The sequence below is a fragment of the Protobothrops mucrosquamatus genome, unplaced genomic scaffold, assembly GCF_001527695.2.
Source record: "Protobothrops mucrosquamatus isolate PMUCROS unplaced genomic scaffold, P.Mucros_1.0 scaffold2283, whole genome shotgun sequence".
In the NCBI taxonomy this organism is placed as follows: domain Eukaryota; kingdom Metazoa; phylum Chordata; class Lepidosauria; order Squamata; family Viperidae; genus Protobothrops; species Protobothrops mucrosquamatus.
In genome coordinates this window covers 69,042-139,332 of record NW_015388370.1, presented here as the reverse complement: position 1 = coordinate 139,332, position 70,291 = coordinate 69,042, and the positions used below count along the sequence as shown (strand labels likewise).

General features: G+C 43.7%; 4 protein-coding genes across 6 annotated transcripts in view; all 4 read right to left on the bottom strand.

The window, feature by feature from the left end:
- DMAC2 (distal membrane arm assembly complex 2) overlaps positions 1-4,700 on the bottom strand; it is a 7,507-nt gene extending 2,807 nt beyond the window's left edge. Inside the window, exons 1-4 of the mRNA XM_015824579.1 lie at positions 4,666-4,700; positions 1,953-2,143; positions 1,089-1,169; positions 744-883 (exon numbers count right to left, since the gene is read on the bottom strand). Of these exons, the coding sequence (XP_015680065.1) occupies positions 744-883; positions 1,089-1,169; positions 1,953-2,143; positions 4,666-4,683 (430 nt within the window). The 5' untranslated portion in view covers positions 4,684-4,700. The remainder of the gene's footprint in view (positions 1-743; positions 884-1,088; positions 1,170-1,952; positions 2,144-4,665) is intronic.
- A 7,873-nt stretch (positions 4,701-12,573) lies between these two features.
- On the bottom strand, positions 12,574-24,038 carry PRSS16 (serine protease 16). Its single transcript, XM_015824586.1, has 12 exons — positions 23,914-24,038; positions 20,453-20,643; positions 19,781-19,880; positions 19,121-19,250; positions 18,849-18,972; positions 18,303-18,380; positions 17,267-17,314; positions 16,306-16,578; positions 15,329-15,470; positions 14,316-14,495; positions 13,806-13,951; positions 12,574-12,940 (listed from the first exon to the last, which is right to left on the bottom strand). Exons 1-12 carry the CDS (start codon positions 23,978-23,980, stop codon positions 12,890-12,892), a joined length of 1,530 nt encoding a protein of 509 aa, XP_015680072.1. The 5' UTR covers positions 23,981-24,038; the 3' UTR covers positions 12,574-12,889.
- Positions 24,039-32,906: 8,868 nt separating this feature from the next.
- On the bottom strand, positions 32,907-38,347 carry LOC107295269 (homeobox protein otx5). Of its 2 annotated transcripts, none has more exons than XM_015824577.1 (3): positions 38,238-38,347; positions 35,220-35,382; positions 32,907-33,530 (listed from the first exon to the last, which is right to left on the bottom strand). In XM_015824577.1, exons 1-3 carry the CDS (start codon positions 38,345-38,347, stop codon positions 32,907-32,909), a joined length of 897 nt encoding a protein of 298 aa, XP_015680063.1. The 2 variants fall into 2 exon arrangements, with proteins under 2 accessions (XP_015680063.1, XP_015680064.1); XM_015824578.1 differs by having other exon boundaries at positions 35,220-35,371; positions 38,251-38,347.
- Positions 38,348-65,645: 27,298 nt separating this feature from the next.
- LOC107295276 (histone H3.3) overlaps positions 65,646-70,291 on the bottom strand; it is a 5,172-nt gene continuing 526 nt past the window's right edge. The window contains exons 2-4 of one of the 2 annotated variants that reach the window (XM_015824584.1): positions 68,193-68,351; positions 67,828-67,981; positions 65,646-66,452 (exon numbers count right to left, since the gene is read on the bottom strand). In XM_015824584.1, coding sequence (XP_015680070.1) covers positions 66,324-66,452; positions 67,828-67,981; positions 68,193-68,320 — 411 coding nt within the window. In that variant the 5' untranslated portion in view covers positions 68,321-68,351 and the 3' untranslated portion in view covers positions 65,646-66,323. The remainder of the gene's footprint in view (positions 66,453-67,827; positions 67,982-68,192; positions 68,352-70,291) is intronic. The other variant, XM_015824585.1, reaches the window with a different exon arrangement.

Below are 70,291 nucleotides of genomic sequence, written 5' to 3'. Positions count from 1 at the left end.
CTGTGGCTTTTTTGACTGTTCATCAATTCTGGCTGGTCCATCTACTGGCTAGTGCATAGAATCTTCTCCATATCCCTAAGACACCCCAAAGACACGGAAAACCTTGCACAACCGACACCTTCCGACCCCAAGAGTGCCTGACCGGTTGTCAGAATAGGCATTCTGACCCCAGCTAGGCCACCCCAAGCCTAACCTCCAAAACTGGTCTCCCGCCTTTGGTCCCAACCTTGGAACAAGCTCATTCCCACCCTAAGACCTTATCCGGGCGTCTCGTTTCAAAAGCCACCAGGCTGCCCTTCTTTACATCCATACACAACATTGTACGGAGAGTCCTTGGCTCACGGCCGCAATTGGGAGCAGAACCTCTGTGGCTAAGCCAAGGTGGCCCTCGAGCCACGCCCAACTGGACGGTCATTTCCGTCACGGCGGTGAAATGAATCATGGCAGTCGTTAAGCGAATCGGGCCGCCGTTGGGTAAACCTCGCTTCCCTCACTGACTCTGCTTGTCGGAAGGGTGATCACGGGAGACCGCAACTGTCGTAAACGAACGCTGGCGTCCCAAAGTGTCCGAAGTTTGATCACGTGACTGCAGGGAATGCTGCAAAATGGGGCCAGGACCTGCCTTGGCTGTTTCCGATGCTGTGGTAACTTTGCATGGTTGCTAAATCAACGGTTATAAGCTGAGGACCACCTATACTGCATTCCAAAGCTTCCTTGGCCCCAAACGGAGCCCGGTTCCTCACCAAAGTTTTTCAGGCCGATGTAATTGATGACGGAGCCGCTGAGGTCGATGGCTTCCAAGGACTTTCCAATATACTCTAGAAAATCTACGCTTCCTTCCTCTTTCAAGTCCTCGCGATACCAATCCATTTGGTCCTGGAAACTAAAGCAGAATAAATCTGTTTTTCATGGGGGGGAGGGAAATATTAAAATCTCCTGATCTCAATACAGGTAGCAGTTGAAGGAGTTCGCCACCTAATAGTGAGACCCCCAAATATTGTGGTCAGGTGTGAATCCAGGTGATTGGAAGGGGGGAAAAGATACAGCCCTCCCACCATGCGCTTGTGGATATAACAGGCACCGCATACCGAATGGCCCCTTGCAGCTTCAGGACAAAGATGGCAGCTGCGATATCACCGCCATAACGCTCGTGCAGGTCGACGTCATACCTATGGGTGGAAAAGGTAAAAAAAAACAACTCCTTGAGAAATTCTCTGGTTATGGAACACTTCCATGTCGTGTGTGGACTTCAGCTCACAGAGTTCCCCAGCCTGCATGTTTGAAGATTCCTGGACTACAATTCCCAGAATTCCCCAGCCAGCATGCTTGAAGATGCCTGGACTACAATTCCAAGAGTTCCCCAGTCAGCATGCTTTAAGATGCCTGGACTATAATTCTCAGAGTTCCCAGCCAGCATGCTTTAAAATGCCTGGACTATAATTCTCAGAGTTCCCCAGTCAGCATGCTTGAGGATTCCTGGACTACAATTCCCAGAATTCCCCAGCCTGCATGTTTGAAGATTCCTGGACTACAATTCCCAGAGTTCCATATCCAGCATGTTTGAAGATTCCTGGACTACAATTCCCAGTATTCCCCAGCCTGCATGTTTGAAGATTTCTGGACTACAATTCCCAGAATTCCCCAGCCTGCATGTTTGAAGATTCCTGGACTACAATTCCCAGAGTTCCATATCCAGCATGTTTGAAGATTCCTGGACTACAATTCCCAGTATTCCCCAGCCTGCATGTTTGAAGATTTCTGGACTATAATTCCCAGAATTCCCCAGCCAGCATGCTTGAAGATCCCTGGACTTCAGTTCCCAGAATTCCCCAGCCAGCATGCTTGAAGATGCCTGGACTACAATTCCCAGAGTTCTAATCCATCTCTGTCCAATCTATTCCTACAGCAAGAATTACAGGGAGCTTTTTAGAATCCCCCCCAGGCACACCTACTTGTTTCCTTTTTCCTTTTTCCATCTCTTTAACTTCTGGCCGATTTCCACAAAGCTTTCAATGTCGTAGAAGCGGCTGGTGAGAAAGTGGAATATCCCACCTTTCCGGGGACTGGAAGAAAGACACCCTGAAGTGCTGCTAAACCGAGAGCTGACGACGTACAACGAGGTCAAACGCTTGCTCTGACGGAGCTGCAGAGAGAACGAAGCAGAAGCAACGTTTTCAGCAAAGAAGGAAACTCCTGTTCCTTGAGATAAGCAACGGCGGGATTGCTAGCACGTTTTCTTAAGTCACACCTCCTGCAGATCACTAACCTCCTTACAGGTTGTCCTCGTCTTACGACCACGGTTGGGACCAGAATTTCTGTTGGTGGAAAGGATTGACTACCTGAATCCTACAACAGGGAGGTTTTGTGATTGTGTAACACACCTAAGAGGATAAAGGATACAGCCCTGGGATTCTGGCATGCTCTTCCGTCCAAATACAAAGGACCCATCCCTGCGTAGTTTCAGACACAGGCTGCCTTCTGCTGAGTGATTTTCCTCGATTTAATAGCACCACCAGCTGGTCAGCATTTTAGCTACACAGCAAATAAAATGTCTATAGGGCAGAGGTAGGCAACCTTGGCTCTTTTATGACTCGTAGACTTCAACTCCCAGAATTCCTGAGCCAGCCATGCTGAGGGGAAAGGGAGAGGTTTCCAAGCTGAGCCAGGTTGGCTCAGGAATTCTGGGAGTTGAAGTCCACGAGTCATAAAAGAGCCAAACCTCAGTGTGTCTCTTCCAAGTCCTGGCTGGATTTGGGGGTCCTTATTCACAGGGTGCCCCTAGTTCAGGGATAGACAACCTTGGCTCTTTTATGACTCGCAGACTTCAACTCCCAGAATTCCCGAGCCAGCCATGCTGAGGGGAAAGGGAGAGGTTTCCAAGCTGAGCCATGCTGGCTCAGGAATTCTGGGAGTTGAAGTCCACCAGTCATAAAAGAGCCAAGGTTGCCTAGCCCTGCGATTCTCAGTCATCCAGGTCCTGGCTGTCCCCAAACCCCAAAGGTGCTTTTTCAAGAGGCAACTGGATTTTCTTGTTTTTCTTTGAAGACGTTTCGCTTCTCATCCAAGAAGCTTCTTCAGCTCTGACTGGAGGGTGGGGAATGGAAGGATTGATACTCCTTGCAGAAAAACTGGTCCTTTGCCTTCTTTCAGAGAGTCGTTGGGAGGCACTTTTGTCTCAAAAGTTCTTTTTCAAAAAGCAACTGGATTTCCTTGTTTTTTCCTTGAAGAGGTTTCGCTTCTCATCCAAGAGCTGAAGAAGCTTCTTGGATGAGAAGCGAAACGTCTTCAAGGTAAAAAAAACAAAAACAAAGTCCAGTTGCCTTTTGAAAAAGCATTTTGGTACACGATGAAGCTTAGAATCTTCCAGGTGAAACACCCAGGAGCGCTCAAAGACTCACAATTCAGTCGTCATTGGTTTCATCCTGCTGAGAATTGAAGGCTCGCTGGGACCTTAACAGGGGTCTCCAGATGTGGGGGGGAGCCATTGTAGCGTCCACCACGTTAAGCGCCAGGATGTAAGGTTTTCCACTTAGCCTCACAATTGCNAAGATGTCTTCCACCTTTTATACCTTTCCAGAACAAAAAGATCAGGTCTTGGTACTAGGCATAAGATGGCACAAAAAAATAATTCCTAGATGATGACTCATACAGAGCAACCCAGGCTCCATCCGTAACTCCTTTTTCCCCTCCCCTTACTGTGCTCTTTTCATATAAGCAATCACCTATACCAGCGGTTCTCAACCTATGGGTCGTGACCCCATTTGGGGTCGATCGACCATTTCACGGGGGTCGCCAAGCAAGGCTGTCCGCCATTTTTCCCCCTTTTCCGGCGGGTGCCTTACCTCCCTTGGGCTGGGCCAGCTGGTGGTCGGCCTGCTCCGCCTCTGCTGCTTGCCAGCTATGCCTCGGCAGGCGCAGGGGGCATAACCACGCATGCGTGGCGCTCCCGGGCAGGGAAAGTCCTTGACTTACGACCGGTTGGGTAGTCCTCGACTTACGACCGGTTTAGTCCTCAACTTATGACCGGTTTAGTCCTCGACTTACGACCGGTTGGGGTCGCGGCATTAAAAAGGTTGAGAACCACTGACCTATACCTAAAGCATGAAGCCCTTACTTTTCCAATATAAATATATATATAAACCATCTGATCAAACAATTAACTACACAATAATGATTACAAAATAACAAAACAATGATTACATGATAACACTATAAGTATCAATATAAAATGGTTGCTATATATAAAATAAATGCTAATGTCAAACTTAAACGTACTAAAATCATAAGCACAATAAAATCCCTGCCTTAGACACAAAAAAAACAGCTGGGTGACTTTGGATTCCACAATTTCTCTCCAGTTCAAGAAATGGATGTTCAGCTCCTGGGGTGCCCGAGTTTCGAGGCAACACACAAACACACACACACACACACACACACAAAGACAGCTATTTAAATAAAAGGCGCGACAAAAACCTAATGCAAAATATCTGTGGACAAGGCGGCAGGAGAGCTAAAGGGAAAGCTGGCACCCCCGGGGTCACAAAACCTTCATTGCCCTTCGTGGGAAACCGAGGTACCGAGTTCAAATTCGGTGTCTTTGTCCTGAAATCGGTTTGCCACGAAAAGCAAAAAAATAAAAATAAAGCCCCGCTATAAAGGACTCACCAGCGCCGGCGCCGCCATCTTTAGCGTGTCACGTGACTCCCGCCGTCTCAAAGAGGGCCCAAGAGAGACCTTGCTATGGCCGGCTGGAGACTGCGCATGTGTCAGTTTTCGGGCATGCTCAATAGTGAGAAGTGACACTCCTCCCCGCCCTTTGCCTTGCCCTTCCTTGGCGTTAGCGCCCCTTGCGGTAGAATATGGGGATGTTTGCATTCAAACGGTAGTTACAAAGGAAAAGACGGTCCTTGATAACAGGAAAAAAGATACAATAATCAATTGCGTCGCCTTATCAGCCAAGAGCAACAATTAAAAGAAATGTACGGTTCCTAAAAAGGGTTTATCACCAAATCAGGGTAGACCTCTGAGAAAATTTTGCAGTAGTTCAAAGGTTGGTAAAGTTTTTTTTTCCATGGAAGAAAAACATTCTGCACATGGTCAGAGGCCCTGTTTTCTTTGGGGAATTGCCCGAGCTACTGACTCTCTCCAACCTCCTGGGAAAGTCGTAATCATGTGATCCGGGGACACAGCAACCATCTTAAATACATGCCGGTTGCCAAGCGCCGAAATCTTGATCATGTGACCATGGGGATGCTAGGACGGTCGTAAATGCGAGGACCAGTCGTAAGTCATTTTTTTTTCAGTGCTGTTGTAACTTCAAATGGTCACTAGAGGAATGGTTGCACGTTGAGGACTACCAACTCTGAGTGCAAAGTTTCTGTCGCTAAGTGAGACATTTGTTAAGTGAGTTTTGCCCCCTTTTACAACCTGTCCTGCCACAGTTGTTAAGTGAATCACTGCAGCTGTTAAATCAGTGACACGGTTGTTACGTGAATCTGGCTCCCCCATTGTCAAAAGATCACAAAAGTTGATCACATAACCTCGGGAGGCTGCAACCGTCGTAAATATGAACCCTGTTGCCAAGCTTCCGAATTTCGACCACGGGGATGGTGCAAAGGACGTAACGGTGAAAAGCGGTCACAAGTCACCTTTTTCAGTCCCATGGCAACTTTGAACGGTCACTAAATGAATGTTGTAATGTCGAGAACTGCCTGTTAAAAAAAAAATCATCAGGGTCCAGTCCAAGCTGGGAATAAACAAAATGGAGTCTGCTTTAGAAAGAAGGTTGCGGTTTATTGAAGAGCAGAGCTAGACAGAAAGATGGCTCTGGGAAAGCAGACCCCCTGTAGCTGGGAGTGGTGGGTTTTTATACCTTCTTGAGCTTTTGTTTGGAGTTCTTCCTGTTTGAGGCTTTGTATTTCCTGTGTCATGTACTTTGACTTGAGTCTGAGTGTGCCCTTAGGGTATTGGTGGGTTAATTCTATTATGTCTCTTGTCCTTAAAATTTGGGTGGGGTATGTAGATTTTAGGGGTCTTTGTTTTTCTAATTTCTTCAGTTTCTAGCTGGAAGGCTCAAACCTTCCTGAATGGATTATTGAATTTGCATTTCTAAAAGCTGGCCTCTGCTGAGTTCTCTGCTTGGGGGAGAGGGTCTGGGGCTGGTTTCTGTCTTTTTTTTAAAAAAGATCTTCTCCATTATTCCTTTTGGGAAATACATTCTGCCTTTTTAATATTCCCCCAAATATTTCTTTCTCTGGATTCTTCCCACATGCCTCTACATGCACAAAATAAATCAACAAATCTGTCATTACATCTTTCTAGCTCTGAACGGACTTGCCCTCCATGTAGATAAAATTATCCCTTCTTGAGCTGCTGGCACCTTGGCATTCGGTGGCCGCCTTGCATTCCTTCCAACCAGCCGTTCCTTTTGTGGTGTGATTCATAACTTCCTCCTTTTGCTTCTGAAATTTATCGCCTGTCGCACAGAATGTTCTTCTCCCCTCGTACAATACAACGGTTGTGGCACTTGGCACTGCCATCCTTCTGTCCTGCAACCTGGGGTGACTCTGCTCTCTCACCTGGGCACCTGTGAACTTTGAATTAACTGCCCTGCTGGCAGCCACCGAGTTAGGTGTGGATTTTTGAAGCACACAGAGACATTTTCGGGACAGGCCCAGCAGGTAAACAATCTCCAAGTTCACAGAAAGGTGAGTTAGGGAAGGTTGCCTGGTAAGTTACCTGCTCAGGTTATAATTCCTCATTTCTTCCCCTCCCAGTTCACTTTCAGACCTGGACACCTTTAAGCAGGCTGCCCTTTCTTCCGGAGCGAATTCAAGTCCAAACAGGACCCTGAATTCAGCTTCTAAAAAAAATTAAATTAAATTAAAAACGGTCTGCCAGTTTTGACCGCGTGGCTACTTTCTCGGAAAACGACTCCTGGTTTTTAGAAGGTGCAAATAGCTGGACGTCTCATCCTGAAGAACTTAACGGGGATGTTCTAAGGTGAGTTGAAAAAGCGAAGAATGGAATTGGGAAGGTAAGTTCTGATGGATCAATTCTGGGAAGCTTCAGGGAAGCCTGCTCCACACACTTTGCAGAACAGGAAATTAGTAATTTAATTATAATTAGGGATTATTTTAGGATCTCAGAGGTGGTTTTTTTCCCCCCCTCTTTCAAAAGGCAACTGGACTTGTTTTATTTGAGGGAGACATTTCACTTCTTATCCACTTCTTATGATTGGATATCATATCATATATGAGACAAAGTATGACCTGGGTTACTAAGAATCTCCATAGATTGTTTTAGGAATTGTCCCCTTAAAAAGAAACCTCAAAAATCAGGATCAAAGTGGCCAGAACAGTAAGATTGAAATTTACTGGGGGAAGTTCCCTTTAGAAAGGATGGGAAATTGCATTTTTCAAAATAAAGATTTACAGCGCTGTTTTTCCACAGCTATTTTTGTCTCTCTCTCTGGGTGGATTTGTTTGTTTTTTTGCAGTGGAATAAAAATCAACAGGGAAGGAAATCCAGTATAAAGTTATTTCAGGCTGTTTTCTCAACCTCCCTCTTCAGCGCTGGCATTTCCGGCTGGTTTTTAAGCCTGCTAAGTTTTGTTCCAGATCAACCAAATTTAGATGCTGCTGGCGTTCACGTAAAGTTTGATTTTTCCTCTAAAAAGCCTCTTCCATGCCGTATTCTGCTTAGGACATGGTATTTAAAATACCTGAATTACTAGCACCTGCCAATAAGTACAGGTAGTCCTCGTCTTACGACGAAGATGCAGCCTGGAGTTATGTCACTGTGCCTGAACTTATGAGCTGATTTGTGACAGCTGCTAAACTGGAACCTTTGGGGAGGGGAAGGGGCTGTCGTAACTTTGAAGATTCGCTAAGCAACCAGTTGTTAAGCGAGGACTACATGTAAAGGATGTATTTCATCAAGGAAGGGAGTCAACCAGGTAATTTTGAACTCTCACTACTTGTAACTTAACAACTGAATTCTCTTAAGATCTATGACACTTTATTTGCATTTAAGGGTGAAAACCTGTCAGAAGTCACTTCAGACGGTCACTAAATGAACCGTTGTAAATAGAGGACTACTGTGTTTGCATTTAAGTCACTGACTTTTGGGAGTCACTCGGCAAACAATGAACACTAAACAGCCCCCGTACATTTTTTCTGGCCTATATATCAAACTCTTTGTTATTCTATTCCATTCCATTCCATTCCATTCCACTCCATTCCATTCTATTCTATTCTATTCTATTCTATTCTATTCTGTATTTATTCTATTCTGTATCTATTCTATTCTGTATCTATTCTATTCTGTATTTATTCTGTTCTGTATCTATTCTATTCTATTTCTTTTCTATTCTATTCTGTATTTTTCTATTCTATTCTATTCTATTCTATTCTATTCTGTATCTATTCTATTCTGTATCTAATCTATTCTGTATTTATTCTATTCTGTATCTATTCTATTCTGTATCTATTCTATTCTGTATCTATTCTATTCTGTATTTATTCTATTCTGTATCTATTCTATTCTATTCTATTATCTATTCTATTCTATTCTGTATCTATTCTATTCTGTGTCTATTCTATTCTATTCTGTATCTATTCTATTCTATTATCTATTCTGTTCTATTATCTGTTCCGATCTGTTCTGTTCTGTATCTGTTCTGTTCTGTTCTGTTCTATTCTATTCTTATTCTATTCTATTCTATTGAAAAAATCCTGCCATCTTTTCTCAGGTTGCATTGAGCAAGGAACCCAACCCATCTCCATGGACACCTGGATCAGGGAAGAAGAGGCACCTCTCTTCAAAGGGCTGCCCCCCTTACCTAAAGTGTTTTGGGGGGCTCATCTGTCTCAAGAATCTCCACCTGAGATGGCAGAGCAGGAAGGGACCAAACCACTAGAGGGGGAGCACATCGGCCTCCATGGAAAAATATCCTGGCTGCAGAGAGAAATGGTGAGGGTCTCCACTTGCTATTTGGGGGGGGTGTAGGCCTGAGAAGGTATGCCCAGCGATGAAGCACCCACAACTTCTGGTTGCAAGCTGTTCCACTGGTTAACTATCCTCACTGTTAGGAACTTTCTCCTTAATTCCAGGTTGCTTCTGTCCTTGATTAGTTTCCATCCATTCTTTCTTGTCCTGCCTTGTGGTGCTTTGGAAATAAGTCGACTCCCCCTCTTCTTTGGGGCAGCCCCTCAAATATTGGAAAGCTGCTATCATGTCTCCCCTAGTCCTTCTTTTCTCTAGACTAGCCATACCCAATTCCTGCAACCGTTCTTCGTCTGTTTTTGTCTCCAGGCCTTTAATCGTCTTAATTGCTCTGCTCTGCAAAGTCTCAACATCTTTTTTGTAATGTGGGGACCGAAACTGGATGCCGTATTCCAGGCGTGGTCTTACTAGGGCTTTATAAAACGGTACTAATACATCACGTGATTTCGATCCTATGCCTGTTTATACAACCAAGGATTGTGTTAGCTTTTTTGGCTGCTGCCACACACGGCTGGCTCAGGTTTAAGTGATCGTCCACTAGGACGCCAAGGTCCCTTCTCCCAGTTCCTGTTTTTGAGCCAGGTTTTGCCTAGTCTGTACTTGTACCTTTGGTTTTTCCTGCCCAGGTGTAAAACCTTGCTTTTCTCCACATTAAATTTCATTTATTTATTTTTTTTTTGGGGGGGGAGGGAATAGGGCCCATTATTCAAGTCTGTTCATTAACTGAAACAAAGTGGAAGACGGTAAAGGGACTGTGCCAAATATCCCTGTTTTTATCTGGATATAGTCCTTATCCAGATTGACAGTTTCCTGCCCCATCCAGAGATGAACTCCCCAAAAACATCATGGTCCTTGGTAACAATAATAATCGTCATCATCATAAAGTTGGAAGGGACCTTGGAGGTCATCCAGTCCAACCCCCTGCTCAGGCAGGAAACCCTATCCCATTTCGGACAAATGGCTATCCAGTCTCTTCTTTAAAACTTCCAGTGTTGGAGCTTCTGGAGGCAGGTTGTTCTACTGGTTAATTGTTTTAATTATCAGGAAATTTCGCCTTAGTTCTGGGTTGCTTCTCTCCTTGATTAGTTTCCATCTTGTTGCTTCTTGTCCTGCCCTCAGGCGCTTTGGAGAATAGCTTGACTCCCTCTTCTTTGGGGCAGCCCCCCAAATACTGGAAGACTGCTATCATGTCCCCCCTCATCCTTCTCTTCATTAAACTAGACATACCCAATTCCTGCAACCATTCCTTATATGTTTTAGCCTCCAGTCCTCTAATAATCTTTGTTGCTCTTAATAATAATAATAATAATAATAATAATAATAATAATAATAATAATAAGTTGGAAGGGACCTTGGAGGTCATCTAGTCCAACCCCCTGCTCAGGCAGGAAACCCTACACCATTTCAGACAAAGGGCTGTCCAGTCTCTTCTTAAAAACTTCCAGTGTTGGAGCATTCACCGCTTCTGGAGGCAGGTTGTTCCACTGGTTAATTGTTCTAACTGTCAGGAAGTTTCTCCTTAGTTCTAGGTTGCTTCTCTCTTTGATTAGTTTCCATCCGTTGCTTCTCGTCCTGCCTTCAGGCGCTTTGGTGAATAGCTTGACTCCCTCTTCTTTGGGGTAGCCCCTGAGATATTGGAACACAGCTATCATGGTGAATAATAAAAGCTGTTCTGTTTGTTAACCCCCCCTTCCCCTCCAGCTGGGTCTACGAAGGAGTGACCTGGGCCTTTTTCGTCAGCTTTACTTCCTTGCCCTGGAAATCCAGGATCTCAGTGAGTTACATCAGGAGATGGTGACCTTCTCAAAGGAGCAGCTGGCAGGAGAAGAAGACCCCAACCACGCCGGAGACAGGAAAGCAACGGGGCAGAGCCAGCGTGAAGCTTTTGAACTAACCATCTGAAAATCTCCAAGGTGCTTTTTGAAGAGGCAACTGGACTTTTTTGTTTTCCTTCGAAGACGCTTCGCTTCTTATCCGCTGAAGAAGCTTCTGGGACCAGAAGCGAAACGCCTTTAAAGAAAAACAAGGAAGTAAGTCCAGTTGCCTCTTGAGAAAAAGCACCTTTGGGACAACCAGGACCTGGAGAATCTCCATTGACATTTAACCACCTGGAAAAGGCAGCTGCCTCTTTGAACTCGCTGGGCAAAAGGCGACTCCGAGCGATCTACAGGCAGTCCTGGACTTACAGCAGTACGTTTAGTGACCGTTCAAAGTTACAACGGCACTGAAAAAAGTGAACTTATGACAAGTAACCAGTTAACCAATTAACTTAGAACAATTAATCAGTGGAACAGCTTGCTTCCAGAAATCGTGGGCGCTCTATCACTGGAGGTTTTTAAGAAGAATTGGACAGTCACTAGTTTGAGATAGTATAGGTTCTCCCACCTGAGTGGAGGGTTGGACTAGAAGACCTCCAAGGTCCCTTCCAACTCTGCTATTCTAATTCTCTTCTCTTCTCTTCTATATTTATTCTATTCTAGTTCTATTCTATTCTACTCTATTCTGTATTTATTCTATTCTATTCTACTTTATTCTGTATTTATTCTATTCTACTCTATTCTGTATTTATTCTATTCTATTCTACTCTATTCTGTATTTATTCTATTCTACTGTTCTGTATTTATTCTATTCTACTCTATTCTTATACTATTCTATTCTTATTCTATTTATTCTATTCCAATTCTAATTCTATTCTAATTCTATTCTATTCATGACCGTTTTTCAGTTATCTTTGCAGCATCCCCACGATCATGTGATCAAAATCCAGATGCTTGGCCACTGGTTCATACTTACGACTGTTGCCATGTTTCTAGGTCATCTGATTCCCCTTTTGCAATCTTCTGACAAGCAAAGTCAACAGCGAAGCCCGATTTACTTAACAATTGGGTTACTCACTTATCCACTTCAGTGACTCACTTAATACCTGTAGCAAGAAAGGTCGTAAAATGGGGCAAAACTCACTTAACAGATGTCTCACGTAACAGAAGTGCCAGGCTCAGTTGTGGCCGTTGAGGACTACATGTGTTTATGTGTTTGTGTGTGAATTCTTCTTTACAGGCTAAATTTGGAAAACGAGCAAGTAAGGGATCCCCAAATTCTCCATTACTATAACTCTATATCATTATTTTGAGGCACTGCAACAGATCCTAGATCAGGGGTAGGCAACCTTGGCTCTTTTATGACTGGTGGACTTCAACTCCCAGAATTCCTGAGCCAGCCATGCTGAGGAGAAAGGGAGAGGTTTCCAAGCTCAGCCATGCTGGCTCAGGTATTCTGGGAGTTGAAGTCCACGAGTCATAAAAGAGCCAAGGTTGCCTACCCCTGTCCTAGATCCTTGCCGGTCTGTCTGACTGTCCGTTCCCACCGAAATTTCTAAATTTCTTTCTATCCCAAGCGCCACGAGGCCACTAATTTTTTTTTAAAAACAGCAGTTTCCTCTCTGGCCTCCTTTCCTAAGGACTTGTGACTTCACTGGCAAGTGACTTCACAACGATCAGGGTCACAGATTCATCCCCCCCCTCCTCCACCAGCTACGCTTAACTACGGTTTATCAAATTTATTTTTTTATTGTTATAAATGTAGGTTATGTCCCAAGAGGCCGGGTTCACATGATTCGAAGGAAGGCTTCGTGCCGCAGGCTGAGTCAGCCGAGATCAACGGGCCTCATCAAATCTTCATTTTAAAAAAATGTGCAATTGGGAAGCAGCGCGTTAAAAAAAACAATGTTAAAAAGCAAGCCACAGTGGCGAAAGAGGTAGCTTTGGTGTGTGGCGAAGGGATTTTGTAAAAGTCTGTACGTGAAGAAGAGTCCAAACAGCTTTGCTTCGTGTCTCTAGCTACACAAAACGCTCCCCAGCGTCTTTTTCTTTCTTTCTTGGGTGTTTCAGTGATTTTTTGCTAAATTCAGCCATTTGCCAACCCAGGAGGTAATTTGCTAAAGAAAGAAAGAGAAGAAAAAAAAGCAAATTTTATTAACTTCAAAGAAGCACTAGTGTGTCTTCTCAGCTGCTTCTTTGCCAGTCTTCTGTTCTTATTTGTTTTTTCTGTTATTCGCTTTGATCAGGCCTTTAGTCTTTTTGTAAATAACTCAAGGCTGTAAAATATATTGAATACTCCTTCTTCTTCCTCTTTTGCCCAAAACAACAACCCTGTGAGGTGGCTTGGGCTGAGAGAGAGTGATTGGCCCAAACTCACCTGGCTTTCATGCCTAAGGCGGGACTAGAACTCACCGTCTCCTGGTGATTGGCCCAAAGTCACCCAGCTGGTTTTCAGGCCTAAGGCAGAACTAGAACTCACCGTCTCCTGGTGATTGGCCCAAAGTCACCCAGCTGGTTTTCAGGCCTAAGGCAGAACTAGAACTCACCGTCTCCTGGTGATTGGCCCAAAGTCACCCAGCTGGTTTTCAGGCCTAAGGCAGAACTAGAACTCACCGTCTCCTGGTGATTGGCCCAAAGTCACCCAGCCGGCTTTTGTGCCTAAAGGCGGGACTACAACCAGGGTCTTCTTTTTATTGGACCAAAGCCATCCAGCTGGCTTTCATGCCTGATGTAGAACTAGAACTCTCAGCTTCCCAGTTTCTAGCCGGTGTGAACCATTTGAATCACTTCATTGTTACTTATTTTTATTTGGAAAAGGTTTACGTTGCCTCAAATTGATGGGTGCGCCTCACAAGGGCCTAGATTTCGGGCTGATTATTTATTTTGTTCATTTATGATGCCCCCCGCTGCATTTTCCACCCACCCACCCCCTGACCACCACCCCCTCCATCTGTTTGCTTCAGCCTCTTTCGCCAGTCTCACCTTTCTGGCCTGGATGAGGGGCCAAGGGTCGCTGGCTGAGGGTGAGCCCATGTTGGCACAGTGCGAAGTGCCATTGATTAAAATGGCCGGTTCTGAAGCGGACTCGTTCGTGAGGACGCTCAGCGCATGCCAAGGATCAATGTCGCCTACGAAAGATTGGGGGGAAAAAAGGGAAGAAATCTGACGATGCTACCTAGTTAGGGCAATGTAACGTCTGCAAGAAAACAAGCCAGCTTAGAGAGCACCAAGGACCCCTCGTGTCAACCCTGAACTACCAATATTCTCCTTTATTAGAGAGCCGGTGTGTTTTCCATTCTCGGCAAAATAAAATCCACTCTAGATCAAGTTTGGCCGCTGCTAACTTCACATCCATCTCGGTGTCCACGTCGCCATGACTTGTCAGAAGGGTTTTTCAACCTTCTTAGGATTTCCTAGTGGTCTCCTCTCCTAAGGTTCCACGGTTCCAAATCCCACCTAGCTTTTTAAAAGCAGAGGTCGTCATCCTCATACCGTTAACGAAAAGGACTTGGCTGGCTTTGGGATGGTCGGCCCCGTAATAGTCGTTGGTGAAAGACACGGCTTCGCTCACGTTGCGATAGGAGATGTTGAAGACTTGAGCGCAGATATCTAACTGGTAGGCCAAGTTCATTCGGGGAGAGAAGGGGCAGTGTGAGTCCTCGCAGGTCTGGTCTAAAATGGGAGGAAAAGCAGTTTTGAAATGAGATTTATCATGCAGATGCACTAACAGAGGGATAGAACAAGATCTGGCAAAGTGTTAATGCCACTTTACAAGGCCTTGGTAAAGCCACACTTGGAATATTGCCTCCAGTTTTGATCACCACAATATAAAAAAGATATTGAGACTCTAGAAAGAGTGCAGAGAAGAGCAACAAAGATGATTAGGGGACTGGAGGCTGAAACATATAAAGAACGGTTGCTGGAATTGGATATGTCTAGTTTAATGAAAAGAAGGACTAAGGGGTGACATGATAGTGTTCCAATATTTGGGGGGCTGCCACAAAGAAGAGGGGGTCCACCTATTCTCCAAAGCGCCTGAAGGCAGGACAAGAAGCAGCAGATGGAAACTAATCAAGGAGAGAAACAACCTAAAACTAAGGAGAAATTTCCTGACAGTGAGAACAATTAATTAATGGAACAGCTTCCCTCCAAAAGTTGTGGGAAGGTTTTAAAGAAGAGATTGGACAGCCATTTGTCTGAAACGGTATATAGGGTTTCCTGCTTGAGCTGTGGGTTGGACTAGAAGACCTCCAAGGTCCCTTCCAACTCTCTTGATATTCTGAACCTCATTTTCTGTCCTTGCAAAAAAGCAAGCAAAAAGCAAAATGTTGCTTCGTGGTTCAAGATCAACCTCCAGCTTTTTCAGGGGAGGGGAGAGAGGAGGGGGCAGCCACAAGCACATTGGAAACAGACTTTTCGGCTGAACTTTGAGGAGCTCAAATGGGATGGCGAAGGATAGCAAGTAAGGATGGGGAAAGGTCAGCGTTCTTTGAATGCTCACTTACAATAGCCAAATTCCGTGCAGGTCTGGAAGTACCACTGTCTTATACCTATACCCGACGTCCCAATGCTGGTATTGCGTAATTCCTCTAGAATTTCCTCGTGAGAGTTCTCCAAACACGGCATGCCGTTCTGGTCCAGAATTAGCTACCCCAAATAAGATAAGCAAAAGATCCTGCTTACTTAAGGCCTGTTGGAACTCTGCCTCTTCTGCCTATCCCATAGGAACCGGCGAATTCGGCACGCTCCGGGTTTATTTATTTATTTCATTGGCATCCCGCCTTGTTTATTTGGACAAATAACTGAAGGGGGAGAACGTAGCCCCACACACTTTTCTCTTCCTCTTTTCCACACAACCACAATCCTGTGAGCGGGAGTGGGCTGAGAGTGACTCGCCGAAAGTCACCCAGCTGGCTTTCATGGCTAAGGTGGGACTAGAACTCCCAGTCTCCTGGTGACTGGCCCAGGATCACCCAACTGGCTTTCGTGGCTAAGGCGGGACTAGAACTCCCAGTCTCCTGGTGACTGGGCCAGGATCACCCAACTGGCTTTCATGGCTAAGGTGGGACTAGAACTCCCAGTCTCCTGGTGACTGGCCCAGGATCACCCAGTTGGCTTTCATGGCTAAGGTGGGACTAGAACTTCCAGTCTCCTGGAGATGGGCCCAAAGTCACCCAGCTGGCTTTCATGGCTAAGGTGGGACTAGAACTCCCAGTCTCCTGGTGACTGGCCCAGGATCACCCAGCTGGCTTTAAGGTGGGACTAGAACTCCCAGTCTCCTGGTGACTGGCTCAGGATCACCCAGCTGGCTTTCATGGCTAAGGCGGGACTAGAACTCCCAGTCTCCTGGTTTCTAGCCTGGTGCCTAGAGCTAGCTGAGTCTCACCACCGGCACTCATCACTGGTTCCATTGGGATCACCAGTCAGGAACCTAGGCAGGGCCTTCTCTGTGGTGTCCCCGTCAGAAAAACAAATGCCTTACGAGATTGGTGACAATGAGTCTCCGATACGGGGAGCCGATGCTGCTGTTGGTCATGATGCTGCAGATGCTTCTCACGCTGCTCCATGGGATTATGGCATTGTTGTACTGCACGACTCCCATGAAGATGTCGGCCAGGTTGGTGACCAACGCTTGGCAGTCCCTGTCCCCTTGCAACGGGCTGCAGGAGTGAAAATCTATGCCGAGTTTTGCCAGCCACCCGGCACGCACCATGCTGTCCACGGAAGCGAAGGCCTCTCTCACTCTTTGCAGGCACTGGGGGAGAAAGTAGAGAAGCCCCACCCCCAACCAGAGTTAGGAGGGTCCTTGGAAGTAGGGGGACATTCAGAGTTAGGGAGCAGGAACTCCAGATTTGTAGCACAGTGGGGAAATGCACGTGGAGTTAAGAGGGGTAAAAAAAAAAAAATTGAGATCCACACACTGTCAAGTATGCATTGCTTAATGGTGAGTTTCTAGATATGTTTGGGTTCAGGAAGTCTGTGAAGCCATTGCGCTGAGCTACCAAACCAAGAGGTCTGGGTTCTGGGTTCAAATGCTCAGGGGGTTCTGTGGTTGGAGGACAAGGCTTCAACACCATATGCACCCTCTTGTTAATTTGGACACTCCTGCAAATACCCCCGTTGAAATTGCATGTGCGAATGCAATTAAAGAAGTCTGGTCTCGGTTTCCTTCCTTCCTTTCCTTCCTTCCATCCTCCCTGCCTCTATTCTTGTTTTCCCTCCTCCCTCCCTCCCTCCTTCCCTTTTCCTTCCTTCTTTTATATGCAGCCTATCTCCCCAATAGAACGATTCCTTCTTTTTCTTCCCTCTTCCCTTCCTTCCTTCCTTCCTTCCTTCCTATCGCTTGTACTTTATTTTCTTTTTCCTTATATTTGTATTGTTCTTACTTTACAACCCTTTTTAAAACGATTTTGTTTTAAAAATGTTCTTTTAAGGGAACTGACCTCTGTGGAACCTCCGACCACTGGATTTGAGAGACTCGCAGCGACAACCTAAAGAAATGGAAGCGAAAGGAAAAATGACATTGATGGGATCTCTCCAACGTGTGACCCAGCTTCTTTCTAAAATATTGCAGCTTCAATCTGGAGTGAAAGGTTTCACAACAGACTTTCCCTGGCCACAATGGTTAACCATTGTGTTAAAAAAAAAAGATAAGAGCTAAATTTGTGCCAGGAACCAGGCTGCTTTCCTTCTCTCTTTTTCCTCCTACAAAGCGGAAAGCCCCGATTTTCTTTCCTTCCATGAAATATGTAGGCAAATCTTTCACGGTGCAAGCAACGCACAGCTCAGCGTTTAAGCCAGGGGTAGGCAACCTTGGCTCTTTTATGACTCGTGGACTTCAACTCCCAGAATTCCTGAGCCAGCCATGCTGAGGGGAAAGGGAGAGGTTTCCAAGCTGAGCCATGCTGGCTCAGGAATTCTGGGGGTTGAAGTCCACGAGTCATGAAGGGGCCAAAGTTTCCCTCATGCTGGCTGAGGAATTCTGGGAGTTGAAGTCCACGAGTCATGAAGGGGCCAAAGTTTCCCTCATGCTGGCTGAGGAATTCTGGGAGTTGAAGTCCACCAGTCATGAAGGGGCCATAGTTCCCCCATGCTGGCTCAGGAATTCTGGGAGTTGAAGTCCACGAGTCATAAAAGAGCCAAGGTTGCCTATCTCTGGTTTAAGCTTAAAATGTGTGGATTTCAACTCCCAGAATTCTCCAGCTAGTGTTGCTGGCTGGGGAATTCTGGGAGTTGAAGTCCACCCATCTTAAAGTGGCCAAGACAAAAACAACTACACAGAGAACTCAATGATTGTGCTTGCTTTTTTCCTCCTTTCTCTCTTCCAATTTAGAAAACTCCATATTTTTGCCTTTTTTTTTTTTTTTAGCAAATTCGGCAAACAAATCTGTCTGCTTATTTGTGACGAGCTGGGTTTAATCTCCCAACGATCGTCTCGAAATTCAGAGGTCATTTTGGCTCCCCCGGCCAAAAGCTGACCTTGTTGTAGCCTGTGAAATCCATCTCGGCTCGAACTGGAGCAGAAGACGCGACGGCAGCGAAGACCAAGTGGGGAAACTGTAAGGAAGAAAGGAAGGAAGGAAGGAAGGTCAAGAAAGAAACGGAAAAATATTTTCCCTGTAGGATTATGGGACCCTTGGTAAGGGAAGAGAGATGGCCTTCAAACTAACTTGGTTTCTCTGGCCCGTGACCTCCATTAAACCCTGTTTCTGACGTGCAGAAGAAGGCATTAAAGTGCCCCCCCTTCAATACTCCAATTTTTGCAAGAAGATCCTTCTTGTTGTTAGTTGCAAAGTCGTGTCTGACCCATCGCGACCCCATGGACAACGTTCCTCCAGGCCTTTCTGTCCTCTACCATCTTCTGGAGTCCGTTGAAGCTCACGCCTGCTGCTTCAGTGACTCCATCCAGCCACCTCATTCTCTGTCGTCCCCTTCTTCTCTTGCCCTCCATCTTTCCCAGCATCAGGCCCTTCTCCAGTGAGTCCTTCCTTCTCATTAGGTGGCCAAAGTACTTCCAGATCCTACCTTAAGCCTAAACCAGGCGGCCAAGGAACCAGGATATGAGCCTCCAAAGCAGATCCAGGTGTGATTCGCTCTCAAGTTGTACTTCTGGGTGATAAAATGGCGGAAGGCAACCAGATCAGACAGACTGAAAAGAAGAAGGTTGAAGTCCTCATATCTCACATCTTAAAAGTTGCTAACGTTGGCAAACACTGGTCTAAACGGTCTAGTAAATTCCAGAATGAGGATGTTGCCCACCCCCTCAAGTGAAAATTGGTAGCTCTGGGGCCACTTACGCTTGCTGGCTAGACAAGAACTGAAGGTTTTCATCCTGCAAACTATCAGGGTTAAGGCTGGTCCCGTAGAAGCGATGCTCCAAAGACACCACCATGGCTTTGTACTTCTCGGCTAAACCTACATGATGTCCTGAAATCAGAATAAAATGCAACAGGGTGATGAATGATGGAGGAGGAGGAGGAGGAGCAGGAAGGAGGAAGGAGAAAGGAGGAAGGAGAAGAGGAGGAGGAGGAGGAGGAAGAAGAAGAACTGGGGGTCCATGGTTCTGAGCTTGGTGCTTTTCCTGCAGACATTTCATTACCCAACTAGGTAACGTCATCAATGACAGAAGAGTGGGTGGGGGAAGGAGGAAGAGGAGAACTGGGCATAAGAAGAGGTCTTTTCTTCCCACACCCCAGGTAACTCTATGATGATTCTATGAGGCTTCTCCTGTATGAGGCCTCTCCTCTATCGGGCAGTAGGGAGATCTCCAGGGAAGGAGTCAAAAAAGTCAAGATGGCGGCCACAATGAGATGATGAAGTTTGCAGAGCCAGGACCCTGGGCATTTTCCCAGCTGCCCATCCCAGCTTCTCTCCTTCCCAGGGAGACGAAGCCAAGCTGAACGCTGCTCTCCGGAGCGTGGCCACGTGGTCGCCACCGCTCAGCCCGACTCACTTACCGGCCAACACGGAGAACGGCGAGAGGGTGGATTCCCCTCCAATGTAGAGGAAAACGGGGCCGGTGGGACGTTGCCACAATTGCTCATTAATCCAGTAGCGCTGAATTTCGGAAAGAAAGACGGAAGAAAACCAATTCAATATAAAATCAGAAGTCAAGAAAAGCCACAAGGCTGAGAATTAAGAGCGGGGCACTGCTCAAATTGGCATCCGATACAGCGGGGGTGTCCAAAACTGGGCAATTTTAAGATTTGTGGACTCCCAGAATTCCCCATTCAGCATGCGATTAAATTTTAAGATGTGTGGACTTCAACTCCCAGAATTGTGCTGGCTGAGGAATTCTGGGAGTTGAAAATCCACATATCTTAATATTTAATAGCACACTGAATGGGGAATTCTGGGATTTGAAAATCCACATATCTTAATATTTAATAGCACACTGAATGGGGAATTCTGGGAGTTGAAAATCCACATATCTTAATATTTAATAGCACACTGAATGGGGAATTCTGGGAGTTGAAAATCCACACCTCTTAACATTCAATAGCACAACGGCTGGGGAATTCTGGGAGCGGAAGTCCACTCTTCTTAAATCGGCCACGGTTGAGAAACACCACCAAGGCAGGGCCGACCTGCATGTGTACCGCTGCCCGTTCTCAAGTGCCATTTTTCACCTGGTTAAAGACACGTCTGTCCTGCCGGTTGAAGTGGTCCAGAGGCTGGGGGATGCGCCCCGCCTCAACCGGGATCCTGTTTAGCATCGCTGGTCTTTGGCTGTGCAGCTGCCAGCGAATCTGGACTTCTTTCACGGTTTGTTTCTCCCGCTGCTGCTCGACATGCTGGCGGAAGAGCCAGAAAAGTTTGCCTAAAAAAGGGAAAACAGAGGGAGGAAAAAAAATAAAGGATTTTTTTTAAAAAAAATAACTTTCCACTATGCTTCAGTTATCTCAAGGTGGTTTCCAGTTGGATGCAATGGCTGGCTTGTTTGAACCCTGTCTCTTAGCCACGGTAGCTGGGAAATTACCTTCTGAATTAGCTGACAGTTATCCCAGGCTTGTTCAATGAATAAACCATACAGGCAGTACTCAATTTACAACCGCAGCTGAGACCAACATTTCTGTTGCTAAGTGGTTTTGCCCCATTTGATGACTTCTTGGCACCGTTAAGTGAAACCCTGCAGCTGGTAAGTTAGAAACATAGGTGTTAAGTGAATTTGGCTTCCCCATTGAGTTTGCTTGTCAGGAGCAAAAGGGGATCACGTGACCCCGGGACACGGCAACCGTCATAAATATGAGTCAATTGTCCTCAATTTATTTCAAAACTTGGGAAAAATTTTTATCGATGGTTAGAGACACGTTAGAATATGAACAGAACTTAAAATTGAATTGAATTTTAAAATTGAATAGAATAAGTGATAGATCTTTAACTAAGTTTTATTTTTTCTTAGATTAATGACATCTGTATTACCAGTGACTTTAAATACTAATGGTGACGATTAGAATTAGCTGATGAGTTCTTAAGTATGAATAACTATTTAGAAGAATTTTACTTATTTATCAAATTTTAGTTATATGATTATAGTTAATTCTACCTTTATAATTGTTTAGTATTATATGAATTATGTTTATTTAACATTTAGATCCGGACGTAGCTTGTTTGTTAAAGCTTGGGATTATTATGGGGTGTCGCCCCATTATTGTACCTACCTTTATCCTACCCCAAATTCCTATTCCCATTCCCCCTATACCCGTTTTGACCTTATCTTTTCCTTACCTATACAAAATCTAATAAAATATTTATAAAAAAAATAAAATAAATATGAGTCAATTGCCAAGCATCTAGATCCATGGGGATGCTGCAACAGCGAAAAACGGTCCAAGACTCTTTTTTCAGCGCCGTTATAACTTCCAACAGTCACCAAACCCACTTGTTGTAAGTCAAGGACTATCTATAGCAGTGATGGCGAACTTTTTAGAGACCGAGTGCCCAAACTGCAACCCAAAACCCACTTATGTATCGTCGGGTGCCGGGTGGGCGTGGCCCATTGGGTGGGTGTGGCTGCAGTGGTCACGGCAGACTGGGTGGGACTAAAAAGTTCAATCAATCAATTCCAACTTTCCAAGATCTTTTTTTTTCCCACGAGAAGTTGAAATTGACTGATTGATTGAACCTTTTTTTTTTTTGCACACGGCGGCGGAGGCCTAAAGCGAAAAGGTTTTATAAAACCCAGCTGAAGGCCTAGGACTGGGGCGACCGAATGCGTGCCCACAGAGAAGGCTCTGAGTGCCGCCTCTGGCACCCGTGCCATAGGTTCACCACCACGGATCTATAGTTTAATTGTGGCTTAGGTATTTGGGCATTCAGGATGTGCAGGCTTTAGTTACATTTGCCTCCGGCAAGCGGCCAGCTTTAGGCATCCATCCGTTGGGTCTTTCTGCATCTCTGGGAATCAATCCTTTCTCGAATTTCAAGCGGCTTTTTTTTTGTAGTTACAAGAAACTTTCCAGTCAATTCCAAGCCATTTTTACAAGTAGTTCCTTGTTTTTTGAAGAGGCAAGAAGATGCTTTTTTAAAGCTGCTTCTGCAGAAGTGAAACCGAGCGAAGCGAAGACGACTCGTTCCGGCTTCTTAATTCTCAGAAGCTGGAGACAGCAAAAAAAAGGGCATCACAAGTCACTGCATTTCCTGAAAGCGACTCAGAAATTTTATCAGCCACAGTCAAGCTTCATTTTTCTTTTCTCTGGCCACTGGGCAAGATAAACCCAAAATACTTGGGGAGGAAATCCCAAATAGATTTGTGCACAAATAAATGCAGAATATATCGCGCAGAAATCAATGCCAGGTCCACTGTTGCAGGAGGAAATTCAGAATATATAGCCAGTCCTCAAGTTACGACGATTGGTTTGGTTTAGTGACCGTTTGAAGTTTACAACAGCACTGAAAAATGTGACTGATGGACGTTTCTCACACGGCTGCTTGAAGCATCCCCAGAGTCACGTGATCAAAATTCGGATGCTTGGCAACTGACTCGTATTTACGACGGTTGCAGCGTCCCCCGGGGTCACGTGATCCCCTTTTGTGACCTCCTGACAAGCAACGGGGGAAGCCAGATTCACTTAACAACCGTGTTGTTAACTTAACAACCGCAGTGATTTGCTAAAACAACTGTGGCAAGGAAGGTCGTAAAACGGGGCAAAATTGACTTAAGAACTATCTCAGCATTTGGGTCTCAACTGCAGTCGTAAGTCGAGGATTCCCTATATTCTGCAGAAATAAATTCAGAATAAACTGCGTCACACAACTTCACTCAAATGTCCCGGATGATGTCTTTGCCCCAGCCTCACCAGGACTGACTCCAAGGAGCCAATAACCTCCAACTAACCAAAGATTCGAAATGTCAGGCAAAAGGCATCCCAGCAGCAGGGTAACACCTTCAGATGCAGGAGCAGTCTACCATTAATCACACACACTACATAGGAGGGAGCGGAGGATGCTTTTACAACTGCAAAACTGAGCCTCCCCTTGCCGGTGCATTCTACCCCTGAATCTCACCTGGTGGGGCAAGATCTGTAATTAAGCATGCTGGAAGTGGAGGACCCTCTGCTTTTCAAAGTAGAAAACCTGAGCCTCCCCTTGATGGTGCATTCTACCACTGAATATCACCAGGAAGGACAGGGGGCCCCATTTAAGCACCCCGAAAGTTGAGGTGTCCTTGCTTTTACTGCCTACTAGACAGCCCCACGGTGAGATCGGCAGCTGATAAATTTAATAAATAATACCGCTGTAGAAGTGAGCCTCCGCTTGCCGGTGCACTCTACCACTGAATATCACCTGATGGGGCAAGGGGCTGTAATTTAGCATCCTGGAAGCGGTTTTACCACCACAAAACTGAGCCTCCTTTGCTGGTACAGTCTACCACTGAGTATCATCTGGCTGGGAAGGGGCTGTGATTAAGAATGCTGACCCCCCCTCCGCCTTTAAATCCCCCCCCCAATACCGAACTGGCCCCTGTGGGAAACCGGAACCTGCTCGTCCCCACCAGAAGCCAGCAAACGGGAGAGGAGAAAGGAGGCCACCCGGTAATCCGAGCGGCCGGTTTTTGTTTTTTTTTCCACCCAGAGACTTCCAAACTCACCTGCGTGAGCAAAAGCGAGCAGGGCAACCAAGAGGAGCCCGCAGGAGAGGCGGAACCGAGGCAGCATCTTCCAACCCAGCCCGGAGCCGAAGAAAACGAGATCCGGAGCAGAAAGCGAAACGAAGCAAAGCGAAGCAAAACTGAAGCGCTCGCCCCAGCAAGAAAAAGCCGCGCTCACATGACCGGCGGCCCCTCCCCGCCTCTTGGCCCTCCTCACTTTGCAGAGGGACGGGCTAGGGGGCAAGGGTTGTGTGTGTGTGTGTGTGTGTGTGTGTACGTGGCAGGGGGCAAGGTGTGTGTGTGGACGTGCTAGGGGCAAGGGATGTGTGTGTATGTGTGTGTGGACGTGCTAGGGGGCAAGGGATGTGTGTGTGTGTGGACATGCTAGGGGGCAAGGGATGTGTGTGTGTGGNCAGGGATGGAGGACCCACGACAACAAAATTAATCAGAAAAATCAAGCCGTGAGAAAAAGGTTAGCCACGTCAGAGAAAGCCACGTTCACACGCTCAGCCGCTGATCTTTAGTAAAAGGCGAACCATTTCCACGACCTGAAGCGGAACTCGGAGAAAAATCTCGGTTCCTCGTTCCGCGAAGTCGGAAAACTTTCTCACCACCAGGGGGCAGCAGCGTCGCGGCGGTAAACTCCCGCCGAGGATCGCTGATGGGGATGTCGAATATTATTATTATTATTATTATTATTATTATTATTATTATTATTATTATTATTATTATTATTATTGTTGTTGTTGTTGTTGTTGTTGTTGTTGTTGTTATTGATCATCGCACAGTCAGCCAGATGTTCAGGCTGGATTTGGCATTTTGTCTACCTATCGAGTCATTATTATTATTATTATTATTATTATTATTATTATTATTATTATTATTATTATTATTATCGTTATTGTTTTGTTATTTATTTCAATTTATGGGCCGCCACCTCCAGGGGACTCCGGATGGCGATCAAAAGGATAAACTTTGACATATCGAATTTAGAGGCGCCCTAAAAAAGATTGCTTATGCAGTGGAGGTGACCCCTCCCCAAGGCGAGAAAGGGGAGGGGGCTTCCAAACAGGGGGGTGCGAGCGGGGTTTCCTACAAACCACCCAGATTTGCATTCAAATAAACCCCGATTCGGCCCAAAGCACTCAGACAGCAAACACAACTCCCCAATCAGTTTTAAACTAGGCTAGTTGATCTATTTGATGCATAATTTATTACATTTATGTGGTCTACTATCTTATATAGTGATGTATCCTATACATATACATATACACACACACATGTACACACACTATACATACATACGTATGTCATGTATGTATGCGTGTCATCTTTCGCTATTGCTACAGCCGTAAATTGGGTGGCTGCCTAAATTTGCTTAATAAATCCATAAATATCCAAAGAAACTACGGACGGCTATACAACATAGTTACATTTTAAGGGAAAAACGTCTAAAAACTCAAGACAGGGATGGACAAACCCAGATTTGGGGTTTAAAAACCCAGCTATGAGTAAACCTGGTCCCAAAGCCAGGTTGGGGACTCTGTTCCCCTTAGGAGGCGAATCTAAAGGGGGGGTTCACTACCTGGATTCGCACCCCGCACTCATCTGCAGACTCAGCGTGTTTGGCTACGCTCCGTACCGGGCGGGTGGGGTCAGTCTATCGGACCTTTAGGGTGTCCAGCCTTGAAAAGTAGGCACGTTGCAGAAAACGGGGTCCCGCTCACCCGCAGAAAGTGGAGGATGGGCGGGGGTCGTGCATGCATTTCCCATCTTTTGCCCCCCAGCAGATCAAGGCCAATCGAATCTGCCGCCCCCCCCCACCCACCTGGTTGACTCCCAGACCGCAAAGCAGGCTGGGAATTGTAGGAAGGCGAGTGTCACCTCCTTGTGAGGCTGGGGGGGGGGGAGGAAGGAGAGCAAGGGTCGATCCTAGCTTGCAGTTTGGGGGAGGGTACCCTGTCTCCCCAAACTTGTTAATTGGGGGGGGCAAAGAGAAGCCACCTCTGCATCTTTTTCCATTAGAAAACCTCGCAAGGAAGCTTAACCTTCCTCCCCCCCCTCCATCCTGCCTGGTGCCCCCCCCCAATTATTTCTCCTACTCCTCCTCTGCTCCTGGCTTCACCTTTGCAAGGTCGCCTCCGCCCATCTGTCCCTGGGGGATCAAGGGAGATTACCATCCAATCTGCCTCTCTACTTTCCTGCTTTAAAACCTGCTGACAGGTTGGCAGATTAAATTTTCTGACCCCCCCTCCCCATCTTCCTCCCTCCTCCATTTTTCTTCCAATTCAGCAGGTCAGCCAGCAACCAGCTGGACTTAGTTTCCCCCCCCCTTCCTCCCCTGTATCCTCGGAGGGCGAGGTGTTTCTGAGCATGCATGGATTGCCCCTCAAATTTCTTTCAATGGCCCAAAAGGATAGGCTCTTATGGAGCATCGCCTTTAGAACACCTGGTCCTAATCTTGACCAGGTAATTAGGAATATATGGCTGGATACTTAAAAATAGAGCCTTGGGTCCCCCCCCCCATTGGATCCTTTCAGCCATTGACAGGAAGATCTATTTCGAGCAGTTGAAATATGTAATTTAGATATTTAAGGAAATGCTGTATCAGTTCTCTGTTACGAAGGAGGCTATAAGTTTTAAAGTCGGATCCGTCAAAAAATTACCTGGAGACATCCAGGAAATTTGCCAAAACTCAAAACTGACTTGAATGAGATTGTACTTTTTCAAAGCTCATTTATAAAGGAGAATTGGGGGGGGGGGCTTATCGAGTGCCAGAGTCTCCTATGATGTTGCTAAGTGAGGAATGTATTTTTACGATGACTATGATCATGATTTATCACTTAATTGCTTTTGTGCACACTGAGAGCTTAGGCACCGCACCGGAGACAAATTTCTTGTGTGTCCAATCACACTTGGCCAATAAAGTATTCTATTCTGTTTTGTTCTGTTCTATTTCATTCCATTATTCTATTCTATTCTATTCTATTCTATTCTATTCTATTCTATTCTATTCTATTCTATTCTATTCTATTCCATTCTATTCTATTCTTATTCTATTCTTATTCTTATTCTATTCTTCATTCCTTCTATTCTATTCTATTCTATTCTATTCTATTCTATTCTATTCTATTCTATTCTTATTCTATTCTTCATTCCTTCTATTCTATTCTATTCTATTCTATTCTATTCTATTCTATTCTATTCTATTCTATTCTATTCTTCATTCCTTCTATTCTATTCTATTCTAATTCTATTCTATTCTATTCTATTCTATTCTATTCTATTCTTATTCTACTCTCTTCATTCCTTCTATTCTATTCTTCATTCCTTGTTATAAATATGTTATAAATAGACGTAAATATGTATGTAAATATATAAATATGTAAATAGTATAAAATGCAATATGTAAACGGTGCAAAAGATCAATGACTAGGAAGATATATGGTATATGGTATATGGTATAGTATGAATGGCAAAATAACAGCCAGAAAAGTCACACTGGGTCCAACCTGTTTTTAAATGTTTACTTAATAAAAATTTAAAAAAGGGAAAAAAAACAGCAACCAGGAGAGATTTGAATAAAAGCGGTCACCGTTTATTGACTAATGCCGCGTTTGGGCCAAGAGACCCTCCCTGTCTCCTAACCCGGGCTGATCCTTTTAATTCTAAACCCTGTTCTCTTTAATTAAAAAAAAGGTTACCCCAGGGGACGGGCGTGCCGATCAGCAGATGCCACCGGGCAAAGAAAAGAACCAATTTGCCATCCTTAGCAGCTCCTCTAATCCCCTCTAATTCAGTTACCAATCTGGAGCGCCTTAAGAGGATTGGGGGCATTTGCTAAATTAGATAAGTAAAAATAACAAATGTCACTAAGTTGGAAGGCTCGGGACGGGTGGGGTGGGGGGCTGAATCTGGAGGGCAGGAGCCGTTTCTAAAAGGTGAGGGCATCACACCCCCCCCAAAAGTGGACGAAAACAGGCCGATGGAAAGCTCTCCATTTTTTAGCTCTGCTGAGAGAAAACCAATTGGGTCTCTTCTTCCTTTTTGTTTTTAACAGAATGCAAATTGCTTTGCGTTAAGGGGATTTAACCGTGGTCTGGAATAGGGGCAGCCATCGGAAGGGGTTAAAATGGCAAAGTCAAGTTTTTGCAGGCTCCTTCTTCGTTTTTTTTGGGGGGGGGGGGATTTGCTGTCTAACAGAAGCTCCTGGACTGAAGAGAAGGCTAAGAATGAATTAGAAGGACAGCTTCTTCACGAGGTCAATTCTGTTCTCTTGTCACTCCAGAGCAAAGGGTGTACGTGACAACTTTTAAGACTTGCGGGCATGTATGGTTGGCTGGGGGATTCTGGGAGTTGAAGTCCACAAGTCTTAAAAGTTGCCAGGTTTGGGCACCCTTGCTCCAGAGCACAGGATTATAGAAGGATGACCGAGATCTAAATGGCCAGCATCTGGATAGTTAGGAAAGTCTTGGGGGATCAGGATCTCAAGAGCTTCTCTTGGGGATGGATGGATGGATGGATGGATGGATGGATGGATGGATGGATGGATAGATAGGTGGGTGTGTGGGTGAATGGATGGGTGGGTATTTTGGTGGATGACACCTACTCCTTGTTCTATTCCTCCAACAAGTCAGTTTGGGGTCAGATGATCAACGGATTCCAAACGTGTGGATTTACTTCATGGAGGAGCCCCATTTTCCTCAGCAGGATCTACTCAAAATGGCGGCCATCACAGCACAATTGAAAGTACTTCGCTGAAGTTAGAGAAGGGCCACCAGCACTCAAGGGGAAATTGGAACTTAGTTCGCTTGTGGCTACGTAAGGATTCTCGGCTGAGTCCTCTCTTAATGCTACCTCAGAATCTTCAGACGTGCCAATCCCGTTAATGTAATCTTACAACAAAGTAGAACTAGTTCATCTGAGTGTGCTTCCTGTCTAGACGAACTCACTGGGCTAGCAGTGGTTGAGTTGAACTCTTAGGGGCGTTGCACGATGTAATCCATCAGAATCTAAACAAACCATGATCCGAATGATACGGGTTCCGTCAACACATCAACACGCTTACTCCCGCCTTGGCATGTGTTGTGCAAAAAATATTAAGCTTGCAGCAGATTTGACCGAGGACACAGTTGTGATCGGTGATCAATCCAGGGCCAAAGAGGATCAATAGCTTTAATTGATGGAGGGCAAAAAGCACCTGGCCAGCTGTCACCCCACATTCAAGCTGTTTCTTGTTTTCAAAAGGGTCTCTATTCCTTGACCCCGAGCCAGATTGACCAACTATTTATATCTCCTTCTGCAGGTTGAATGAAGTCCACTGATAACAGCTTGCATTGCCGGCAGGAAAAATATTACACAATTTAAGCTGCTGTTTAAGGCACACCTGGCTGTTATTCTAACAAATTGGCAAACCTGTCTGTCCAGACCTGAATTGATTGTGATTTCCTGCCTTAAGCCCTGCATTTTATTAGATTTAAACTAGCTTGCAAAGCGTTGGTTGCAGACCAGATAAAATTCCACTACAGGCAAGTCCTTGACTTACAACCACAATTGGGGAGCAGAATCTCTGTGGGCTAAGCAAGACAGTTGTTAAGTGGGTCACACCCAATTTTACCTTTCTTGTCGCAGTTGTTCCGTGAATCACTGCAGCCGTTAAGCAAATCCATTTTTACCCCCTTGTCAGGAGCTAGCTGGGAAGGTCACAAATAGTGATCACACGATGCTGGGATGCTGCAACTGTCAAAAATACACACCCGTTGCCAAGCGTGCCAATTTCGATCACGTGACTGGTAGGACGCTGCGACAGTTGTTAAGTGTGAGGATCGATTGCAAAGTCACTTTTTTCAGCGCCGTTGTGAGTTTCAACGGTCACCAAACGAACGGTGGTCATTCAAAATGCAACCATACTGGGTTTTTTTTAATCATGTACTTATCCCAATTACAGAACCAATTGTTTTGACCCGGAATTAAAATGGCAACAACGCCCCACACACAAAACCATTCTTGCTTTGAATAGATTTCGATGCGTTGTTGGTTTTTTTAAACATTTTAATATTTTTTGCTTTTTTTTTCTTAAATCCACCAACAATTTGATGTAACTGCACAGGAAACCGCTTGCCACAGACTAAGACAATAATAAATAGAGATCCATCCACAAAAATAATTTGAATGAAATGTTTCTCATCTACAGCCAAAGCAACAGTTGTTTCTTTTGTTAAAAAAAATGACTAAGATAACTAAACTAAAAAAAAATAAAAATCTAACACCAAGCATTTATTTTAAATTGGAGAGTCCAGTTCTTAAATGCGTTGGAGAGAAGTAAAAATAGCCATATTATATATATTAAACACTTATCACTGTTTTTTACCTGTACAGTTTAATAAAATACAGCTTGGATAAATGAAGCCATATGTAGAAAATGTTAGGTTTCTCCATTTATTTAATTTCAGCTTGCTGTCCTCTTTGTCACTTTAGACCCCATGTTAAACAAAATGGCTAGCAAAAGAGGTTTCATTGCCGTTTAAAATTCTAAAGGATTCATGTGATGGCTATAAAATACAAAAAATTTCCCTCCAGTTTAGTTGTGGGTCAAAAATGATTTGATGGGATTGTACTATAAAATGTAGACTCCTATTTTAATCAACATTGGATTCAAATTGTGTGAAATTAGCAAAATGTTTCACCTGCAGATGAAAACCACAATTAAAAAGATGGTTTGACAAGTTGACCATTTGCTATCCCTTCCAGCAACTTATTTTAGATTTTTAAAAAAATTTCTGATGGAACTTTTACTGGACTTTTATACATACATATATATATATATATATAAATTGGGGAGGGGGAAAAATCATCAAAGGGTTTCCTACGTAAAAAGATGCTTTGACAAGCTGACAATTACTCTCCTTCCACAAACTTTTTTCAAGGGCACACGTGCTTGTTTTAGATTTTTTTTATTTTTATTTTTGATGGAAGTCTTATTAGGGTTTTTTTCTTTGTTGTTTTTTTTTTATACAAAATTTGGGACAAGGGAAAAAATCATCAAAGTGTTTCCTATTTAAGAAGACATTCTGACAACCTGACAATTATTCTCCTTCCACCTTTTTTTTTTAAGGATGCCTCTGCTGTCTTATTTTATCGTTTTTCAAAATTCATTTAGAACTTTTATTAGGTGTGTGGTTTTTTGTTTTGTTTTTTACAAAAATTGGGGAGAGCGTTTCCTACGTAAAAAGACATTTTAACAAGCTGACAATTACTCTCCTTCCACCAAAACTTTTTTCAAGGGTGCACATGCTGACTTACAATTTTTTTAAAAAATGGATAGAACATTGATTAATTATTATTATTTTTTACAGAGGGAAGAATCATCCAAGTGAGATCCCTGCCTTAATAAAAAGCCGAGAAATTCTGCATTGGTTTTTCATTCACAATTCAAAAGGCTTCTGCTTCAAGTCGCTTAATTTTACTTAATTTCCCCACCTAAAAGGCTTTAAAAATTCCCATTAATCTCCGCAGGGACAAAATGTTAAGAGTTGGCCTTGGAATTTCATTGGGTCCAGCATCCCGTTTGTCAAAGGGAATACTGAGATATTGAAATCTGGAGGCCACTCAAAAGTTTTTGAAAAGCATATCGTGCACTGGGTGGAAAAACAAAAATCTGGAGGCCTTCATACACCCATCTGATCTGTCCAGGTCCAAAGTTTTATCTATCTAAATACTCTCAGCTTTTCTGTTTTAACCTCTCCAACTAAACCTATTGCTATTTTTTTAGGGGGGGGGGAGTTGGGAAAATAGGAAAGCCACAGAGGGATAGTTGGAACTTTCTTACAGGTGTCCGAGAATGAAATTAGATGGATTGATCCTGGGGTGTCATTCCTCTGCAGATTGAGATGGTCGATTAAACAAAAGCTACTTTTAATTCCTTGGCCAAGGTAAGCTTCTTAGCTTTTCAGTGTAGTTGTTTGCACAAAGAAGAAACCAGGTAATAAAGGATGAAGGCTACAAAGACCTCATAATGGAGAAAAGCACTACCAGATAGACTTTGGGGAGGAGACTAAGATGGATGCTGTTGGCTACTGCTGGAAGTAGCAGAGACGTTTGGACCAGACTCTGCTCCTGGGGGGAGGGTCGCTGAGATGTGTGGCAGACCCTCAAGAGACGTCTCCATAGCTTGGGACTCTTGCTTTCAAGGGTGGGCTTTCTCCTCCTGTTCGAACGAGCCTCATGGGTCAAGGAGACAACTTGGATCAGGTTCTCGGAAGAGTGCTTAAGTAGGAACTCAACAACTGGCTCTTGTGTAAAACTCTACGTTGAGCTAATAAAAATGGAAAAAATCCTACCCCCTCCCAAAAAATGCCAAAGGCCATCAGGAGCCTGGTCAACTCAAAAGTCCCCCCCCCAAAGTTCTCTCAGAAGCTGCTCTTGCAGAAACTCAGGTGAGGACGAAGAGATGGAAGAGATGGTTTGACCAACCCTAGCGAACGGTCAACTCCTGCAAAATTGGTTTCTTCCTGCTCAGTGATGGCTTCTTTGATGAGTCCGTTGGATACGTCACCTGGGTTGCTCACCCTAGTAGTGCTAAATTCCCGGAAGGTCCTGACTGATCTTCACAGCGGCTGTTGACTCGAGTGGAATCCAGAAAGAGGTCCCTCTCCCCAGTCGGGGCTTCAGCTCTTCCAGAAGTCTAAAGCGTCAGTTCAGCTGAGTTGGGGTGCTGAAGGGTTCAGAGCCCCAAGTCCCGATTGATTGAAAGCAGTTTCGTGTCCCAGCCTGGGCTCTCAACTTCTCCAATTCAACCTCTTAAGCCGTTGGCTTCCCCAAGCATGGTCGAAAAAGCAAGCGGTGGCAGATGTTTGGATAGGCAGGACCGAGGGGAAAGGAAAAGACGAGAAGATCAAGCAAAGAGGCAGAATAAAATGGACGGGAGAGGGGTTGCCCTCCCCCGCCCCCCGAGACAACGGTCAAGGAAAACGAGGGGTCCCCAGGACCGCCTTTCACAAGACCTGGAACTTCCAAGAGCTTTGATCTTTGTAATCCAAGCAATCGGCAGCATTGAAGTTGAGCTTCCAGGAGGCCGTGGGGTCTTTGTAGTCGAGGCAATCCACCGAGCTGAAGCTCATGCCTGCCCCGCTGTAGCCCTGGCTGGAGAGGGTGGCCGGGGACTGGCTCAGGTGGCCGCCCATGGTTGGGGTGGCCAGGGGGCTCAGCGCGGCACCAGGTGCGGAGAGCTGAGGGTGCATGGGGGACAGGTAGGAGCTGCAGTCAAGGCTACTGAAGTAGGAAGTCGAGCCGGCGTAGGTCTGGGTGTAACCCGGTGCCTGGGTGTAGGTCATGGGGAAGGCGGCCGACCGTTGCATGCAGGGGGTGGTGGAGGAGGCCAGGGGGTCTGGCAGCGGAGAGATGGAGGCCGGGCTCCAGATGGAGACGGTGGCGCTGGCGCTGGAGCTGGGGGCCACCGAGGTGCCGGTGGGCAGAGGGCTGTACTGCCCGTTGGCGCTGGTTTCGGAACTGGTCTCAGGGGCTGGAGAGCTTTTTTTCTTGGCCGGCCGGGCTTTGGCCTGTCCGCTGCTCTGCTGTTGCTGCTGCCGACATTTGGCCCGGCGGTTCTTGAACCAGACCTGGAAGAAAGGAGAGAGCAAGGTGTGCAGGGCGGAACTGAAAAGAAGGGTCAATGTTTCCCTCTGGGCGGAGGAGGCATTTAAATGCGACTCAAGGCAGATCGAAGTCTGGAAATGTTATTGGCTGGTCTTCCCTTCTTCTTTTTGCAAATAATTCAAAGTCGTGAACCTAATCAACAGACCTTCCTCCTCCTATTATCCCCACAATAACAAGCTTGTGGGGCAGGTTAGGCTGAGAGGGACTAGAACTCACCATCGCCTGGCGATTGGACCAAATTCACCCAACCAGCTTTATGACTAAGGCAGAACTAGAACTCACAGTCACCTGGTGATTGGCCCAAATTCCCCCAGCCGGCTTTTATGCCTAAGGCAGGACTAGAATTCACAGTCACCTGGTGATTGGCCCAAATTCCCCCAGCTGGCTTTCATGCCTAAGGCAGAACTAGAACTCACAGTCGCCTGGTGATTGGCCCAAATTCACCCAGCCGGCTTTCATGCCTAAGGTGGAACTAGAACTCACATTCGACTCGTGATTGGCCCAAATTCACCCAGCTGGCTTTTATGCCTAAGGCAAGACTAGAATTCACAGTCGCCTGGTGATTGGCCCAAAGTCACCCAGCTGGCTTTCATGCGTAAGGTGGAACTAGAACTCCCCATCTCCCACATTCTAACCTGGTGCCTTAACCACTAGACCAAACTGGCTCTCAGGGGACAATCAGCAAGGAAGATCAGGAATCTATTTCTCTTGGCTGATCATCTTTCTTAAGACCCGAAGTATTTCACCTGTTTTCACAATGAAAGTATTGGGGCTTTGACTGCTACCTGCTACCATCTCATGGACCTACCATCTGCACGAATCTAGGAAAAAGTACTGGGACTCCTCCATCTACAGCTTCTGTCTGTCTGTCTGTCTACCTACCTACCTACCTCTATCATCTCTTTCTCTGGAAACTAATCAAGGAGAGAACCAGTCTAGAACTAAGGAGAAATTTCCTGGCAGGGAGAACAATTCTTTAGTGGAACAACTTGCCTCCAGAAGTTGTGAGTGCTCCATCACTGGAGGTTTTTAAGAGGAGATTGGACAACCATTTGTCTGGAATAGTACAAGGTTTCCTGCTTGAGCAGGGGGTTGGACTAGATGACCTCCAAGTTCCCTTCCAACACTGTTATTCTGTTATCTTGTTATCCATCCATCTATCTATCTATCTATCTATCTATCTATCTATCTATCTATCTATCTATCTATCTATCTATCTACCTACCTACCTACCTACCTACCTACCTACCTACCTACCTACCTATCATCTATCCATCCATCCATCCATCCATCCACCCACCCACCCACCCACCCACCCACCTATCTATCTATCTATCTATCTATCTATCTATCTATCTATCTATCTATCTATCTATCTATCTATCTATCTATCTATCTATCTATCTATCTATCTATCTATCTATAAATGGAACCATTACGTTTCCAGATAGCCTCAATTTAACACTACGCCAAATTAATTAATTTTCTATGGATCTTGTTTCCATTCTTTCTCTTAGCTTTCAGCTCATCCCAATCGCTATCGCAGACAACTCTTTTGTGGGGCCGTCGCTGCACTTTGTTATACAGCCTTTCACCCACAGATTATACAGTAACGGTAACAAAAACAGGCCAACGCTTTGCAGAAAGCTCACCTGGACTCTGGACTCGGGCAGGTTGATCTTCAGGGCAACCTCTTCGCGCATGAAGATGTCCGGGTAGCGGGTCTTGGCAAACAGGGCCTCCAAGATATCTAGCTGGGCCCGTGTGAAGGTTGTGCGCTCACGTCTCTGCTTCCGTGGAGTTGCTGCAGGGGAAAAAAATGGAACGGAGTCCGGGAAGGATCAAAATGCACGTTCTACCATCAGAACTGGTTCTGGTTCTATCTCCATCGCTCTACACGTCCCACAAAATTCCTCTTCTTGTTGGCCTCCTTTTATCTTCTCAGTTTGGTCATTAATTTCCCTAAATAATACTGGTTAGTGTTTCATTGGCATCCTTGGTGCTCACTGAGCTTGCTTGTTTTTTTGCAGGCTTTTCGTGACCCAACTAGGTAACGTCTTCAGTGCTATAAAAGAGTGAGGTTTGTAAATATAACGCAACCCCCACTCCCTTCTAGCATTGATGATGTTATATAGTTGGGTCATGAAATGTCTGCAAAAAACAACCAAGCTCAGAGAGCACCAAGGACCCTGTAGTCCTCCTCCTCCTCCTCCATGCCACAAGCCCCACTCCTTTCTTGCACTGATGATGTTACCTAGCTGGGTAATGAAACGTCTGCAAGAAAACAACTTAGCTCAGAGAGCACCAAGGACCCCACAGTCTTCTCCTTCTCCTTCTCCTTCTCCTTCTCCCAAACCCCCCTCCCTTCTAGCATTGATGATGTTACCTAAGTGGATCATGAAATGTCTGCAAAAAACAACCAAGCTCAGAGAACGCCAAGGATCCTACAGTCTTCTCCTTCTCCCAAATCCCACTCCCTTCTAGCATTGATGATGTTACCTAAGTGGATCATGAAATATCTGCAAGAAAACCACCTAGCTCAGAGAGCGCCAAGGACTCCACAGTTCAACCCTGACCTACACATAATCCCTTCTAGTATTTCACCTGCTTGATGATTTAAAAGCAGATTAGACCAGCTTCTAAAAAGCAAACTTTAGCCATGATAGTGGTAAGGGAGAGCCAGTTTCATGTTGGGTTAAAGGCACCAAATGAAACACCAGGAAGCCATGGGTTCTAGGGCAGGGGTAAGCAACCTTGGCTCTTTTATGACTCATGGACTTCAACTCCCAGAATTCCTGAGCCAGCATGGCTCAGCTTGGAAACCTCTCCCTTTCCCCTCAGCAAAAAAAGATGATTAAAGACTCCCAGGGCTATAGACAGGCTGAAATTTCTGCACAATAAATTAAAATTAAAGCAACATGGGTCATCTAAGATCTTTACCATTACCCTCTAAGTAGCAAATCTATACGCCATGCATATTAGTGTCTATGGATTATATTAATGATCTTTATTACAGCAGGCTAGCTATCAATAATCAATAGTTGGTTATTGGCAGTTTTTGCTCACTGGATGTAAAATATGAAGAGAAAGTTTTTCTGCTGATTTTTGCTTGTTAATCTTTGCTTTTGATTTAGGAAAGCAGAGAGGGATTTTAAGATGAAGTTAAAAGACTTCAAGTCAACCTGTATAGTTCCATTGATAAACTTTATTGGAAATTCCAGGTACATATAGCGAATTCCTCAGAGGAAGTGTGGGGAAAAAATTATTAAAGGGATGTTTGATTTTTAGAACAGTGAATACAATCATAAAAGCAAGCTGCACAATGGAATAAAGAAATGTGGAGGGCAAATAATTTTAAACAGTATTAAAAAAATTTAAATAACAAATAAACAGTTAAGCATAATTTAGCTGAAACAATCTTGGAATCTTTGTTCCCTTTTTCCTCACTGATTGTTACGGTTTAATTTACTTTAATGCTTCCTTCAAGTTTGCAATTGGTATAGTAAAAAGATAAAGCAGAAAAAAAACCCCAACTCTTGTTCATTATTGCTAATTTAGCCTTAAGTATTTAGCCCCTTTTAAATCCGCATTTCTTTTTATGGAAGTAATGGCAAATTTTGAAGGATGGCTTTAAAATCCAGATTTGAGGGAACCACACTTTTAATATGGTCCTGAACTGTAAAAAAAAAAATCCCACCCGTTGCGGCAGTTTTTATTACAACAAATACATCCTGTGTTGCAGTATTATTCTGTGTCACAAACGATTGCATTCTGCTTTACGAAATGTTGTAAAGGTTTATATTCTGAATTATAAATTGCTTTATGTATTATCGTTTTCTTTTTCTTTTTTCAAGCTAGAAATAGGTGTCTTTAGGCCTAAAGAACTGAGAACCCCTTATAAACAAATAATTTATTATTTTTGGCCGGGAAATTCTGAGAGTTGAAGTCCACACATCTTAAAGTTGCTAAGTTTGGGGGGGAAAAAAACCTGATTTTATTTGCTTACTACTCTAAATATTGTCTCCCAATTTTATTTTCTTTGCGCAGCTTCTACTTCCTCACCAGACGTCCTAGGTGAGAATCAGCCATTATCTCCTTCTTATAATATGGGGAGAGGGGAAGGTTTAAGCAGAACTGTAATTTTTCACCTAAAATCCACAGAAACGAAATGAACTAACCAATGAACAGATTACAGCCATAATACACATTATTGGAAACCCCAGTACAGCTGAAAGAGAAGCAACTTGAGAACAGCTATTTTTATTCTAGCCATCTTCCAACACGAAAAGGAAAACTCTAAAACTCTTCTGCATAATTTTATTTAGAAAAAAAGCGGGTCAGACTTTCTGAAAGAGAAATTTTAAATTTTATTTAAAAAGAAGAAGAAAGCAAATTTCACCATTCCAACTTTGCGCGAACAGAGAAACGGGAGCTTTCTACCTTTTCAAAAGTTATCCTTTATCCCTTCCCCGGAAATATTTTTGATTTTTTATTTCTTATGAAATAAGCCCATGCAGGAGGTTTGAAGGAGGGGATTGTCTGTGAAAATTTACAGGATTTCTTTCCTTAAAAAAAAAAAACCACATTGACTCTCAAAGTCCAGAACATGATAACCCATACAATACTGAAAAACCAAACAAAACAAGATTATTATTTTTTTTAAAAATATGGAAATCCACTTACTGGGGTATCCCACGGCGGAATGCAGTAAATCCATCCCGGGTCCAGCCAAAGTTAACCCATTGACTGCATAATGTGGTTGCTTGATGTAGGACATCATGCTCAGAAAAATGGTGTCCCTAAGTCTTCTCTTTGGCTTTGCAGTCAAGGTGACGCTCCTTCTGGTCTTCAGTGAACTTTGAGAAGATGGCTTTTGGACTTATCCTGGCCACTCAGCATCCAAGGGCAGCTGGAAAAAAAAAAAGACCCAGGGAAAATTGGTGGTCTCCTGCCCCAAAGGGGCCAGTGGTGGACAACAGCCTGGCCAGTGGAGAGCAGAAGACAAGAGAGAGAGACTCTTCCAGTCTTTCAGAAATGGTGGGAAGGTTTGGAGAAGACAAGGGGGTCTTTCTTTCCTGCACAATACAGCCAATGAGATGGGCCTTTTCAAAACTTGACTTTGGGGCCCCACCTTCCAAGCAGCATTTAAACACACACACACACACACACACACACACCTACAGGCAAAGGCACACATGCCTCTCCATCCAGCTTGAAGGAGGAGCCAACAGGGCTGGGGGTTTTTAGCAACTCAAAAGACGAAGCTAATGGGTCCCCAGCAAAGCAATCAACTCCATTCTTTGTGAGTCTATTCTTATTTAAATGAGCAGGTTAAGTCAACTCATTAAATGTTATGGATGCCTCCCCCCCCCCACTTGGTTTTCATTTAAAAAAACCCCTCCCAAAAAAAGCTGGTAGAGAGTCTACAGTATGTGATTTTGCTCTTTCAGGGGGGAAAAAATTGGCACTTAAAACTTGGCAAATGAATTTGTTCACTCCCTCTTCTGGAAAAGTCCAGATTTTATTTTGTCCTGGAGTGATACGAATTACAGAGTATCAGAGCTGGGAGGAACCTTGGAGGTCCTCTAGTCCAACCCCCTGCTCAAGCAGGATACCCTATACCATTTTAGGGACAAAAGGCTTATCCAATCTCTTCTTGCAAACCTCCTTAACTGTTAACTGACTTGAGTCTAGAGCAACAGGCTTGCATGCATATGAAAATAAAGCAGGATAGTCCCCTTTACACTGGGACTGAGTTCAATGCCTACCTTACAGGATTGTTCTCAGCCTGGCTGAGATGATAAACAGGCAGATAACTTGAAAATGCTGGCTGCATCCAAGCTAAATTCTCATCCTTGGTTGACGTGTATATAGATTTGAATCCATTCAAGGCTAAATTTGGAGCAGGGCTGTTTAAAACTCTGCTACTTACTGTTCGGACTAGGCTGAGCATACGCAGAGTGTTTTCTCTTACAGTCTCTTTAATAATGGCACCACCTGAGATCAGATCCCAAAGTGGCTTGGAAATTAAGATCCAGAACTCTTGGAGTTAATTTCTAAGCTATTCCTTTATACCCCAGTCCATCCTAGCGTCCAATTAAAACTCAACAAACAGCAGAGACATTGTGGAAATCTTGTTTAATAAATGAGTGTAAAGAATTAAGCCTAATTTTTAACACTAGCTTATTATAAGTCTTGCAAGTCTCCTGCCATTTCCTGGTTATTTTTTTTTCTGCTTTAGAAAAGTCACTGGGGGGGGGAGGGACAAGGAAAATAACGGGCACATTTTTCTCCTTTTCCTCCTCCTTTTGGGATTACGAAATATCAGATGTGATGCACAGGAGACCCTGCATCCTAATATCTCTCATTTTGCTTACTCAGTTAACGACTGTTTGGAAGAGGAGAGAGGTGTAAAAACCAGCTTGCTTGCAACAAGAAAGACGAAGATCGCGTAAAACAAAACCATCCTAATCATCACGCAATTTTTTCTGCCTTGCAGTTCAGAAGGGATGGATTGTGTGTTGGGAGGGGGGGGGGGAAATCCTGCAAGTGAGTCACCAAAAGATTTGAAGAGAATAAACCAGTCATCAGAGTGTTAGATTTTAAAATCGGGAAACCAGAATTATCTTAGTAAAAAATAAATAAAAATGAGTTCAAGCTGATAAGACGGGATGGTCCAAAAATATAGGCTAGCCAAAAATAGCCATAAAGGAAAACTTCTGTCATCTAACAGTTTCCAAATTGGCTCGCTCTGTCTGTCTGTCTGTCTAGCTAGCTATCTTCTACTTATCATCTATCCATCCTCCATCCACTCATCCATCCATCTCTCTCTCTATCATCAATCATCTATCTATCTATCTATCTATCTATCTATCTATCTATCTATCTATCTATCTATCTATCTATCTATCTATCTATCTATCTATCTATCATCTTTTACTTATCATCTATCCATCCTCCATCCACTCATCCATCCATCTTTCTCTATCATCAATCATCTATCTATCATCTATCTATCTATCTATCTATCTATCTATCTATCTATCTATCTATCTATCTATCTATCTATCTATCTATCTATCTATCTATCATCTTTTACTTATTATCTATCCATCCTCCAGCCAAATCCATCCATCTCTCTCTCTATCATCAGTCATCTATCTATCTATCTATCTATCTATCTATCTATCTATCTATCTATCTATCTATCTATATCTTTTACTTATCATCTATCCATCCTCCATCCACTCATTCATCTACTCATTTATCCATCCATCCACCTATCATCATATCTATCTATCTATCTATCTATCTATCTATCTATCTATCTATCTATCTATCTATCTATCCTATCTCTATCTATCTCTATCTATCTCTATCTATCTATCTATCTATCCATCCATCCATCCATCCATCCATCTATCTATCCTCTCTCTCTCTCTCTCTCTCTCTCTCTCTCTCTCTCCATCCTCATGTTTTCTGCGCTTCAATTTTCTGTTTTTTCCTTTTCCTTCTCCTTCTCCTTTTGTTTTTAATTCAGTGTGAACACAAGTGGAGCAGGGAGAGAGAAGCTGAAGAGGATGAATCTCCTCCGTGGAAATTGAAGGGAAAGCTGTGAACTTCAGCCTTTGGGGGGGGGGTCTAAATATTTTCTGGATCAGGCTTCCAAATCTACCTGTGCAGCTCCAGAGGAATCAAACAAAAGGATCTGGGGGGATCACGCAAGGCTGAATTTTATAAACAACCCCGGTTTCTCTCCTACATCATTGCAAGCTCTTCTTTCCTCTCCGTTTCCATCTCCCCAATTCATCCCGGAAAGAATTTACACGTCTGTTCAATTTAATCCTCTTTTTTTCCCCTCTCCTCTTTTGTTTGAATGGCTGCTGCTTCCCCCCACCTTCCCTTCTCTCCCTGACCCACCCCTGCCTTGGGTCTTCACCTTGTGAGGTGTCCCACAAAGACCCACCCCGTAGTCTCTCTCCCTTTGGACAGAGCAAATAAACACAACACCCTTACAGTTTCTTCAAGCTTGGGCTGAAAAACTGTGAGGGTTTCCAACCGCTTTCTTTCAATTAACAGCTCGGATTGGGCTGATCAGCCCCAGAAGGAAGAAGGTGGCCCAGCAAAGTGGTAGACTGGCATTTAACTGGTTTTTGACACCTTCCACCCCTGGCTTGGTGGGGAGGCAAACTTGGGGGAGGAAGAGGCCAAATCAGCTTTTCTGGCTCTGTTTCTGTGTCTAAAAAGAACTTTGCAGAAGTTTCAACGTCTTTCTTTCTTTCTTTCTTTCTTTATTTATTTATTTATTTTTTTCTTTCTTTCTTTCTTTTCCTTTCTTTCTTTTCCTTTCTTTCTTTTTCTTTCTTTCTTTCTTCCTTTCTTTTTCTTTTTCTTTCTTTCTTTTTTTCTTTCTTTCTTTTTCTCTTTCTTTTTCCTACCTTCCTCATCTTTCTTTCTTTCTTTCTTTCTTTTTCTTTCTTTCTTTCTTTCTTTTTCTTTCTTTCTTTCTTTTTCTTTCTTTCTTTCTTTCTTTCCTTTCTTTTTCTTTCTTTCTTTCTTTTTCTCTTTCTTTCTTTCTTTTTCCTACCTTCCTCATCTTTCTCTTTCTTTCTTTCTTTCTCTTTCTTTCTTTTTCTTTCTTTCTTTCTTTTTCCTACCTTCCTCATCTTTCTTTCTTTCTTTCTTTCTTTCTTTTTCTTTCTTTCTTTTTCTTTCTTTCTTTCTTTTTCTTTCTTTCTTTCTTTCTTTCTTTTTCTCTTTCTTTTTCCTACCTTCCTCATCTTTCTTTCTTTCTTTCTTTCTTTCTTTCTTTCTTTCTTTAAAAAAAGATTTTTGCATAAGGGACATTTGAGTGCCTTTGTTCTCTTCAATTAAGATTGGGGGAAAGGAGGTGGCTTTCACAGACAGCTGACAGTCACTTTGTGAAGAGGACTTTACAAAACTTCAAAACGTTTTAAGTTTTTTTCTCCCTAATTATTACATCGTAAGCCACCCAAAGACGTTGTAAATTGAATGAAGACGTTATACGTCTCTTTATTTGTACCCCATCTTTTATTATTTTTTTACAAATAACTCCAGGTGGCGAACATATCCAGCATGCCTCCCGCCTCCTATTTTCCCCACCACAACAACCTTGTGAGGTGGGTTGGGTTGGGAGGGAGAGACTGGCCCAGCTGACTTTCATGGCTAAGGCAGGATTTGAACTCACAGTCTCCTGCTTTCTAACCTGGTGCTTTTTAACCGCTAGACCAGATTGGCTCTCTTAAAAATAAGAAATTTATTTATTTATTCATTCATTCATTCATTTAATGTCAAATTGGCTCTCTTAAAAATAAATTTATTTATTTATTTAATGTATGGTGTCTACAGAGGTCTTGCATGATATATAAATTTAGTTTAAATAAAGTGGTATAGGCTTTCCTGCCTGAGCAGGGGGTTGGACTAGATGACCTCCAAGGTCCCTTCCAACTTTATTATTATTATTATTATTATTATTATTATTATTATTATTATTATTATTATTATTATTATTATTATTATTATTATTATTATTATTATTATTATGTATATGTACATCTACATCTATACTGGTATGTATGATGTGGACAATAACAATATAGGAGATAAAATATTAAATCAAGATAAAACCCTACTAAAATCACCACCATGATATGGAGCCATAGAGTTGCAATGGGATGGATGTTATAATTTGATGTCAAGGGAAGCTAACCATTATTCTAACTGCTTCTGGTGTGGCTGTCATGAGATAAATAGGGAATGTGTAGCTATCAAAGTGTGAGTGGTGTGGGATGCAAGCTTTGAACTGCTCCAGATCGGTAATAAGAAATGTTAACAATAACCGGCTCTCCAAGAGTCTTAAACCACCCATTACCTGGTTAGCACAGCCTGATAAAGTAGGCTAAACTGCTGTGGGTTCCTTGGTGAGAAACCCAGCCGTTGTCTTAATGCATTGTGTGAACCAAAGGATCATTTCCTTGACCCACAACAGGGCTTATCGGTCAGTTATGTAAATACAGCCACCTGGTTAACCTAGATTTAAGATTCAAGGTTTCCTGTAAACTCAAGTTGGCTAATCTGATTGGAGGTTGAGGAAGTCCCTCGTTAAGGACTTGACTTCATCATGAGCTCATTATGGACCATGGAAGTGTGCATACCCACACACATAAACACACACACACCTTGCCTTGGCTGTAACCTCCTAATCAACAGGCAGCGACTGGAATAAATGGTTTGTAAACCATGATTATCAATTTCATTATCCCTGCCTGGGTGTTTATCACTCTGTCCATTTGGGTTAGGGGGTCTTGTGATAATCAAATCAAAAACACCTATGTTGGTTTTTATCATTCCATTTTAGCTTTTTTGGCCCTTCAAGAAAAAACAAAAGGAAATTCATTTACATGTTTATTCAGTTCTTGAGAGCACTCACGATAAGGAGGGCTGGTGTAAGGTTTGTAAACAGTAAAATATTCTTTCTGTAATGAAGCTGTTCGCACCTGATAACAGACATCACCTGGGTCCCTTTGAGGGATGTTTACACAGAAGTAAGTCCCAAAGAATTTATTGAAGAGGATTTCAGATTTATTCCTGGCATTAGGAAATCTAACGAGGGATTTTTTTAAATCTTTCTTTTAGAATCCTTTTCTGATCATTGAAAAAAAATCCCCATTTCTCAAACTGGGTAAATCAATCAATCAATCAGTCAGTCAGTCAGTCAGTCAGTCAGTCAGTCAGTCAGTCAGTCAGTCTGTCTGTCTGTCTGTCTGTCTGTCTGTCTATCTATCTATCTATCTAGTCAGTCAGTCAGTCAGTCAGTCAGTCAGTCAGTCTGTCTGTCTGTCTATCTAGCTATCTAGTCAGTCAGTCAGTCAGTCAGTCAGTCAGTCTGTCTGTCTGTCTGTCTGTCTGTCTATCTAGTCAGTCAGTCAGTCAGTCAGTCAGTCTGTCTGTCTGTCTGTCTGTCTGTCTATCTATCTAGTCAGTCAGTCAGTCAGTCAGTCAGTCAGTCTGTCTGTCTGTCTGTCTGTCTGTCTGTCTGTCTGTCTGTCTGTCTATCTATCTATCTATCTATCTATCTATCCTAATCTATTTGCCACCCATCCCACAACTCTGAAAATTAAGTAGTGTTTCCTTAATCTAGTTACTGTATTCAGCCATTTTCTGAGTTTACACGTTGCACTGAATTTGTTTACCTATAATCACCCTGAATAAGATGGGCAGCCAACAAATTTTAGCAATAAATAACATAAATAAATATAAGCTCACCAAAAGGGCTTGATTTGCCCAGCATCCTAAACCATTAAAAAACTAACCTGGGTTTATTGTAAGCAAGTTTAGTTTTTCTTTCCCCCCCCCCCCCTGTATTTATATCTCGCTTTTATTACTTTTACAAATAACTCAAGGCGGTGAACACATATAGTACATCTTCCCCCTCTTCTTTCCTCCCAAAACAACAGCCCTGTGAGGTGGGTTGGGCTAAGAGGGAGGGACTGGCCCAAAGTCACCCAGCTGGCTTTCATTTCTAAGGCAAGACTAGAACTCACAGCCTCCTGGTGATTGGCCCAAAGTCACCCAGTCAGCTTTTGTGGCTAAGGTGGGACTTGAACTCATAGTCTCCCACTTTCTACCTTGGTGCCGTAACTACTGGCTTTATATTTATTTAGTTTTATTGATTGGGTTCTGTCTTTTGCAATATATATAACCTGGGCAATTATTTCTTTTTATCTTTCTCCTTACTATGATTGTTTTATTATTGCCTGTTGCTTTGTGCTTTTATTTAAAACGGGTGAGCCAAATATCCTTGATTTTAAAAAGGTGGGAATTCCTTTCAGTGGGAATTTAGAGTTATTTACTTTATATGAGGGGGGGGAGTTGAAAAGAAAGCTGTCAAATTTATCTATTCAAATATATCCATGAGGAGAGACTGAAATATACCAGAGTCTTAATCTAAGGAACTGAAGACTTGGAGGCTTAACAAAATAGGCAGATGTTGTTTTGTCCTAGATATTTTTCTGTTTTAAAGGGATGTCATCTCTTTCCAGTGTCCCGGATTATAGGTTTATAAAGTGGGGGAAGGATGCAGGCACAATCCTTTAAAAGCAAACAAAAACCTTGAATTTTTCTTTGGTGATAGGTTGCTTTCTGGGCAAATCTAAGCACAATAATCTCACTTTGGAGGTAGGATGTGTCTATTAATCCAAAACCAACACTGATTCTTTCCCTTTTAACGGCAATCGAAAAGAATTACACCATGTTAAATGTATTTATATTCCGTGGAAAATTTGGAATTAAAAGACGATCTATATTAGTGTGTTTGGAATAAGCACAGAAACTGGGAACACAACTGACGGCACCCTTCAAAGTAGAAAAATAATTAATTTCTCCCAAATTAATTTTGGGAGAAAAGCGGCAGTCCGTTTTGTCGGTATAGCCTTGGCTACAGTAGCACCACCTGATTTAAACTCTGCAATTATTAAAAAATATATTTTAGAGAAGACAGGCATAGGGATGAGTGAATCAAGTTGCATTTGTTAATTTTAAGTCATCTAAAATAGGCGTCAAAGCAAATTTCTGGACAATAAAAGAAATCCTGAGCCTAAGAAATGTTACATTTTTTCCCCTCTTCTTCAGCCTTCATTCTTTCGCTCCAAATGAAGAAGGGTTGATTTCTTTAAATGAATCTCTGTAATAATCTTGAAGAATGAAATTATGACTTTTTATTCGTCTCCCGAGACCAATGTGGAGACATCCTGATGGACCCTGGGAAATATTTCATTTCTTTTCCCTTGAAGGATACACCTTGATATGAAAGCATTCTTTAAGGGGTCAAATATTTTCCAGTTCCTTTGCTTATAAATCATAATCATAAACATTAACCAATAGGAATTGCACACTGTCTCTTCCTTTACTGGAGATGATGCAGCTGGAAAAAAAAGTCTCCAGTAACTTCGACTTCCAAGATACTTTTCAGAAGCAGACTAAGATAACCTCGTTAAATTATACAGAATTTCCCCTTGTGTTCCTTTCACATAATTAATTCATTTTGCCCTTTTCCAAAGCCCTGTCAACCTCTCTCCAGTAACAAAACCTGCTTGCACGGCTTCATGACAAAAATATTGGTTATGATCAAACATTTCTGTGGTGGGCCCCCAAAATGTGTAAAATTATTCTATTACAGTATCACGGTTCCTAAGTTTGCAAGTTGCCAAGAATTCTTAGCGGGGCAGAAGAAGAAAGCAAAATTGGACAGAACATTGGAAAATCATTGTAAGTTCTAGGCTGGATCACGAACAATGAACAGATTTTTATGTCCGTGGCGTCCTCCTAAATCTACCCAAAACATACTTCTTGCTTCTTCTCTGTGAGGATGGAGACAATCGTCACCATCCACTGGTCTCCTGAAACTGAAATTAATGTTCTGGAGTCCCGTTCCACAAACACACACCCCTGTATGTGGGTGGCTTTTGAGTTTCATAAAAAAATATATGTTCTTACCTTGTCTCGGTGGCTGCTCCGATACGTAGGTGGCCAGACTAGGGACAAGTGAGAGCTTCTGCAAGAAAACATAGCAAAGGTTTGGTCTGGGGATGATGAGTCCAACCGAAATACCCAAGGCAGCTGTTTCCTGACCCCATGAAAGCAGAGAAAATAACCCTAGCTAGAAAGAGCAAAATGTGTTAAAAGGATAACCGTAGAAATACAGTGGGAGATCACTCCCTATAATCTGTAATAAAAAGAGAAGCTTAACCTGAATTGAAAGAGATTTAGAGCTGGGAAGAGATTGTGTAGACTGGGACTCCTCCGAGCCTTCAGATGGGAAGGTTTGGGATTTTCTCCTCTTAAGCCCTAGAGAAAAGCTGGGTGTGGTGGTGGCAGCAGCGGCGGCGGCAGGGAACTGGGGATGGTGGGTGATGGTGGTGGCCACAGCGGTCCCCCATGGGGGAGGGTGTGCTCAGCAACAATTTGGTGCGCACATTGTCCAGAGTCCATTCTAAGAGCTGCTCCAGAGGGCTCACATGATTGGTATTAGAGCTACGCTCCGAAGATTAATAAGTAGAAAGATCGTTCTTTGCAGGTTGAGAAAGACGCTGGGGTTTCCGCTGGGGTAGGGGGTAGGATCAGCCGCCCCTGAGCCATTAGGCGGGTGGATGACATTGAGGGGGGGATAAGCACATTTGGGGGTTTATCAGGGGTTGTCCTCCACATCAGAGAAGTGCCCCACGCAGTTGGCTCACTGGAGGTTAACAGATAACAGAATAACAGAGTTGGAAGGGACCTTGGAGGTCTTCTAGTCCAGCCTCCTGCTGAAGCAGGAGACCCTCTATCATTGGTTGTCCAATGTCTTCTTAAAAGCCCCCAGTGATGGAGCATCCACAACTTCTGGAAGCGAGTTGTTCCACTGGTTAATTGTTCTCACTGTCAGGAAGTTCCTCCTTAGTTCCAGGTTGCTTCTCTCCTTGATTAGTTTCCATCCCTTGCTTCTTGTCCTGCCTTCAGGCGCTTTGGAGAATATGTTGACCCCCCTCTTCTTTGTGGCAGCCCCTGAGATATTGGAAGACTGTTTTCACGTCACCCCTAAGCACCCTTAGGTTGTTTGGGTTATGTTCTCAAGTTGGCTTCAGCTTTGATTCTTCTCCAATTCTTCTATTCCACACACACACACACACACACACACCAATATTTGCATCTGGGAAACAGGCATGGGTGTCCTGATTCTTGGACAGCTGTTTAGATCCTGGATATAGCCCCTTTTACACCAAATTCCCTCCTACCAAAAATCAAGAGTCTGGTACCACCTTTGGAGATTCACAAATCTTCTTTGAAAGCTTCACTAGATGCTACTCTACAAGGTCCTCTTGATATTTAGCTGTCAGAGGCTGACACGGTTCTCTAGACTGTTTTTCAACTTGGTCTGGTCTCTTAAGAGTGGGCTGGGAAACACACTGGCCAGGATTTCTGGGAGTTGGAATCTACCCATCTTAAAAGGGCCAAGTTGAAAACCCCTCTAGAGAACTAATGTTGGTCTCTGTTAGTTAAAAAGCAGGAGGACTCTTGTAGAGTAGCATGTAACTCTGCTTTTTAAGGTCCCAACCATCTACTTGTTCTTCTAGCTGAGAGAAGTTTTAGCAATGAAGAGAGGTGGCCAGGATAAAAGTGGGCAGGGGTGTCACATCTGTGCAAAAGAAGGATGCCACAATCCGTGGACTTTGTCTTTTCTCTCGCTCTGTTTATTGTGATCATCCCAGTTAGGTTTTTACCGCTCTAGAGTGCAACGAAGAGCTCCTGTTCCATTTTTCCCCAATTTTGTCTTATTTTGTCTTTCCCAGAAGACAAAATAATACAACATTTTGGTACTTACACATCCATATACCCTGGGGAACGTGTAAGTATCCAAAACAGGAGAGATATGCCTTTGGAACTGGGTGTAAATTCATCTCAACCAGCCTTGTAACTCTACAAGGTTGAACAGGTCAATGCAGATCAAGTATCAGGCTGAAAGGTTTGATTATTCTGTGTCTTGTGTATTTCAGTATTTCTCACACAAACTGTTAATGCCCATAAATCTTAAATTGGCATAAGTAAAGAATAAAAAAAATGTTCCTTTTTATTTCCCAGGCATCGCGAAAATTGTCACCTGTCTTTTATTTAGTGAAAATATACCCAGGAATGTCCTAAAGAGTTGATAATATATTTTTGCATGGCTAAGAATCCTGTTTTGCCAGCCCTTGTCCTGTGACAGACTGTACTTGGGTGAACTTTTATTACTTTAAAAATAGCCAGGATTATAATATTTTAATATGATATTTGCTTTTATTCATGAGAATTACAGTAGCCCAATCAAGTCCAAACAAAGCCATTTTCTTTTCTTTTTTCTTTGCAAAGAGGTATCTTCATTAAACTTTATTTGGCTCCCCAACTATAAATGCTGCACCCTTTAAGTCGGCAGAGGCATCTTTAAACCAGTCAGCGGGTAAAATGGAAAAAGAAGATGCACATTTAAGCGGAGATTTAGTTTCTTGGTTCATAATGCTCCCAAGGACAATGAGCGGGGCGGGGGGGGGAGAGAAATGTTTTACATAAAAACATTAAATGTTCATTTGCCTTCTCTCCGGCTTCTTAAAATGTAAAAAAACAACAACAACAGCGTGGGCTGATGCCACCAGCAGGAAAATAAAATCTTCTTTCTTTTAGGGAGCTGTTGTACAATAAACCCCAATGCTTTCTTGGACATTTTTCCTTGCTAAGCTTCTTAGCCGAGTAATTTCTGGGGAAGGATCCGAGAGCAAAAATTTCAGTCCTTTTTACACGCTCATTAATAGCCTGCTGCAAATGTCCTTAATCTCCTCTTTTCTGCTGTCCCAGATGCCTCTTAGTTTTTTTTTTTTTTCCAGCAGCACGGAGGGCTACGTGGAAACGCAGAGCAAATGTGAAATGAAGGGGACACAGGGAAAAAAAAAAAGAGCAGGATTGGCTGTGTTTGGCTACGCTGCTTCTGCGTAAATGTTATTTTTGGAACTGCTAAACTATGGTGGGCTCCTGAGGTTATTTATTTTTATTTACTTTATTTTATTTAGATACTTCCTTCATTTTTATTTTATTTTTTGTAAGCAACTCAAGGTGGCAAAGGTATCTAACACTCCTTCGTCCTCTGATTTCCCCTGCAACAACTCTGTGAGATGGGTTGAGAGAAGGGTAGTCACCCAGTCGGTTTTTGTGCTTAAAGTGGAACTAGAACTCGCAGTCTCCTAGTGATTGGCCCAAAGTCACCCAGCCGGCTTTCATGGGTAATCAGGACTAGAATTCACCGTCTCCTGGTGATTGGACCAAAGTCGCCTAGCGGGCTTTCATGCCTTAGACAGGACTAGAACTCATTGTCTCCCAGTGATTGGGCCACAGTCACCCAGCCAGCTTTCATGTGTAAGGTGGGATTAGAACTCACCGTCTCCTGGTGATTGGACCAAAATCACCCAGAGGGGTTTCATGCCCCAGGCGAGACTAGAACTCACCGTCTCCTGGTGATTGGACCAAAATCACCCAGAGGGGTTTCATGCCTTAGGCAGGACTAGAACTCATTGTCTCCCAGCGATTGGCCCAAAGTCACCCAGCCAGCTTTCATGCCTAAGGTGGGACTAGAACTCACTGTCTCCTGGTTTCTAGTCTGGTATCTTCACCAATAGACCAAACTAGCTCTAGATTATGCCTAGATGTGTTGTCTGAACCCAGTCGATGATTGGGTGAGGTAAATTTAGATCATGTTAGCATGACGTAGTTATGAGGTAAAAATACTGGCAGATATTAAAGGTTTTGGAGCAGAAACCTGGAATCTGGAACCCTCCATCTTTGCCTCAGACTAACACCAATTGCTTTAGTGATGAGTGGGGCTAGAAACTAGAGTTTAGCCAGAGTTGGTCTAGATCAGCATTTCTCAACCTGGATACCTTGAAGATGTGTGGGACTTCAACTCCCAGAATTCCCCAGCCGGCATGGTTTAAGTCATGTTGCTATGCTGGCCGGGGAATTCTGGGAGTTGAAGTCCACATATCTTCAAGCTACCAAGATTGAGTGATCTGGCTGCAAACGTTGATGGAGTTAGCAGAGATGGTTAAATTGATTGGCTTTGAGCAAAGAAAGAAAAAAATACAAATTACTTTTGTTTCTGCTTGGAAACCGCTTCTGGACTTTGTGCTTGAGATGGGAAAAAAATGAAACTTTGATTCTGAGTTTTAACAATTATATAGGTGTTGGCTAGTTTATACTATTATATAAAAGTAAAAAGTTGAGGTTTGATGTTATCTTATTTTATTGCACCAAATAAGTCAATGCCTTTCCTTTCCCTCCCCCAACTTTCCCTACATTTTTCCCTTCCCTTCTCCCTCCCTTATTTTTCTAATATTTTCTTTGCTATTTTTGTATTTTATATTATAAGCTAATAGAAAAGGAGATAAACAGTGATCTACATGATCCATACAATTCTTTCCAATCCAGTCTAGGATTCTACCCTCTAAATAGCTACAGATTCATCCTCCTTTGCAGATAATTGCTTAGCAGGGAGAACCAAAAATATTTTTTTTTAGCAAAAACACAGTTTCAGCTCCACATATTTGTGTCTGTTCTGAGTCACCTCCACACTATTTTCACACTTTGTATCACAACTGTTTTGGAAAAGGGACCCTCTCGCCTTCCAGGATGATCAGACAAAAATTCTCCTTGCACAAAGAATTTCTAAAACAGATCAGTTGCTCAGCTGGAAAAGAATGCAGATGTTTTAAACAAGACACAAAATGCCACTCCGCTCATACCGAGCAATGTGGAAGGCTGCTGGAGATGTTGCCTTACAAATCTTTTCTTCTTCTTCTTTTTTAAATTAAGAGTTTTTTTCCTTGGGATATAAGAGAAGTAAATTAAACTAAACCCACCAGGTAACTGCCTAATTAGATCCTAGCCCTTCCTTCCTAGTGAAGCGAGATTGCAAGGTGAGCTGAGGACCAACAAAAAAAACCCCACATTTGCATTTAAAAGCAACATATCAACGCAATATCCAAGGGCAGAAGATAGCCTGGGGGGGGGGGGGCAAATAATTCACACTAAGCAAGGTTGCAAATGACTTTACATTTGCTGAAACCTAAGTAGAATTTCAGAGGAACCCTGAAAATATTTGCACAGAACTCGGGAGAAACACATCAGTTATTTTATTCATCTGCGGTTGCAGACAAAAAAATAAATAAATCAACATTGTTTTTCCTTGTTGCACTGCTGCTTTATCCATTTCCCCCCTTGATTTCAAACAGCAAATTAACCTTCTTTTTTCCCTCCTTTCTTTCTTTATCAATCCTTTACGGACTTTCTCCGAGACAAACCCATTACACGCCACCCCAATATATCAGCTGGGGTGCAGGAGGAATTTTTTTTTTAAATAAATAAAAATAAATGGCCCTTCGAACCCCCGGCAGGCCGCCCTTTTAATTAAGCTTGATAAAGCCGACCCAAGCTGCATTACAACTGTAAAGACTTTAAGTCATTAGATATAATTTTATCAAGAGGGCTAAACCCTTCTAAAGCTGGATAAGTTGCAAATAATCATGTATCTCCTGTTAGGAGAGCGTGGAAAAAAGAAATAAATAAGGTTGGAAAAGTTAGTACAGAGACTTGGGTGGCTCACCTGAGCGTCGCGAGGCGCAAACCTTGGTGGGGACGAGGAGGAGGAGGAGAGAAAGGGGTACAGAGGAAAGAAATCGGGGAACAAAAAATTGGAAGGGAGAAGTGAAGAATTGGATACCACGCAATGTCTTAAGGAAGGGAGGCGGTGATGTCAACTGTCATGGTCTATATTTTACCCACTAATCCAGGAAGGGGAGGGGGACACATGGTCAAGGTAACTTTAGCCAAGATGTCCACCATGCTGGCAATGAGTCATTAATCCACTTTTCCGAACGTCCATTGCAATTAGGTTGATCGCCTCCCGGAGAGACTCTGGCATGGCGGGACCTTAGCAGGCCATGTGAGCAGGTCCAGATGTCCAGGAGAGAATGGAGAAGATGAACAAGACCCTAAAGGAACACGGGGGTGGATGCTTTGGAAGAACCATAACCTGGGCAGAAGATTGGATGGAAGTCCCATCCCTGAGAATGTGATTTCTACAACATCTGCAGATCTTTCTTAGCAGGCCATGTGAGCTGGTCCAGATGTCAAGGAGAGAATGGAGAAGATGAACAAGACCCTAAAGGAACATGGGGGTGGATTCTTTGGAAGAACCATAACCTGGGCAGAAAATTGGATGGAAGTCCCATCCCTGAGAATGTGATTTCTACAACATCTGCAGATCTTTCTTAGCAGGCCATGTGAGTGGTCCAGATGCCCAGGAGAGAATGGAGAAGATGAATGAGGCCTTAAAGGAACACGGGAATGGATTCTTGGAAGAACCATAACCTGGGCAGAAGATTGGATGGAAGTCCCATCCCTGAGAATGTGATTTCTACAACATCTGCAGGTCTTTCTTAGCAGGCTATGTGAGCTGGTTCAGGTGTCCAGGAGAGAAAGGAGAAGATGAACAAGGCCCTAAAGGAACATGGGAATGGATGCTTTGGAAGAACCATAACCTGGGCAGAAGATTGGATGGAAGTCCCATCCCTGAGAATGTGATTTCTACAACATCTGCCGATCTTTCTTAGCAGGCCATGTGAGCTGGTCCAGATGTCCAGGAGAGAATGGAGAAGATGAACAAGGCCCTAAAGGAACATGGGGATGGGTTCTTTGGAAGAACCATAACCTGGGCAGAAGATTGGGATGGAAGTTCAGAATAAGAGAATTGGAAGGGACCTAGAAGGTCTTCTAGTCCAACCCCCTGCTCAACCCTCTACCATTTCAGACAAATGGCTGTCCAGTCTTTTCTTAAATAATCTCCAGAGAAGGAGCACCCACAACTTCTGGAATCCCAGAATTTCTACAACATCTGCAGATCTTTCTGCCAGATATTCTGCAAAATCCCACATGTTTCACTCACTTCAGCAGCATCTGTCTTTCTGGGTCCTGCCAAGATGTCGAATCTTTCCTCTTAATCAGGATACTCTTTTTTTCCATCCACCCTTTGTAAAATCACTTCTTTCTTTTTTCATTTGGTCTTTCTAGAGCAACGTTTGTCAATCTTGGCATCTTTTGAGAGGCCTGGACTTCAACTCCCAGAATTCTCCAGCCCGCATGCGTCCACACATCAGCTCAAGAGTGAAAAAAATCTCTCCACCGTTGCCAGGAAAGCAATATAAAGTCACCCAGTCAACTTTCATGACTTAGGCAGAACTAGAACTCACTGTCTCCTGGCGATAGACCCCAAGTCACCCAGCCACCTTTCATGACTTAAGCAGAACTAGAACTCACCGTCCCCTGGCGATAGACCCAAAGTCACCCAACTGGCTTTCACGACTTAGGCAGAACTAGAACTCACCGTCTCCTGGCGATGGACCCAAAGTCACCCAGCCGGCTTTCATGACTTAGGCAGAACTAGAACTCACCATCGCCTAGTGACCGGCCCAAAGTCATCCTATTGACTTTCATGCCTAAGGTAGAACTAGATCTCACCGCCTCTAGCCAGGTGCTTTAACCACTACACCAAACAGGATCTTTTTCCCCTTTCCCCTTTTTCCCTCCCCCCACTGGAATCCTGCAGGCAACTTAGGCTAAATGTTCTTAAAAAGCGGGCAGGGAAGCAAGTATTCTGCAAAAACCGTAATCCCGGAAGCTGCGAAGCGATGCGCGTTCGAGAAAAAATGAATTTTCCAGTCAGACACAACACAGAGGTCAAGCTCCGTGACTGGGTGAGAAGGGGAGGGCTCCAAAATATCGGATGTGGTGGGTGGGAATGTTGCATTGGACAACCATGGCCTGTGATTTATTTATTTTTTTAAAAAGACATCAGCGCAAGGAAGCGTTGACCCCCCCTACACACACACACCCCCGAGTGGGAGGGGAAAAAATAAATAAATGAACGAGTCCAAAGGAAATAAAAACGGTCCTTATAATCCGCTGCCCGAGGAATCCACGTGCTAGTTAATGACAAGACATCGGTCTGGAAATAACCGCCGTCTTTTCCTTGGTCAAGTGCACACAAACACACTCACCCCTTATAATTATAATACGGAGCCGGATTAGGGTCACACTGTCAGGACAATTAATTTACTACCAGCCACCCCTCATTAAGGGAATGACAGCCAGGGGAGGGGGGGTAGTAAGCGTCCTTAATTGAAAATCCCAGCCCTAAAATAGAACTGGACGGATTAGGGTGGCAGCGAAGGGGACGAGGGACTTCAGCACGACGGGTCAACGGTCGGCAGGAGAAGGCACCGGACTGAAGGGTCCCGAGGCTCTTTTGACCATCCTGGGGAAGAAGACGGGACCCCCTTCCTCTCCGATTCATTCTGGAAGGTCAATTTCTTCCAAAGCTCTCCCATCCAGGCGAAATGGGTCCTTGCTGTCCACCCCTAGGCCATCTGCAGGGGATGGAATAAGGGATACGGGGGGGGGGGTCCTTGCCTTTACGACCGCAGTTGAGCTCAGAGTCTCCAAGGCCGTTAAGCGAGGTTTGCCCCCATTTTATGACCTTTTGAGCCACGGTTGTTAAGCGAAGCATGTGGTCGTTAAGTGAATCTGGCTTCCCCATTGACTTTGCTTGTCAGAAGGACGCCAAAGGGGATCACGTGACCCCCCCCCCAAGATGCTGCAACTGTCATAAATATGAACCAGTGGCCAAATGTCCGAATTTTGATCCCGTGATTAGAATAGAATAGAATAGAATAGAATAGAATAGAATAGAATAGAATAGGAGCTGGGAGGGACCTTGGAGGTCTTCTAGTCCAGCCCCCTGCTCAAGCAGGAGAACCTATACCATCTCAGACAAGTGACTCTCCAGTCTCTTCTTTAAAACCTCCAGTGATGGAGCGCCCACGATTTCTGGGGGTAAGCTGTTCCACTGGTTCATTGTCCTCACTGTCAGGAAGTTTCTCCTTAATTCCAGGTTGCTTCTCTCTTTGATCAGTTTCCAACCATTGTTTCTCGTCCTGCCCTCTGGTGCTTTGGAGAATAACTTGACCCCCTCTTCTTTGTGGCAGCCCCTCAAATACTGGAATACAGCTATCATGTCTGCCCTATTTCTTCTTTTCTTGAGACTAGCCAAACCCAAGTCCTGCGGCCGTTCTTGGTACGTTTTAGTCTCTAGGCCTTTGATCATCTTAGTTGCTCTTCTGTGATTCTTTTCCAAACTCTCAACATCTTTTTTGTGATATGGTGACCAGAACTGGCTGCAGTATTCCAGGTGTGGTCTTACCAGGGCTTTATAAAGCGATGCTGCAAAGGTCGTAACTGTGAAAAACGGACCTGTCGTAAGTCGGGGATTATCTGTATGGCAATCTTGCAAGCAAGCACATGACCGTCACTGTAGATGACCCTAATGGGTTATGGACCTAATGATGCTAACATTGAGAGGACATAAGAATCCCTAAAATGGATGTCTTCTATTCAAAAATAAGTGTTAAACTCCCTTATCTGTGGAATACAGATAATAAATACCGTATCTCATAGGGCTGATATAAATAACGTTCAGAAAAGTGCTCTATGACTGGTGTGAAATTCTGCGAATTGAAGGCTATCCATCTTAAAGTACGCCAGCTGGGGAATTTTGAAAGTTTGAAGTCCACCCATGTTAAAGCATGCTGGCTGGGGAATTCTGGGAGTTGAAGTCCACCCATCTTAAAGCATGCTGGCTGGGGAATTCTGGGAGTTGAAGTCCACCCATCTTAAAGCATGCTGGCTGGGGAATTCTGGGAATCGAAGGCTATCCATCTTAAAGCATGCCGGCTGGGGAATTTTGGAAGTTTGAAATCCACCCATCTTAAACTACGCTGGCTAGGGAATTCTGGGAGTTGAAGTCCATGCATCTTAAAGCATGTTGGCTAGGGTATTCTGGGAGTTGAAGCCCACCCATCTTCAAGTTGCCACGGTTGAAGAACGCTGTTTTAGATTTTGGGTGAAGCGTCCCTAGCTATCTCCTGGCCTCTCTCTTGCAAGCCTGCATTTGTACGTTCCAAATGACCTCCGTGAGCTAATAATCCTGGAATTACAGTCGCCCTTTATTCCGAGCGCGTATTTCAATTACGGCATGAAGCAGCAGTGAGGATCTGGCATCCAGTCTTGGATTCTAGAGCAGCAGGTCCCGACGTATTAAAAACGCAGATGAAAATGGATTTCCAGCAAAGCTTAATCCAACTCCCAATTTTCACAGCAAACCCCCCCCCCAAAAAAAAAAAAAAAAATAGGCTGCCTGCAATTACACACTTACAATTTAATTTGTCCAACAGGCTTAGCCGGGAAATTGTAAAAGGGGGGGGGGAGTTTGAAAGAAAAAAGAGGGAAAAAAGAGTGAGAGACATATGGGTGTGTGTGTGGATGAAATAAATAAGCATTAAAAAAAAACAGTATCGTCTTGCACATGTCGTCTACGCTGGGAAGAGAAGAGAAAAAGATATTTTTGGTGCTGCTGAAATACAGAATCAGGCAGGTGGGTGACATCATTTGGGGCATCTTTGCCAGCCAGACTGATGGGGGTGTCTACGCTGGGGTCAAAAGAGTCAAAATGGCAGCTGGGACTGGCCCATCAAAGCCGCCCCCCCTCTTTTCTGGGTGCATCGCATGTTCCACGCACCTTGAAAAGGGAGCAAGTTTTCAACCGCGCACGATCCTCGTTGTCAGTTTCTTAAAATCCCTTTGGCAATTTTACTGGAAATGATCTAAAAATACGGTAGGATAGAACAAGGGCGAAGGAGACAGGTCTTGAGAACACCTGTGCAAGGATCGGCTAATGGAAAGTGGGCGATTCAGGCTGGAGAAAAGGTGGGAGCCCAGACATAATACCAGTGTTCAAATACATACAGGTAGTCCTTGATTTATGACCAGAATGGAGCCTGCCCATCGTTGTTATAAGCCGTGACGGTCACAAAATGGGTTGCTCATGAGCCTGACTCAAATTTCGTGACTTTTGGGCAGCGGTTATTAAGCAACTCACCTTGGTTATTAAGCAAAACCGCAGTCATTAAGTGAATCTGTGGCCTTTAGAATGATATCCTTGCACAGGGCTGGGCTAGATGACCTTTGCAGTTCCCTTCCAACCTCTACAGCAGGGGTAGGCAACCTTGGCTCTTTTAGGACTCGTGGACTTCAACTCCCAGAATTCCTGAGCCAGCCATGCTGAGGGGAAAGGGAGAGGTTTCCAAGCTGAGCCATGCTGGCTCAGGAATTCTGGGAGTTGAAGTCCACGTGTCATGAAGGGGCCAAGTTTGAAGACCCCTGGTTTAAATATTTAAATGTTTTTTCCTCACGGTCATGTAATCAAAATTCAGGCATTTGGGCAGGGGTAGGCAACCTTGGCACTTTTATGACTCGTGGACTTCAACTCCCAGAATTCCTGAGCCAGCTATGTTGAGGGGAAAGGGAGAGGTTTCCAAGCTGAGATATGCCGGCTCAGGAATTCTGGGAGTTGAAGTCCACGAGTCATGAGGGGGCCATAGTTCCCCCATGCTGGCTCAGGAATTCTGGGAGTTGAAGTCCACGAGTCATGAAGGGGCCATAGTTCCCCCATGCTGGCTCAGGAATTCTGGGAGTTGAAGTCCACGAGTCCTAAAAGAGCCAAGGTTGCCTACCCCTGCTCTACAGTATTCTGATTCTCTTATATAAAGCCAGTAGGTTTTCCTCAATTGTGTGAATGACCTGCTTTCCTGCCTGCTTATTCTGAAATTAAGCCTCTGTGGCCTGTATCCATATCCACTCCTACTTGGGTTGCGCTCAACTCAAGCACCAAGGCGCAAATTTGAATGGCTGAGTTCCTATCGCATCAATGGCCAAACAAGTAAAGTACATTAGAGCTTAACAGAAAGGTCCGGTTTATGCAACATGCTAGGACAACAGCTGCACAGTAATTTCAATAAAATGCTCCATACAAAACTTCCCCAAACCCATTCAGCCGGCTTTAGCATATTGCACGAAGCGCTGCTAAGAGTAATTAGAGTAAACTGCTCTTAAAGTTGTTCATGAGTACAGTCAGGTTGATCTCAATGGTCAGCCATCAGCGAACACATAGAGATCAATCGCCTTTCCACACCATTCAAGAGAGACAACAAAAAGCTAAGAAGGAAACAAGAAAACCAGAGCACATCCTTCCTAGCAATGCACACCCAGATAAGCAGGGATTAACACCAGACAAACAATGTAGCAGAAAACAAAACCCTGATCAAGGAACTAGGCGGTACCCAGGAGAAAAGCATACCTCCACCAACATTGGCAGGGCAAGCTGCTATTTATAAAAGAGGTAGCAAACTCAACACTCACTGGCTTTGATGATGTTGCCTAGTTGAGTAATGAAATGTGTGTGAGCAAACACCCAGGTTCAGAGAGCACCAAGGACCCCACACAGTGGAATTATCTTTTACTAGAAATTTAATGTCTGATTGTAGTACAGGATAACTGGATTGTAGATTGAAGCAATCATGCTCAAAGAAGCAACGATTCCATCTACATTCTTTGAGCATGGGACGTGCCAATTTTAAGAAAATTTGAGGGTGATAAAAATAATTTTGATAACCGAGGTCGTATATGCATGAAGGGAGGGGGAAGTTAAGAAATATGATGATGATAGATAGATAGATAGATGATAATAATAATAATAATAATAATAGTAGTAGTAGTAGTAGTAGTAGTAGTAGTAGTAGTAGTAGTAGTAAAGTTGGAAGGGACCTTGGAGGTCATCTAGTCTAACCCCCTGCTCAGGCAGGAAACCCTATACCATTTCAGACAAATGGCTGTCCAGTCTGTTCTTGATAGATAGACAGACAGACAGACAGACAGACAGACAGACAGACAGACAGACAGACAAGATAGATGGATGGATGGATGGATGGATAGATACCCGATTCATACCTTATGTTAAGCCATAAATTGTTTATTAAACTACATTTCACTCACCAAATTATAAGCATGCCAAGTCTTAAATCGTGGTTGACAAACCACAGATACCAGGTTCACATAACTAGTATAGCCACAATCAATCTAATAACAGGATTGGTTAACTTGCAAACCCAACTTATTTCAAATCTATAATTGGCCGATTTCAGGAACAATCCAATCCCCTACCAACTTACTAACCAAACATTGTTTAGTTACCAGGACAATTTCAACTCATCTGTTTATAAGGACATTTAGCGCATGGCATCGATAGAGGTCATTGATTTACAAATTTAGTTTAACATTCCTAAGGATACAATGCTCAAGATGCTGCAGCAAATATTTTCTTCTTCTTCTTCTTCTTCTTCTAATATTTTCTTCTTCTTCTTCTTCTTCTTCTTCTTCTTCTTCTTCTTCTTCTTCTTCTTCTTCTTCTTCTTCTTCTTCTTCTTCTTCTTCTTCTTCTTCTTCTTCTTCTTCTTCTTCTTCTTCTTCTTCTTCTTCTTCTCCTTCTCCTCCTCCTCCTCCTCCATCTCCATTCTTCTTCTTCTTCTTCTTCTTCTTCTTCTTCTTCTTCTTCTTCTTCTTCTTCTTCTTCTTCTTCTTCTTCTTCTTCTTCTTCTTCTTCTTCTTCTCCTTCTCCTTCTCCTCCTCCTCCTCCTCCTCCTCCTCCTCCGTTGCAGTTATCAGTTTCTTACCCAAGGTGTGATGGACATGGCACATGGGGGTTGGGTTTCAATAAAAATTAAACCAACATTTTGACAGTCCGTGGCAGAAACAATGGGCCGGGGGCTTAGCTCGTCAAAACTGGCTCCGGAAACACCCCCGCGTTTTGTATGCTGCAATTAATGTGTTACTCTTTGCGGTGCTTTTCTCTTCCAACTTCACCAGGGAGTCTTTCTCCTTCTTGGTTAATTAGAATCAACATAGTCAATATGGAAATGGATTTAATTTGAGATACAAACAGGCATTCTCATTCACTCAACCCCAGGGGCAGGAGTCCAATTAACACCTCTCCCCTCTCCAGCAGAAAACTGAGAGGAAAAACAGAGTTTGGAACAAATGCCAGTTTAATGGGACATCTTGATCATTTGCAGAGCAATTCAATGGGGGGGGAGATAGATTTGTTTACTCTGGAGCAGGGAAGGGAAGCCGCTGGTTTCTAATCTTGCAGGAATCCACAGATTTGGGAAGTGTTGAAAGTGCCGGTTTATTTTCTCTCCAAGAAGCCCCACGTAGGAGGCTAGAGGTCCTTTGAGTGACCCAGTAGAAAATTAAAGTTTCTGTCTTAGGTTTTGTCCTTCAAAATCCATAGATGCAAAATTCAAAGACCTGGGCGAAACGTAATTTGCACACTCAAAGTTTTTGGTTTTTTTTTAAAGAAACCCCCTCAAATACTCTAAACCCTTCAAAAAAAAAAAGTCTAAAATCTGAAATGGACCTTCTTCAGGTCTAAAAATATATAGGGAACCGGCCTTGAATTGGGCCAGATGATTACTCAGAACCGTTTTCATGTTTGATATATATATATATATCGCGACCCCATGGACAACGTTCCTCCAGGCCTTCCTGTCCTCTACCATCTTCTGGAGTCCCTTTAAGCTGACGCCTACTGCTTCAGTGACTCTATCCAGCCACCTCCTTCTCTGTCGTCCCTTTCTTCTCTTGCCCTCCATCTTTCCCAGCATCAGGCTCTTCTCCAGTGAGTCCTTCCTTCTCATTAGGTGGCCAAAGTACTTGAGTTTCAACTTCAGGATCTGGCCTTCTAAAGAGCAGTCGGGATTGATCTCCTCTAGGACTGACCGGTTGGATCGCCTTGCAGTCCAGGGGACTCACAGGAGTCTTCTCCAGCACCAGAGTTCAGAGGCCTCCATTCTTTGGCGCTCAGCCTTTCTTATGGTCCAGCTTTCACAGCCATACATTGCAACTGGGAAAACCATGGCCTCCACTATACGCACTTTTGTTGGCAGGGGGATGTCTCTGCTTTTTAGTATGCTGTCTAGATTTGCCATAGCTTTCCTCCCCAGGAGCAAGCATCTTTTAATTTCTTGGCTGCAGTCCCCATCTGTGGTGATCTTGGAGCCCAGGAAGATAAAATTCCCTGATCAGAGTTTGGTTGGCGAACAAAACAAGCGCATTGCGCTAACCGAATTTCACAACGGAATAGCTAATCTAGAAGCACCTCCATTCACCTCCAAAAGAGGTCTTATCTTTCGGAGACTGATCGAATAATTAAGATACTAATTTTGCTCCCTCTGAAACTCTTCTGTCAACGTTTGCCCCTAAACCTTCTTGATAGCCCCAGCCTTATCCTGTTCCCATTTCTGAGAGCTAGCTAGGGAATTCTGGGAGTTGAAATTTGCATACCTTCACGGTGCCAAGGTTGAGATATATACGCTCAGGACCCTGGAAGGAAGAAAAAAAAAAATAGAAGAGGGAAAAAGGCATTTCTTTCATCCAATCATCGTATCTTTCTTTAAGGAAATATTTCCCTTGAATTTGACAGACTGGCGCTTTTACATATTCGCATTTGGGCCCCGGAACGAATCTGCACATGGTGAAACAATTTTGCATGCAAAAACGAACGCATTTGCATGCGGGAGATGTGCTTTTGATATGGGGGGAAAAATTGTGAAGATGAATCACGTTGCCTTGATGTATTTCCACCACCCCCCTCAAATTATACAGGTAACTCTTTATGTTGAGAGGGAAGGGGGAAAAATCTGTCCTAAGATAGCGTGTAATGCTTAAGGCTTATTCGAAAAGTATTTCCATTGGGACAAATTATCTTTCTTCCTAAGATGATAAAAGGTCTGGGAGCTAAACCTTAGGATAAATGATTGATGGAACTAGGTATGATAGCCTAGTGAAGGCTTAGGGGAGATCTCCCAATACTTGAGGGGCTGCCACAGAGAAGAGGGGGGCAACCTATTTTCCAAAGCACCTAAGCACAGGACAAGAAGTAATGGCGGGAAGATTATCAAAGAGATCTGGAATTAAGGAGAAATTTCCTGACAGGGAGAACAACTAACCAGTGGAACAACTTGCCTCCAGAAGTTGTGGCTGCTCCATCAATGGAGGTTTTCAAAAACAGACTGGACAACCATTTGATCAGAATGATAGGTCTCCTGCCTTTAGCAGGGGTTGGACTAGAAGACCTCCAAGGTCCCTTCCAACTCTAGGATTCTATGAGTGCATAGTTGACCCCTTCAGTAAGGCCACTGTCCAACCTCCCCCAGGTCCAAAGGTGGGGGGGGAAACCACAGCCAGAACAAAACTACCCCTGTGTGCAAATCCCTCCGGGAATTCCAAGCTCTTGTTAATGCCTTGAGAAATGTGCCAGGGAGGGAGACAAAAGCTGCCAGCAATTCCAGGGCAGAATTCTCGGGGGGGGGGGGAGGAAAGGAAACAGGAACAGGCTGGACCACGTACAGGTAGTCCTCGACATACGACGACAGTTGAGGCCAACATTTCCGTCGCTAAGAATGATCTTGGTTGAGTTTTGCCCCATTTTGCGACCCTTTTGCCAGTCGTTAAGCGAGTCACTTAAGTTGTTAAGTGAATCGTGTCTTCCTTAAGTGAATCTCCGGCTTCTCCCACTGACTTTGCTTTGCAAGAAGCCGACTCGGGAGGTTGCAAATGGCGATCGCTTGATCCCAGGACACCGCAACTGTCGTACATGCAACGGGGGTGCCGAGGGCCCGAATGTTGACCACGCGAAGCGGTAAATGTCGCTAAGTGTGAAAAACTGATCACGAGTCGCTTTTTTCCAGTGAGGTGGCAATTTCCAACGGTCACTAAACGGATGGCGGGAAGTTGAGGATTACCTATGCACCAGGGATCCCCAACCATGGCCACTTTTAAGACTGGACTTCAACTCCCAGAATTCCTCAGCCAGCTTCTGGGAGTTGAAGTCCACCAGTCTTAAAGTGGCCACAAGTGGGAACTTCTGTTATACACAACTGAATTCCTGATCTCCTGGCTCAATGAAGCCTTCCTTGCCTCCTGTGGATATCCCGAGCTCTCTTGATGAACAGCTCCCCCCCCCCCCAACCAGGTCCGATTTATAAAAAATATTTTTCACCGTATAAATAACAGCGTAAAGAGAGATTCTACGAAACTCTTGAGCGATTTAAGAACAAAATCCAGTAAGGGAAAAAAATTGCTTGCGTATCCTATCCGGTCCACTACATCGAGCTAAGCCGAAATCAAACAAACCACGTTAGAGCCAAACCTGACATGCTAAGCATAGGCTTGCCATGTATTGTTTGAGTTTATTGCATTTTTGTGTGTGTATAAATCGCCTGTCTTGCATGCATTTTTCCCTTGGTGGTTTTTGAATGAGACTCTACTGCCCCCTGCTGGTCAGAAGGCATTTTACAGGAAGTTCAGCGTTGGGATTCTTCACAAAAAGCTTTGCCAATTTTACAGTGGTACTTTTGATACTCAACTGCTCTGAAACTCATCAAACTTTTTAGAATAGAATAGAGCTGGAAAGGGTCTTGGAGGTCTTCTAGTCCAGCCCCCTGCTTAAGCAGGAGAACCTATACCATTTCAGACAAGTGACTGTCCAGTCTCTTCTTAAAAACCTCCAGCGATGGAGCACCCACGATTTCTGGTGTCCAGCTGTTCCACTGGTTGATTGTCCTCACTGTCAGGAAGTTTCTCCTTAATTCCAGGTTGCTTCTCTCCTTAGTCAGTTTCCAACCATTGTTTCTCGTCCTTCCCTCTGGTACTTTGGAGAATAATTTGACTCCCTCTTCTTTGTGGCAGCCTCTCAAATACTGGAATATTGCTATCATGTCTCCCCTCTTTCTTCTTTTCTTTAGACTAGCCAAACCCAAGTCCCGCAGCCGTTCTTCGTGTGTTTTAGTCTCCAGGCCATTGATCATCTTAGCTGCTCTTCTCTGAATTTTTTCCAAGGGCTCAGCATCTTTTTTGTAGTATGGTGTCCAAAATTGGCTGCAATATTCCAGGTGTGGTCTCGCTAGGGATTTATAAAGCGGTACTAACACTTAGTACTCAGTGCATTTTTGTTGTCATGGTACTTGTTTGTTTGGTACTCAACGCACAAGTTAGAACTTGGTGTCAGTTGCCTTGTGATACACTATCTTGTTCCTTATAGGGGAAAAAAAGTTTGCTATTCATCGCATCTTCCAGAACTAATTAACCATGAGTATTGAGGTACCTCTATCTATCTATCTATCTATCTATCTATCTATCTATCTATCTATCTATCTATCTATCTATCTATCATCTATCTATCTATCTATCATCTATCTATCCATCCATCCATCCATCCATCCATCCATCCATCCATCCATCCATCTATCTATCTAACTATCTACACACACACACATATAAAAACTATTTTTCTGCTTAGGGATAAGGATAATACAGAGATATGCTGGATTGCTGCACAAACTGTCAAGGTTTCTATTCAAGAGTGCTTTACGAACGCCAAATGTATATTGTTTGTTTCCCATTCTGGCTTATCTGTTTGAAGAGCTTCACAAACACAAGAGCTTTCGGTCTGTCCATCGGAGAAAAAGTATTCGCTCCATTTAAGCCAAAAGGAAAGAAGTCTGCTTGTTTTCGTTTAACATTTATTTGTTTCCTTACTGCCTCAAGGTGGTTCCCTATTGATACAAAGGTTAAGAGTCACAGACACAACACAAATGGAAAACAGGAAATTAAAGAAAGCACTCCTTGCCTAAATACAAAGAAAAGAGAAGAAAAAAAAACCCCACACAGTAAACAGAAGTGTGCAGTGTTTGTGCAAACACTTTACAAACTCAAAAGACCCAAAACTCCATTGCTGAAATGACTACAACTATATTTAAGTTCTGTATATAAAACCGGATTATTTCAAAAATGTCCTTTGTTGGGTTTGGATTTTTTTTTTTTTTTTTTTTGCAATTCTGGAGGAGAAAAAAAAAGTTTTACAAAAAAAAAACAACATTATCCAGAAGTCTTGCAGATTTCAAAGGTTTTGTTCTTTCTGTGTTTTTTTTTTGTTTTGTTTTTTTGCTTGTACATGATGAATAGCAATCGGGTCTCCTGATCTTGGAGAGCTACTATGATAGATTATCTAACGTTTCCTCACATGTCCTAGCGACTACAAACAGGAGTAGGAGTAGGAGTAGGAGTAGGAGAGAGAGAGAAAGAAGGAAGGAAAACCTGGAGTGTATTTTAATACACAAACAGGGTGGGGCTGCCAAGAAAGGGGGGTTTAAGGGTGGGAAGGGGATTGGATCTTAAGCTCGTTCACCACGGATGCGACGGGCCAGTTGTATGTCTTTTGGCATGATAGTGACCCGCTTGGCATGGATGGCACACAAGTTGGTATCCTCAAACAGACCCACGAGGTACGCCTCGCTGGCTTCCTGGAAGATAACAGAAAGGCGCAGTTAGAAAAGGGACCGATAATTACACAATTGGATGGGATTATAAACGTACACAGGCGCAATCCTCGACTTACAGCTAGAGTTTCCATTGCTAAGCAAGGCAGTTGTTGAGTGGGTTTGTACCCGACTTTATGACCTTGTTTGCCATGCCTGTTAAGCGGATCACCACCGTTGTTAAGTGAATCACACGGTGGTCAGGAGAATCTGGCTTCCCCCATTAAACGTGGCTTAGCTGGGAAGGTCGCAGATGGCAATTGTTGTGAATACATGCCGGTTGCCAAGTGCCCAGATTTCGATCCCGTGATCGTGCGGCTGCTGCGACAGTTTGAGGTCTGAAGGCAGCTTATAAATCACTTTTTTCGGTGCCGTTGTGACTTTGAACAGTCACTAAACAAATGGCCGTAAGTCAAGGACTACACACATACACACACACACACAACGAGGGAACTGTTAATCCATCGTATTTCGAACTCAGCCTAGAATGATCAAATTCTTTCCTTTTGAGATAAACAGCCTTATGCAGAATGCAGGTCAAGAGTAAAAATAATAATAAGCCACAGGAACAAAAAATAGCAAGTCCAAGAAATTAAAGTTAGGAAAAAGACTACATAACCAATGCTTTTTTGGGGGGGGGGCATCAGAATGGCCTAAAAAGACTGTCAAATAGTTTACACCAGGGATTCCCAATCCCCAGGCAGGGGCCTAGTTGCAAATGGGCTGCAGAAACAGCAGGCCGGTGCGTAGGTGCACACAGCTTGACTTATGTGAGTGGCGGGTCAGTACACGCAAGCATCTCAAACTAGTTGAGCTGTGTGTGCGTGTGTGTGTGTGCTGGCCAACCGCTCACACAAGTCAAGCACACACATAGGCCCGGTTATCCTCTTCCCCCCGCCCCAGCTGGGCCAACACACAAAGGTTGGGGACCGCTGATTTACTCCATCTTGCCATAACCTTCTGATCTTTCCTTGCTCCCATCACATTCATACAGTGTCTATTCTATTTGGGCAATTGTTGCTTTCTTGAGACTGCCAATGTCCAAAAAAAAAGAAAAAAAAAGAAGGAAAGATCTTTAGAAGAGGATAATTCAGGGTTTTTTTTTCCCTTCAAGCCTTATTAGTTTATTCAATAGAGAGCTTTCAAGGTTCTGGAGTTCCCTAGCCTTAGAATGGCTGAAATCCAGAGACCTCTCAGGAAAGCACACTAAATAACAGAAGCTTGTAGTACTGGCAGTTTTAGGGGGTACAGTTCTACAGGCCTTTGGAACAACCCTTTTGAGATACATTTGGCTGTCAGCGGAATAGTTGTCTAACTGCACCTTAAAACCGGAAGAGAGAGATTTTGAGGAAACATTGACCTGCAAAGCCCCGATGGCGGCACTCTGGAACCGCAGGTCTGTCTTGAAATCCTGAGCAATTTCACGGACCAGGCGCTGGAAGGGCAGCTTGCGGATCAGCAACTCTGTGGATTTTTGATACCGCCGGATTTCTCGCAGGGCCACCGTGCCAGGCCTAGATGGGGTGAGGTGAAAATAAGTTTACGTGGCTCACCTCCCAGGAGCAATTCCCAGGATTCCTTAAGAATCAGAAATGTTCTTTCCACAGAAAAGTTGTTAATAGTGGCAATCAAAGACAACGGACGTGCAAACTTCCCTGGTGGACAAATAATTCTGGAGGTGAGAATGGGGCCTCCCCAATTCCACCAAAGGCTTAATCCAAATACCTGTAACGGTGAGGTTTTTTCACTCCACCAGTTGACGGTGCACTTTTTCGAGCGGCCTTTGTGGCCAGCTGTTTTCGTGGCGCCTTCCCACCAGTGGATTTACGAGCAGTCTGCTTGGTACGGGCCATTCTGGAAGTTTCTTAGGATGCAAGATGTCTGCTAACAAAAAGAGAGGATCCTTCCTTAAAAAGACATTAACACTCTTCCAACACGTTCTTAAAACAAAACACTATGAAGCCCGAGATAAATTTTCAAATATTTATCTCGATGTACAAAATCAACTTATTGTCTTGGAAAACAGTCTGCTTACAAAGAATATATTTATAAATAAAATGAGAGAAAGAAAGGAAAAAAACTTCCTATTTTCCAAAAAATAATTTTTCCTATTTTGGCAGCCAAAATCTTGCGTGGACAATGTGAGTCTCTTGAAACAGCCTCTTTCTTCCAACATACTTGTGTTATTTCAGGAGTTTCTTCTGTAAACTAATTTTTTTTTCCTATTTACAAATCACTCAGCTTCAGAAAAAGGGATATTCTGAGTTCTGGACAATGCAAGAGAGGGCTTACCTCTCCTCCTATTCTAAAATGACTCCTAAGGCTAAGTGGTCCTTGATTTAGGATTGTAAATCATAAATGACAGTAACTGAGTGCAGAACTACAGTTGAAAGTTATTGGGGTCCTTAAGTCAAGGCATCGTGTGACCAGAAGCAGCAGTTGTTAAGCAAATGCAGCAGTTGTTAAATGGATCTATTTTATCCAATGGGTGTTTTTTTTTTTTGCTGGAAATCAGAAGCACCAGAAACCACCCCAAAATGTTGAAAATCAAAGTTATGTGACCGCAGGATGCTCCAAAGAGCTGTAAAGATGAACCGGTTGCTAAGCGCCCAAAACATGATTCTGTGGTTGCAGGGGGGATAAATGTCACTTCAAAATTGGGGTGCTAAGTAGCTTTTGCAGGTCCATCATAATGGCCACTAAGCAACTGGTTGTAAGTTGAGAACTTTGGTATTATAAAACTGCCAGGCATGCCTACAGTCCTTAGCTCCAAGTAAAATCCACTGGACCTCATGGACCAGATTTAAAAAGTTTTTTTTTTTAAAAAAAAACTGGATGCTTCAAAGCAGTTTTGGAGAAGAATGATCTTACTGAGGCTGTGTTTGTCCCGAGATTAAAAAATGGTGCTGGATCTGTTCAGATTAGAAATGTCTGATTACAGGTTTTTTTTGCACTGTGTCTGGGTACAGATTTGTTAAGTGAGTTTTGCCCCATTTTACGACTTTTCTTGCCACAGTTGTTAAGTGAATCACCGCAGTTGTTAAATTAGTCACACGATTAAGTGAATCTGCCTTCCCCATTGTCGTTGCTTGTCAGAAGGTCGCAAAAGGAGGTCACGTGACCCCGGGGGACGCTGCAACCGTCATAAGTACATGCCAGTTGCCAAGCCTCTGAATTTTGATCACGTGACCACGGGGATTGCTGCAAAGGTCGTAACTGTGAAAAACGGTCATAAGTCACTTTTTTCCCAGTGCCGTTGTAACTCTGAATGGTCACTAAATGAATCGTCGTAAGTCGAGGACTGCCTGTAGTTTCTCCACTTGCTCCGATTGAAGCAGCACAGAAGTTGCAGTGAATAAAATAAGGATTAATGTGCTGGCAGGCAATGACTTTGCAAGCACAAGCAAAATGTTACATATTTGCAAAACCTATACATAAAAATCCAGCTCTGGATTCTGTTTTCTCATCAGGCTGCGATTTTTAACGAAGAGGCAGCAAAAAAAAGTATTTTTTAAAAAAATTAACTAAAACGGAATAAGAGTTCCTTGTCATAAATGAGACAGCTATTAAGGAAGAAAAACAAGGAAAGGAAAAGCTTGGCAGCCTCGAAATGAACATCTAGAGATAATTAACTTCAACTCCCAGAATTCCTACGCAGAGCGTCCTTCCCAAATAAACAGCTCGGAATTCTGGGAGTTGAAGTGGCACCTCTACTGAGGCGGCTGGGTTGCGCGAGACTAAAGACTCCACGCCCCAGAAGCCTTTGCGGAAATCGTCTCCTCCAATTGGCTGTTCGGAACGTTAGGGACACCCACCAGGCTCTC

Bases quoted from the DNA above. Each gene is read 5' to 3' on its own strand.
- PRSS16 (XM_015824586.1), bottom strand. From the start codon at position 23,980: ATGCTGCCTCGGTTCCGCCTCTCCTGCGGGCTCCTCTTGGTTGCCCTG. The intron at 17,315-18,302 runs GTCAGCTTTTGG...CCATTTCTTTAG, and splicing joins ATTTCACAGGCTACAACAAG to GTTGTCGCTGCGAGTCTCTC. The intron at 12,941-13,805 runs GTGAGACTGGCG...TTCTTTCTTTAG, and splicing joins CCCTCATCCAGGCCAGAAAG to CAAATTACCTCCTGGGTTGG.
- LOC107295269 (XM_015824577.1), bottom strand. From the start codon at position 38,347: ATGATGTCCTACATCAAGCAACCACATTATGCAGTCAATGGGTTAACT. The intron at 35,383-38,237 runs CATATTTTTAAA...CGTTCCATTTTT, and splicing joins TACCCCAGTAAGTGGATTTC to TTCCCCTGCAGCAACTCCAC. The intron at 33,531-35,219 runs GTGAGCTTTCTG...CCTTTCTTCCAG, and splicing joins TGCCCGAGTCCAGAGTCCAG to GTCTGGTTCAAGAACCGCCG.